Source organism: Lepisosteus oculatus, chromosome 14 (assembly GCF_040954835.1).
Source record: "Lepisosteus oculatus isolate fLepOcu1 chromosome 14, fLepOcu1.hap2, whole genome shotgun sequence".
Classification (NCBI taxonomy): domain Eukaryota; kingdom Metazoa; phylum Chordata; class Actinopteri; order Semionotiformes; family Lepisosteidae; genus Lepisosteus; species Lepisosteus oculatus.
The window spans coordinates 48,231,678-48,300,605 of NC_090709.1; the positions used below are offsets into that span (position 1 = coordinate 48,231,678).

The 68,928-nt window shown below is 38.3% G+C and overlaps 1 long non-coding RNA gene and 4 other non-coding genes across 7 annotated transcripts; all 5 read right to left on the minus strand.

The window, feature by feature from the left end:
* Positions 1 to 10,083: 10,083 nt before the first annotated feature.
* On the minus strand, positions 10,084 to 37,302 carry LOC138243087 (uncharacterized). Of its 3 annotated transcripts, none has more exons than XR_011191946.1 (9): positions 37,182 to 37,302; positions 34,116 to 34,200; positions 26,895 to 27,317; positions 25,284 to 25,532; positions 24,515 to 24,645; positions 22,428 to 22,720; positions 21,231 to 21,402; positions 16,788 to 16,867; positions 10,084 to 10,632 (listed from the first exon to the last, which is right to left on the minus strand). It is a non-coding gene; the product is annotated as an uncharacterized lncRNA (long non-coding RNA). The 3 variants fall into 3 exon arrangements; XR_011191947.1 differs by lacking the exon at positions 37,182 to 37,302 and adding an exon at positions 36,751 to 36,967; XR_011191948.1 differs by lacking the exon at positions 21,231 to 21,402.
* A 10,379-nt stretch (positions 37,303 to 47,681) lies between these two features.
* On the minus strand, positions 47,682 to 47,794 carry trnal-caa (transfer RNA leucine (anticodon CAA)). The gene is made up of 2 exons: positions 47,757 to 47,794; positions 47,682 to 47,727 (listed from the first exon to the last, which is right to left on the minus strand). It is a non-coding gene; the product is annotated as a tRNA-Leu (tRNA).
* Positions 47,795 to 50,541: 2,747 nt separating this feature from the next.
* On the minus strand, positions 50,542 to 50,654 carry trnal-caa (transfer RNA leucine (anticodon CAA)). Its single transcript has 2 exons — positions 50,617 to 50,654; positions 50,542 to 50,587 (listed from the first exon to the last, which is right to left on the minus strand). It is a non-coding gene; the product is annotated as a tRNA-Leu (tRNA).
* A 2,756-nt stretch (positions 50,655 to 53,410) lies between these two features.
* trnal-caa (transfer RNA leucine (anticodon CAA)) lies at positions 53,411 to 53,523 on the minus strand. The gene is made up of 2 exons: positions 53,486 to 53,523; positions 53,411 to 53,456 (listed from the first exon to the last, which is right to left on the minus strand). It is a non-coding gene; the product is annotated as a tRNA-Leu (tRNA).
* Positions 53,524 to 58,982: 5,459 nt separating this feature from the next.
* trnal-caa (transfer RNA leucine (anticodon CAA)) lies at positions 58,983 to 59,095 on the minus strand. The gene is made up of 2 exons: positions 59,058 to 59,095; positions 58,983 to 59,028 (listed from the first exon to the last, which is right to left on the minus strand). It is a non-coding gene; the product is annotated as a tRNA-Leu (tRNA).
* Between the last annotated feature and the right edge of the window lie 9,833 nt (positions 59,096 to 68,928).

A 68,928-nucleotide genomic window follows, 5' to 3' on the forward strand; every position in this document is an offset into this window, starting at 1 on the left:
CAGCTTTAAGAGGGAGTTGTGATTTAACTATTCAAAAAGAATGATCGCACAGACCTGGCAAATTGGTGACCGATAACTTTATTGAATTGTGATCTTAAACTGCTCTCCAAGTGTTTAACGCTTTGACTAAAATCTGTCCTGGGGGGGAAGTCATTCATCCAGATCAAGCTTGTGGTGTGGCAGGGAGGAGGATCACGGACAGCCTGATACTGATTAGAGATACCATAGGTTATGTGAGAGAGAGGAATATTAGATTAGCTGTCCTCAACTTGGATTTTGAGAAAGCTTACGATCGTATCTCTTATGAGTATATGTTTAGAGTACTACAAAAAATAGGGCTTTCAACCAGGTTCCTCACTTGGGTAAGGTTATTATATAAGGGTATAGGAAGTAGAATAATGATTAATGGAAGCATGTCAAATGTGGTTAATGTGAATTGCGGTTAAGGGGTGTTGGCGTGAAAGTATTAAAGTGGGTCTGACTGAGCTCATTACTGACTTCCGTCATGTAATCTCTGTAAAGGTTTATGAGTTTACGAGTCTCCGTCAGTGGCTAAGTGAGTTGAAGGAAGAGCTCCCCCTTGTGGTGTATCAAGAATACACCTAACCAACCATTTTGTTTAAATACTAAAATGGAATTTGAACAAGAGCAAGTAGAGCACTGCTGGAGTTTATAAACTGTGGTAAGAGTAACTGGGAGAGGAAAGACGGCAGGTCAGGAGGGCTAGAGCTCTGCAGGAGCACATCCCTTCCCCTCCCTCGTTTCACTCTCACACCAGGGTCTGTTATACCCCAGTGTGAAATCCAGCCTCCTGCAGTTTAGCTGATCTAGAAGACTGTTGATTGAGCTTTTAAGAACCCAGCTGAGCTACAGGGTCAGTCCTGAGAATAAGGGGTAAATATAGGAGCCACACCAGATTTGAGGGAGGGTCTTTAAACCCAAGCGATAACTTGTTTTACAACAGCAGACAATGTACAGAAACACAATCCCCCCATCTCCTGGTTCTACTGGGAACCAGAGGGGCCTGAAGGTCATGAACACTAATATGGGTTATTGCTCCAGGGGGACTGGAGGAAGTGAGATGAAAAGTGTCCAATTTTGTTAAGGGCAGTAAAGCTCATTAGATCTGACTGACTAGTTAAAATGAATTGATCTGCTTTCTAGACAGAAGCCAGTGCTCTCTTCTCGATATCTGGGAGAGTCAGTCAGTGTCAACAGCTAAGCAGTACAAACAGTCCCTCAATGTGTTCTATGATCTGTTTTGTTTCCTGTTACCACATCTTCCAAAGATGACAGTTCAATCCAACCTGGAGTGTCTTGGACTGCTCTGTCTGTGTCTGTGTCAGTAGGAGGTCTCTTGTCCGGCCAGCATATAAGAGATGGTGACCACTAAATGCAGTAAAATTTAGCTTTTGTAGCTGATTACAGCATCTACAGTAGCAATGTTAAGGTGGCTTGGAACCCTTAGTGTGCCCACACTCATAGAGACTCATAGAGACACTGGCCAGTCAATACCAACCTCCAGTCAGCACAGACCCGACACCTCTTGTCTTGGAGAGAAGACCTGGGTGAGACAATAAAAAAGACAGCTCACAGGAGGCATCTGGACTAAACAAATGGCTGGGTGAGATCCCTAAAACAATTCACAAGGAATGACAGCAGCCAAAGATTGAGAGAAAGTAGAATTGTTTATTGAGATGTGAAGACTCTTAGCTGAGGGCCAACCTCCCATAAATGAACCAAGTAGGACCCCAACCAGCAGTGCAGAAAAAAACAATGGACATTGACCTAAGTTCATCTGAGGAGAGAAAATGCTTGTTTGAGGATATCAGGATTGGTTTTAATATATGCATGATAACCTTCTGAGGACCAGTGGCCGAGTTGTTTGATAAGATACTCTGGGATGCCTTGTCAAGCAGCTGAGGAAGAGGCCCTAAAGCCAGAGAATTAATCAGGAAATCCAGCAGGTGTACATTGTGATGGAGAAACCAGCCACGGGTCCCTTCTCATTCACAAACAGAGGATCAGTAGGCAAAGCTCTGGTGTGAAGTTGCACATAATGGGATAGAGACTCATATGGGCTGATGTAAGAATGGATTTTGAAATAATATGTAAGGGTGCTAGACCCTAACTGATCAGTTTTGCTTTTCTTGAGATAGAAGGTTAACGTATTGGGAGATAAGTTATTGATCTTGGATAAACAAGGCTTGGAAGAAGGATCAAAGGATGCAGAAGTAGCAGTAAATTCAGAGCATCTCAGGAAGCCGAAGAATGCTAGCATAAGTAAAGATTCGAGTGTGCTGTCAACCCAGGGTGTGCGATAATCAGATCTGAGAACATAAATGCAGGATGCCAGGATGTCTTAGGTAAATGGTGTGCATTGATTTGGAAGGGGTTTCTCGGATCGTTGGAAGCATTTTAGAAAGAGAGTGATTTGAGGGTGAATAAGAGATGGACAAGTCATGCCAAAAAGGAGTTTGTGGAAGAACTGGATGGAGGTATGCCTTAGTAGTGGATACCTGCATTTTGAGCAAGTTTCTATAATGGCAGATAAAAGTGTGAGAATATCGAAAGATAGAAACTTTGTTTGTTTAGAGGTGGAAGGATTGGAAACTTTTCCAGGCAGTCCAGTAAGAGCCGAGAGTGTGAGGAGCAATCCCTGACAGGACAGGATGGCCCAGTGCCAGCTGGAGATAGTGATGGAAAGGATGATTGAGAAGAATGAGAGTTCTGAATAACGAGGTATTGTACAAGGTTTCAAGTATGCATCTGGTTCCCAAATTTCTTTTAAAATTTGCTGCTGGAGTAAGAGAGGAATGGAAGGAGGACGAAACACCAGTGTGTTAGGAGGAGCTGAAAGAGGAAAAGCTGTTCGGAGAAAAAAAAAATCTCTGTTAAGGGGGAATGAGGCAAGAGAGATGGAAGCAGGAGCATGACCAGCAGGTGGTGCGGGAGGGAATGATGGGATAGATGAAGTAGAAGGTAGGGATTGAACAGTTGGAGCGGCCACTGAGCTATATTGGATGGCAGGAGATAGGAGTGACAAAATATTTAGTAGGACACCTGCAGGTTGGGGCTGAGGTAAGAGGCTGAGGCACTATTAACTTCTCATGTATAGCATTTGGTCTGTTGCAAGAAAACACCCTCTTTCGAATCCCAGTTAGTGCTTAGGGAAAATCTTTTTCCAATTAATGAGTTGTATACTCTTTAGAGTTTTAATAATTTTAAACTGTGTATTACAGCATGTTAATCATTATACATTTAAAAGTCTGAATATTTTATTAAAGCAAGATTGCTAAGTAGGACAAAAGTACACAACCCTCCACCTTCATCAGAAATATTTTAATTATACATGAATATTTTATGCATCTGTTACAACCTCAAATGTCTAGGGGTAAAGGGGTGTAACATTTAGGATAATTTTTGGAAGCAGGTCGGTTCTGGTGAGGGACTAGGAAGCGTGATATTAAGGGTCGGTAAAAAAGTGATGATTTTAAGTTGAATAAGTGACTGGTATGAAATAAGACAATAACACATAGGGGTCAGGAACTAGAGTGGTGCCAAAGAAGAGAAAATAACAAACAAAATGGAGCTGGCTAGGAAAGTGAGGGAAAGCTAACCTGACTACAAAAGAAAACCCAAAACACACGGTCTTCGGCGTCTTCAACACCCTAGTTAACCTCCACTGTCTGCCCAAAACCATACAAGACAAACAGAACTCACCCGCACTAAACTAGTGTTACTAATACAAAATCAACTAAGTTTGTAGAATGTACTCAACAACCTAAACTAACCTTATACACAAAAGCTCACACAAAACATGAGTGAACTAGGAATACAAATAAGGGAAAACGAGAGTAATCAACAGGAACAGGGTACAAAGGAACACAAAAGGTGAACATATAACACCTTAGGGCAAGGTAATGGCAAAACAAGGATATACACACAAACAAACAAAAGTACAAAGAAACAAACAGAAACCAACAAAGCCAAAGCAAAATCAAAAGTGAAGCGATAACCAAAGCCAAGCGGAATTGAAGTCAAACGAAAGGCCTCTTCCTTCTGAAAGCCACCATGTTTTATACTGAATAAGATGCACTCTGATTGGCTGAGAAGCTGATTGATGATGACATCATACTGAAACAGTGGTGTAATGGTGGGCCAATGCGGGAGGGAGAACAATCAAAGGTCAGCAGTGTGGAACATAACAAAAACACACTGGGACGTATCAGCATCAAAGTCTTTAACTTGGTAACTTACATGGGTTCTGGTTTTAATGTGTTTGTTCTAACATTATTAATCTTATATTCTGTACTTCATAAAAAGCTATAACGTTTTATCCTTTTCTAAGAATACGTAGTAAGAACACCAGTTTTTGTTATTGTAAAAAGATAAATGTTGTAGTGATTTAACATCACTTGATTACTTGATTGTTATATTAATATGGAATAGTATAACTAAGCAGCTAAAGTATTACAAGTGGACATTTAGGAAACAGTTTGACATTCGTTTCTTTTAAAAAAAAAATTATATTGTCCTTGTAGTTGGTAATGTAGTGAGCTGCACCCAGACGGTTCAAAGCACGATCAGAGAATTACTTTGTTTCTTACATAGCCGAATATATAAAAATAGTCCACTATTATAGCATGATGTTGGTGTGAGTGTGTGTATCTGGATTAATTATTAAAAGTTATGGTTTTGTGATTTAGGATTTCTTCATGCAATTCTTTAAGTTAAAGGAGGGACAAAGGTTATATATATTTCTAAAAACATTCCAATTTAAATGCAATACAGAATATATTATTAATAACATTATAACAAATTCAGATTCTTGGGCTTGTGCCTTCAGTGCTCCTGCCCCAGTTCACCCTTCAACACATGGGCTCAAACCCAGGTCTCCTGTGTTGCTTAACAGAAGGTTTTTTCAGCTGAGCTACAGAAAACATCCTTCAGTACTAGTGGCTACAACCGGCTTGTACCATTTGTATGCCTGTCGTTTGTTACAATATTAATAATGAACGACCATCGATGAACTGTAAACTGAAGAGTTAGAGACGACATGTTGAGTCTTGTCTTTTCAGCTTGGAATTTAACCTTTGCAGCGATCCTTTTGGCCATATTTTTTCCATAGCCGGATTAGTAAAAATAGATCGGATTAATAACTGGAGTAAGACGAGATATTTCACACATACTTTGAAACCATACAGCTTTGGAACAGCAGGAGGCGAGATCCATCTGGGAGGGGGGGAAGGTATTTTGTTTTTCCTGCGCAAACCGTATTTGCTACAATACTAAAATGAGTCCCTGAGGCATACCATTCAAATTTTAGAATTATAAAAAATATATCTGTGTTGAGTTTGCACGAGAGACAAAAGGTACCTTTTGAGAAGTCGTGTACTGCTTGCAAAATAGCAGATTTTGACGAACAGCTAATTTTGCTTGAAGAATTTAAAATCTGTCTGTACTGTAGCTTTATTTAGTTTAGAAGAAAGTCACCTTTCTCTTACAAGCGGCTCTGTTAAGCAGAGTTTGTGTTAACACACCACTCCCTTTTGAATGATTTTTAATCAACTTCGTCTGTCAGTGAAAAAAAATGACAGCGGGCACTTTTCCTTCCCCCCTGGTGCGAGGTGATAATGTGGAAAACGTTTTTTTTTATTTTACTGGGAGTGTGAACATTGAGTGAGCACTGGGGCGTACAGTGAGACTAACACAGTGAGATTGCTGTGATGGAGAGTTTTAGTAAATATGTTGACAAATATCACAATTTTTGCAAGACAAAATTATATCCAGTTTTGAATGAGCTATGTGACCTTGCCCTGTGAAATTGTGGGAAAGAGGTTTAGTGAACAGCATTACTCACAGTGTAGTGACCATAAACTGTTTTATTACACTGTACAGTATAACAGTGTAAAGCAATGTTTTTTTAATGTTTGTAATCGTTATTCTTGCAAGTACATTTTGTATTCAGTTTGGTTCTGTGTGTCAGCTGGTGTGTCAGCTGGTGGGCAAATATTCAAGGTGAAAATTCTTCCAAAGCAAAGAACACGGCACCAAACTTTTTCGGCTCTGTATGTCTCTCAAGCCTTTTCTCTTTGGCAGTTTAGTCATAAAGGTGGGAAGACGCCTCCCTTCTCCCCCCTCCCCCTTCCCTCTGCCTGCCTGACCTGTTCCCATTTTTAACCATTCTGTGTCTGAATCATAGTGGGTGAGAGAGAGTAGCAAGAGACAGAAAAAAATTAACCCTGGTTTAATTTTATATTATATTTTACCTTCTTTTTTATTTTATAAGTTAATATAGTTTACTTATTTTTATAGTCGGATTTAATGTATATTTGAACACAGTTTTGCAAATTAATGTTTTTACAAGATGCGGAAGTGTAACAATTTGTCACAGTGAGAATTTTAATACTAATTATTGATTACTAATAGTTATGCACCTGATGCCTGACTTTTAGATGTATATAAAATATTGAACTGTGACTTAACATTCAGAAATACAATCCAAAATAGTCTGTGATATTCGTATAGATTAAACTCTTCTAAAATGTATTTAAAAAAATAAAAATGATTAAACTGTATCATCTTTCTATGTGTAATGTCATTAGAAAGTACAACAATGTTTTGTTTAACGATGGTTTCAAATATAAAACTAACTGGTAAGAAAGCTGTTTAATGACAATTAAAAGATTTCAAGTTAAACTAAATGATTGACATTCCTTTTCTATGTTTTAAAGGCAGACACATTCAGTGCCATAAACACTGCAAGCTGCAGAACAGTCTTCTTACAGCACCACCTCTGCTCTGACTGAGCTCAGTGGGTGCACTATTTTCTCAGCTACCTGCTAAGTTGCTTCATACCATGGGAAGAAATGAGAATGTGATTGTACTGTATCTGTATGAAATGTGTTTAAAATGTTTAATTCAAAAATTTAAAAAATTGCATCTTACACAAAGATTCTAATCTGATCACAAGGAAAATCACCCATTTTTGGATTAAGTGTTTTTAGCTATTTAGATTTTAAAATCATGCAGTGTCTGTTTTAGGCAGACACGTTTTTTCTTATTTTTGATTTTCTTTAAAATTAAAAGAATCAGTTGCCCATCATGCCACACGATATTATGTTACATTTTTATGTTTTTGAGAGACTTCAGAAGGCTTCAACTGATGCATAAAAAATATAGCATAATGCCTTCTCACGTTATGAAGTCACTTGCACCTGGGATCCGGTTTATTCAAACTAAGGTTTCTAAAAATGCAACCAGGTACCGCTTTGTTATTCTCGATTTTAATTACAATCTATATGATTTCGTGTTAAGACTTGAGGCGTCTGTTAAATTGCCCCACTGAATAAAATGTTTTGAATTAAACTGGTTGAACAGTTGACAGTATTCACGTTTCCTTATTCACATTTTTATTCCATTATTAATATAATTTAACATTGAATATGTTATAATAGTTCAGGTGGGTAGCTGCGTCAGCATGCGTAGGCTGCAAAGGAACAAGTAATAGGTTTATTCCATGCTGGAAAAAAGAAGAAAGAGAACACAACGTTTCGGCCGTGGAGCCTTCTTCAGGTGTGAGAGAGACAGGGCAGTAGGCAAAGGTAAAGTAGCGGGAGAACAAAGGTTGAGAGGGAGGAGGAGTGAGAGGCGGGAGCAGGGGACAGAAAGAGAGGCCAATCAAGAGGTGTGAAGTCAGAATGGGTGCAGAGAGGTGTGAAATGAAACTTCCAATGAATGGAGAAAATTTAAAAGAACAGTAATCTGTCGTTAAGGGAAGGGAGAATGTGTGATCCTAGCTGCAGAATAATTTTAGTTTCGGTGGTCTTTCTGATGTATGAGTTCGGAAAACCGTCTTTGAGAACACAGACGGAGAGATTAGAGTGGTCGTGGCCATCAGAGGTGAAATGAGAAACAATGGGCTTGGAGAGATCTTTAATCTTCACAGCCCTGACGTGTTCTCTGAAGCGGTCTCCGAGTCTCCTTCCTGTTTCCCCAATGTAGATGGCTGGGCATTTACTGCAAGAGATACAGTAAATAAGGTTGCTGGAGGTACAAGATGCTGTCTGGGTGATCCGGAATTGTCCTGAGGGGCCTTGAATGAGTGTGGTGGTGGCTGTGTACTTGCAGGTGATACAGCGAGCTCTGTTGCAAGGGAAAGTGCCTGGTGTGGATGGTTGCTGAGGGCGGTCAAGGGAGCTGTGAACAAGGAGGTTACGCAGATTAGGTGGTCGGCGATATGAGATGATAGGTCGATCAGAAAAGAGGGCCCCAATGGAGGGATCATCCTGTAGGATGGAAAAGTTCTGGTTAATGGTCCTGGGGATAGGAAGTGTGTTAGGGTGGTAAGGAAGCACCAAAGGAATGCGGTTGTTATGGCGGGAGTTCCTGATCGGGTTGATGGTCCGGGGGGTGTTTTTGGCTCGGGCAAGGGCCCTGTCAATCACACTGCTGGGGTATCCTCTGTTGATGAAAAATGAGTACATTTCTATAAATCTATAAAAGGTGATTTGAAATACACTAGAATAAGATTGAGACAAAATGGAAGTTATTATATAGGAGAAAGTGTTTTTTTTTTACAAGAAGAGACAGTAAGAGAGGAAGATGCCTTTTTTAAAATATGTCTCAATGGCAAAATTATAATTAAAATAATAAACAAAACCCCATTCTAGTTGTATTTGATGAAATGTCAAAATCAGCTTGAGCACTGTATTTAATGTTGTACGAGTGAATTAACTATTCAGCAAAACGCACATATACTTTTGTTATTAATTTCAAAGATAGTTCTTTATTTAACAACATCAAACAATAATCAAAAACAGATAATCTGAGGATTCCATCCAGCTGTTTCCTGAAAATAGCCAATGAATCCACTTTAACAACATGGCTGGGTATCTTGGTTTACATTCCCACCTCCCACATTTATATCTTATTAAAAAACACATTAAACATGTTACAGAGGAAAACAGTATACATTCAGTCACAGCGATCTGTCTAAGCTACAAAATAAAGCATGTTCTATTCACAGACATCTGAATTAGGTTAAACAGAAATGGAACAATATTCAATACACAATTTTAAACTTGTGTTCAGGTAGTATGTATCCAAAATACATGACTGAAGTATTTCTGAATGTCATTACAGAGGAGAATATTAAATATTAATTTCAATTTGTATTAAGATTTTATCAGACTTAAATGACTTCAATTTTTTGTGTAATAGCAAGTCCTCTTTCAGATGTGTAGGCAGCCTTCTGACTACAGTGCAGTGTTGTTTAAAGGTTCAGTGCATGGTGTCATCATGATTCACAATAGATTATCCATTCACACAGTTTCCAGAGTCTCATTTCTTTCTTTTGTAGCATTTGTATCGTACACCGTGTCTCTTCTTTTGATGTCTTCGCTTGTCTGATTATCACTTTTGAAATTTCTGGAAATGCTGTAGTATTAATTTGAATGATTTGCATTTATTTTACAGTCATTGAATTGAATGCATTGTGTTGTTTTCCAATTTAGTAGCATTTGATACATTCAATGCAATAACTAACTCATTTATTTACAGTATTCATAAAGGTTCAGTGAATAGAACATGATGAGTGCTGTGCATCGATTAACGTATTTGCATTGGTGGATATTGACATCTTTCATGACAAAGTGTCTTTTAGAAACTGAATCTTACTGTGAACCAAATATGCTTTAAGATTGTTTTACTTCTACATGGAATTTGGGTGGACGAATGCTGTGGATACTACAGTATTTTGAAGTTCTACTGCATTATTTCCTGTACTTTTCGATTTGTGTTTTTTTTTTCTTAATTTGTGCGGTTGATCTCTTACTCCTTTTGTAATTTCTTTTAATCATTGTTTTTGATAGGTCAAGCAAGATCTTCAAAATTATCACAGCAAATTGTACTAGTTAGTTTTTGAAACTTTTGTATGTGCTCATCAATTCGATTGAGATCCTTTTCAACATCTGTTATCAAATGATTTATTTGTTTAGCAATTTCAGAACCATCTTTGAATTCCTTTGCTTTATTTTTAATGATTAATATATCAAAAATCATGGTGGCTGTGGCAAGAATTCCACCAGCCACTCTGACAACGCGGCCTGCAACGCTGGCCCCCGCAGCTATAATGTCATCTAAAGGCCCAAGTAAGTTCACAGCCTGGAAGCACTGGCACAGCATATTATTTGCCATATTTTCAATGTAAGAAGCATGATCTTCTCTAAATACTTTCATCATTTGGCCAACATATTCAATTATGTTTTGGAGCTCCCTCGTGTGTTTCTGTATTTCTTCCTGAATTTTTTTAGCATCATCTGTCTTGTTCTTGGTAACAAAGTACTTAGTGATATCTGAGGTTAGGACAGTGGCACCACCGCTTACTCCTGCAACAACCCCTCCAACTGTAAGTGCTAAAGAGGCACCAGCAGTAAAAGGAGCAAGTAGTATCCCACCAATAGTAGCAGCTGATCCTGCAATTCCAACACCAGCTCCCACAATGCTGCCTACTGCAGTGCCCTTGTGGGTTTTTTCAATGCCCTCTGCCAGGGTTTTCATAGATCCCACAAAGTTGTCAATTTCTATCTTCTTTTTGTGGTACAGAAGGACTGTGTAATATGTGAATTTCTGTTGAAAGACACAGAAATTAGAAAAAAAAACAATGCATTGTACTAAACATAAAGGAACACAGTTGTATACAACCTCTAGAAGAATCAGAATTATTTTAGATATTATATATTATACAATTAGTATACATTTACAGAATATTACTACATAATAAAACATTGTATCTTATTCGTACCATTTGGATATCTCATGTACTTCGACACACAAAACAGGACCCTGAAAATGGTCCTGTGATCAATGGTTCTTGATCAGACTATATTTAGGTTTCTCATTGCGTTATTTACCCACATCCAGAACATATCTACCAGATTTCATGTGCCTTCAGGTTTAATTTTTTTTTCCAATTTGTGATTAAAAAGGTAAATGCAGTTTATTTAGTTTTTTGATAGCGTACCAACTGCTATCATAACAAAAAAATAAAATATTTATACTGATTTAGTTTTATGTGTTTTCAAATGTTTTACGTTAAGATGCAATTACCAGATCTGTTGTGTTCATTTAAAACATCATAAATTACAGTTTTGGAAAAAATGACAAAGAACCTAAAGTATTATTCAGTGAATCCGTGATGATGGTAAGATAGTGATAGTAGATCCATTCAGCTGATTTCTCCTTAGTGTAACAGTTTATGTCTGTTAATTCATCCTCAGAAAAGTATTGACATTCTTCCACAGATTAATTAATGTGAAATTCAGATATTTGTTTTACTTTGTGAGTTAAATGTTTAAAATCATGACCTATTATATCTATTATGACTAAACCATATTATACAAAAGCATATACATTTTTTTATTACACTAATATATAAATATGGTGTGCTGTGGCCTCTAAAATATTTAGCTTTTTTCCAAAAAAGTTGGAGAGTAAATTAGGTTCAACCCTGAAAAACTGTAAACTCTAGCTCATGTAAATTCCAATTTCAAAACAATTTCTCCCACAGACTGCAAGATAAATAAAAGCAAAATCTGTGGTCTACTTAATAAGTGACAGTGACAAAACACTGCACTGCAAAATTAGGAGATCATTCAAGTCATGAGACTGTTTCTTAATGTGTTCTTGCATTTCTCCAATGCTTTATGTTGTGCATCTTATTTTCCGAAGCAATTTTTGCACATAAGTTTGTACTAGTGAAAGACGTTGTGATTTATATACAGATGCAGCCATTTAAAATGCGCGGGCAATACCGCATTATTTTGTGGTGCGCTTTACGCAGTTTACCGCGAGTTACCGTAAATTCTCCTATAATACCGCAAGCAAAATAATAGTATCCGGAATTTCCTGAGCTAATAAAGCTCAACCTCTCATGTTTGAGTTGTCGCCATCAAAGTCTTTAACGAAGATATCACTAATAGTATTAATAATGAATGACCTTGGACAAGCTGTAAGTGTAAATTCAAAGTATTGTAAAAGTAACACCACAGCATTTCGCAATCACGCATTTGTTTCCAATCATGCAAAGTACAGTAATTTTTGAGAATCGATTCACCATGCCTTTCACATGCTCATAAAAGAGATTGATTTAGGAACATAAACATATTACCATATGCAAACTGTACTGTATATAGTATGTATATGTATATTTAATGTCTTTACTGTGCCCGTTTAAGTATTGAATATTTATATGGAATTTTACCATTGAAGGGAAATCTTAGTGCCTGAGCATAAAAAGAATAGGAGCATACTGTAATGCGTGTGAAGGCCATAAATGATATTAATTTTGGAACTTAAACATACAGTATATGGCTGGTCTCGGTACTTTAAAGAAAACATACAGATGCAGCCATTCAAAGTGCGCGGTACAGACACGTACCAGAGGTAATTGGCTACGGCGTCGCGCATTGTGACGCACGATGACGCGCGGTACCACGGTACGTGATTGGTTGACCAACAGGGACACTCGTGGTCCGTTGGTCTGTCGTAGAAAGATTTACAGTAAACGTCTTTATGGTGTCCGTTTTAGTGTTTAATATTTATATGGAATTTTACCACTGAAGGGAAATCTTAGTAGCTGAGCATAAAAAGAATAGGAGCATACTGCAACGCGTGTGAAGGCCATAAACGATATTAATTTTGGAACATAAACATACAGTATATGGCTGGTCTTGGTACTTTAAAGAAAAAATACAAACCAATATTCCATTTCTCCCTAAACATTTTAAGCATCGAAGTCTTTAACTAACGTGATACCGGAGTCAACAAGCATACTTTTAGAATTTGATTAAAAGGGAATATTATATGGAATTGCGTATCTAAAGAAATTAATAACGATATAATTATATTCATGTACCGCAACACAAGAATAATGCACGCTGTACATTGTCTGTTGATAATGTTTCTGTAGTGCTTTTTCAGCACTCTGCATGTGACCTTGCTGGTGGTGCAGTGGATTAGGTTCCTGACTCCCATGTCACACAGTCTGTGATTGAATCCCATGGGAGCCATGAATTTCCTTTAACAAACATTTCTTTGAAAAAATGAAACGTTTCCCTGCGTCAGAGATTAAATAAAACCTCACTCGCACCAAACAAATGTATATTTCTAAATATCACAACATGATCGAATTTAAGTCATTTTAATAACAATGAATAGTCACCTAGGCATTACAATATAAACATTTATATTGATTTAAATCGCGTTTTGATTTAAATCGCAAACGCGGGTTTAAATATATGTGTTTTTTGATTCACAATCAGACAAATGCAACATAAATTGATATCTTTGTCTTCTAAGTATCGTAATAAACTTTCAGCATAGCTTTCTCCCCGTTTAGATTTATTTTTCTTGGGATCTTGGGATCAAACGTGGAAAGATTAGATTGTAATCGTTTTTATTTTTTAAATACATTTTAGAAAAGTGTAATCTATACTAAAAAGCTGTACACCACCTGCTATAAAGATACATATTGTAATACTTTCAAGTTCGGATAGGACAGACACGAGAACTCAGACTTGCGGAGTTAAAGCAAATTAAAGCCTTGATTTTATTTATCACCTTTAAAAGTGGCATCTCAAAGCAAAGTAAATACCCAACACTGATTGTATCCATCTGTCATGCTAATAAAGCACCTTGAATTGAATTGAATTGAGGGAGAGAGGGAGGAGGGCGAGCGAGAGAGCCAGGACAGACAGGCAAATAAGATACACTCCACAGACATTCACAACAGCGACATATCATAAAACGTTTGCACATATAGTTAAGGTATTACTTGGTTTTCAAAGTGCAATGAAATACAATATTGTTGTTGTTGCTGTTATTGCTGTTTTTATCCTGTAAGGCGTTTTGAGAAGCCACCTTTAAAGGCGATATATAAAAGCGCTGATTCTTATGGCATGTGTTCTGCCGGGGATTAAAAAATGTTTTTTTTTAATCGCGTATCTAAGGAAATAGCAGTATAACCTTGTTCATGCACAAACAGTGGCATGTTACATTATTAATTTGGGTGTCTCCTCTTGCCAGAAAGCTCTAAATTGCATTTTGAGTGCGTTTTTTGGCTTTTTTAAAATTGCAACCCATAAATAAAGCTGATACTGTTTAGACTTTAAATTATTTAAACTGTATTACAGCAGCACAATGGACAATGCAACGTAAATTGCAAAAATGCACTTGGAATCTGTCCAAGCCCTACTTTGTCAGGCATTTTCTTTTACTGCAACGGACATAAAAACTTCCTTGCTTTTAACAGAGCGTTTCATAATTTCTAACTACGAAAATTATTTAAACTGCGACACTTATCATTCAACCAGAGCTCGAAATATCACAAGGATCCCCAAGAGCACAGCAAAGACTGTATTAAAAGTATACTAGTGACAAACTAGTATACTTTAGATCTTTTTTTCTGAACCGGGGAAAATCTGATCATGTTTCTCTATAACAATAATAAAAAACATTATTTTACATATCACCTTTATGTGATATCACCTTAAGGACAGCACATACAAGGGTTAATTGCACAATGGACCGTGCAAAGAAATTTAATATAGTCTTCTTTAGGTGTGAGGGCAGGAGTGGATCGCAGAAGGCATAATCAGCAAATTAGGAAAACAAAGAACAGGACAGGTGAGACGTTTATCCAGAGAGCAAGTGATCAGAAATAGGAACAGCTGTTACGCCCAGGTTTTACGCTCTCTCTGCTGAATGAATAAAATAATTTTATTAAAAACGCGTTTGCGTTTGTCTGGGTATTTACTCTGTAATCTGTGGTTTACATCTACTGTATTGCTTTGAGATGCCACTTTTAAAGGTGATATGTAAAATAAAGTTTTTTATTGTTATAGAGAAACATGATCAGATTTTCCCTGGTTCAGAAAAAAGCCAATTAAAATCTGTAATCTTTCCACTTGTATGTCATCGGAAAATACAAGAAGTTTCTGCTTTGTGTAAGGATGGTATCAACAAGTAATCTAAGTGGTGAGAAAGCTGTGCTCCTCAAAGCGCTTTACAGGATTAAAACAGTAACAACAATAGTGTTAGGCTGGGCAAACGATTTTTTTATAGAAATACAAAATGAGATATAATGATGTGTTCCGGCTAAGACATTAACGAGTACAACCCCTCTCTCTGCGGGAGGGCTGGCTGTGACGAATTAAACCGGTTTCACAGGTATTTTCAAAGTAGAAGGGGGCGAGATTTCTAGCGAAAGACACCTCCCCCTCCAAAACCAAGGAAGTACAGTACTTACTAGTTAAGAAAGCTAGGCTTCTCAATGAAATCGCTTTAACATGCTAATGCGTTGGTGTAACAGTCCGGGCGTGGCAAGCTTTTAATGTCAACTCGACTCGATTGGAAGACAATGAACATATTCTAGCCCTAAATGAATTAATAGCAAACATGGTTTACATAAAAGACATTTTTCCAAGAAAGTTTATAATAATACGATCTATAGTTGAAATCTGAGCCTAAATAAAAAGAAAAAGCATTTTCAGAGAGCAAGTACGCTGTGTTTATGTAGAAAAAGTGATTAGGTTTATAAGCAATGTAATTACTTATTCGTTTAAAATGCTATATAAAATAAAGTTTATTATTAATTTGCTGGACAGAGTGGTGAACATTATGGATAAGACAAAGATAACGATCCTGATCAGTTTAGAAATCTGTGTACGCTGTAAGGTTTTTACTTCTTAAACTTTTAAAATACACGTTTCGAATAGAAAGAAATCATCTTCCTGGTACAGTATGTATAGCAAACCAGCACGTCTTTTTTCTCCAATCAGAGGGGTTAGACGCTCGGTTAAAAGCAAAGGAGATTGTCTGTTATAGTGGACATAAAAACAAGAGTTCGCTGGCATTATATCCTAGAAGACACAGACCGGCACCAGACCGGGAGAATGCCCGCAGTATAAAAGAAAATGCCTGATGAACTAGGGATTGGACAGTTTACAAGTGCTTGTACAATCGATGGAAATGTTCAAATAAATGTGCAAAAGAAATAAACAAAATAATCATTTATTTTTTTATCATATTGGCTAGCTAATGTCCTCTCTTTGCTAGTTAGTGGCTGTGTTTCTGCGTTGGGTAGCAACGGGTGACTGTTCTCAGGCGGAAGATGTAAACAGCTTAATTTTCGTGTTAAATAATTTTTTAAGATTAAAATTCATCCTATACAGCAATCACATATTTGGGTACCGTTTCATAAAACTTTCATGCTTAAAATGTTTAGGGAGAAATGGAAGAATGGTGTGTATTTTTTCTTTAAACTACCAAGACCAGCCATACACAGTACAGTTTACGTACATACAGTAATGTTTATGTTCCTAAATTAATATTTAATTTAGATTAAACCTTTAGACCTTCAGATGCGTTATGCTCCTCTTCTTTTTATGCTCAGCTAATTTGAAATTTCCCTTTAGTGGTAAAATTACATATAAATATTCAAAACTAAGCGGATTAAAATGTGCACAGTAAAGACATTAAATGAAATAAATCTTTTCACTACCAACCAATGCACCACGAGTGCCCCTGTCGGTCATTTTGGCCAGCCAATCACTTACCGCGGTGCCCTGCGGTGGCTTGTGGGTAGATTACCATACCGCGGGTTTGTACCGCGCATTTTGAATGGCTGCATCTGTATCAATAGTACCACTATTCTGTAACAGGTCTTTCAGTAAACCGGTGGACCAAACAATTCAATAAGAAGTTTTTAATTTAATGACAATTACCTTCAAGGAGTCTTTAAGCAAAGGGTCCAGGTGAAGGGTGCCAAGTTCAGAAAACACAGTCTTGCTTATATCATCAGACCCTAAATGAAAACATTTTAAGTGCTTTACTCCAACAGCATAAAGCACGTTAAAAAAAAAACTTAGCCTGTGAATATCAATGTTTAAAGATGTACACAATCTTTAGAAAATGTGTCTTTATAAACACATGTGTAGTTCTCAAGTGAATGACTGATACCTTTTATGTTCATTAAGTTCAGTGAGAATTTCAGAAATTTTAAATTATTTTTGTTTTGGAATCTTAATGCATGACAACCCCTGTAATACAGTACAAGCACCAGTAAAATATAGCAAAACTTTGTATTCATTAATCACAGTGTTTTGTCGATTCAATATACAACAGGACAGGATTATTAAAAAAATGAAAGGTTAGTTCAAATGAAAATAATGATTGTATAATTTTAGGACAGCACTAAAAGTCAAACAAATCGGATACATCTCATACAGTTTTGGATCTTGGATAGAAAGAACATCTTTGCATGTACAACAGGAAAGACTAAGCTGTCAGAAGTGAAATCTCTTTGTATTCTGTGAGTCCTAGAACCTAAATAAGTTGCTATTATCTCACACCAGAAAGGAGAGATTGTTGAGTTCACATTCATGACATTCATATCACATGAACTGATAAAGGTAATTCTCTAGAACAGGTAAACCATAGCACAGTGTTGAAGGTATTAGTGCTTAATGTGTAAGCCTTTTGAACTGCTTTTCAATTGGCTTGAAGGAAGGCTTGCTTAAAACATTAGACTGTGTCTGGGATCTACTTCCATCTGATTTCAGCTCTGCCATCAGTAGGAAAGAAAAACTGTAAACTAACAACTAAATATTTGAACAATTTTTTTTTTGGTAACCAGACTGAGATTCTGTGTCCCCTTCTCCACAAGATATACTGAGTTAAGGAAACTCAAGACCTGAAGAAGGCTCCACGGCCGAAACGTTGTGTTCTCTTTCTTCTTTTTTTCAGCATGGAATAAACCTATTATTTGTTCCTTTGCAGCCTATGCATGCTGACGCACCTACCCACCTGTTTTTAATACATCTACTTAAGAAAGTTAGGTGTTAGCATAAACTATTAGTAATCAATAATATTAAATTTAGCACTGTAATAAATTGTTGCACTTTTCTCCACATCTTGTAATACCATATTTTTATTGTTCAAATGTACATTAAATCTTTCTAACATAAAATAAGTTAAATACAAAATTAAAGAAAAAATAGGGTAAATATAATTCAAAATATTTTGCTAAAAATGTTAACTGTTTATAAAAATAAAATGTATTAACTAAGGAATAGGATGGCACAGTTGTTAGTGTGCTTTTTGTATGTTTTTTTATAAATACATAAATACAACAGTAGTACCAGATGTCTCAGTGGCTCTCAAAATTAAATTATGCATGCAAACCTGTGAATTAGAAAGATAACTAAGATATCCATCCATTTTTAACGGTGGTGAAGTGGTTAGCATTGCTACCTTGCAGCACTGGGGCTGTAATGTAGGGCACTCTGAACGAGTTAAACTTTGATGCAGGAAAAATGTATTTCTATACATTCTATATAAATGTAAGCTATACTGATTCTCCCCAATGTAGTGCAGTTAAAAAAATATCTCTGATGCAGTTCCTAAATTAATATAGTTTATGACCATCACACGCTTTATGCTTCTCTTCTTTTTATGCTCAGCTACTAAAATTTCCCTTTAGTTTCCCTACCGGCCATGTAGTACACAGCATTGTGGGATAATCGTTTATTTTAAAGGGAACATAGAGAAACTAGGAACTAGAGAAATCAAGAAAGGCTTTTTTCAATACAATTAATAGATGCACATCCTGTTCACTAGGTTATTTAACTCCACACTTAGCAATCTCCAATATGTTCAGAATTTGATAGCCAGAATCCTGTATTACTTTGAGATGCCAGTTGTAAAGGTGTTATATAAAATAAAGTAATATATTTACAGTAATTTAAAGTATATATTTAAAGTAATAACTTAACAATATATGTCAATGTTTTATGATATGTCTTTGTTGTAAATGTCTGTAATACAGATGCAGCCATTCAAAAGTTTTTTTATACATAGCATTCAGAAATACAATCGAAAATAGTTTTGTGGTGTATGCGTAGATGAAACTTTTCTAAAATGTATAACAAAATTAAAGACGATTAAAATCTGTAATCTGTAATCTTTCTACATGTAATGTCATTAGAAAGTACAATAAGTTCCTGCTTTGTCTAACGATGGCATCAAAAAAGAAACCTGTGCTTGATGATAATAAAGGGACTTAGAAGTCAAAGAAAATTATTGACGTTGTTTAATTTTAAACACTAAGTTATGAACGCAATTGGTGCTTCACAGCCATTGTGCATTATTGAGCTCTGCGCTTTCTCCTTTCCAATGCTACCTCTCCCTCTGACACAGTGCAGTGGGCAGCACACTGTTTTCAGAGCCTCTGATACGGGAAAAAAAAACCTGCTGATCTGTTCTACATACCAGGAAGATAACAGAATATTATTTTTTTAAATCGAAACGTGTGTTGTGTTTATGAAATTCGTGTATTTTAAACGTTTAATTAAGTAGTAAAAACCTTACAGCATAAAAAGAGATTCTAAGCTGATCATGAGGAAGAAAAATCACCCATTTTTTAAAAGTGGTTAATAACTATCGAAACCTGTTTTTTAAGCTTTTAAAGTCGTGCAATGTCTAAGTAGGAACACAACATTATATCTTGTTTTTGATTTATTTTTTAAGAATTAAAATAATCATTTGACCAGCCTAATTTTAAAGACCTCTTTTTGTGAAACTTTTCACAGCCTGTACAAAAAACTATATACACAATACTGCTGACAGCAGGAAAATTCCTATTCTTTACTCAGCAGCTTATTAAAAACAGCCCCCATGGTGTTCAAACCGATTTTCTTTACACAGAAGACTGACACAGCTTCGCACTGTGAACCTGTTTTACTAAGAAAACATGTGTCCGTGTGGGAAGGTGGAGTGTCTTTTGCTGGAAGACTCGTCCTATCCTACTTTGAAAAAACCAGTGAAACCGGTTTAATTCGGCACAGCCAGCACTCCTGCAGAGAGAGATGTAAACCGCGCAGCGCCAGGCGAATGCACAACGTTAATGTAGGGCTTTCGGGCTCATGTGGATTTACGCCCTACAACCTGTGGTACCACTGTGTACATACGGTACGAACATGTGATATTTAGCAATATAAAAAATGTCAATATACTGTAGTGTCCATAATATTTGCTATTTTAGTTTTTCAAAGAAATGTTTATTTGTTAAAAGAAAACTCACAGAGATTGCTGGATTGAAACATCCAACCTCATGCTTACACATCAGTCACTTAAGCTGTCATGCCGCCAAGGCAAATCATAAGACATGCACTGAAACAGCAATACACATATCAATATAGAACTATAGCTATACCGTTATTAATTTATTTAGATACACAAATCCATTTTATATTCCCTATTTATCCAATTCTAAAAGTATGCTTTTGTTTATCCGATAACGAGCGTATTAGCAAAGGTTAAAAATATCAATTTTTCACGAAGTATATAAATGTACAGTAATATGGTCAGAAGGAGCAAGTAAAAACATTTCAAAATAACCACATGTACTGTAAGACTTTGATGCTTAAAATGTTTAGGGAGAAATGGAATACTGGTGTGTATTTTTTCTTTAAAATACCAAGACCAGCCATATACAGTACAGTTTACATACAGTAATATGTTTATGTTCCTAAATTAATATCGTTTATGACCTTCAGATGCGTTATGTTCCTCTTCTTTTTATGCTCAGCTACTAAAATTTCCCTTTAGTGGTAAAATTCCATATAAATATTCAATACTAAGCAGATTAAAATGTGCACAGTAAACAGATTAAATGATTAAATCTTTTCACTACTGACCAATGCACCACGAGTGCCCCTGTCGGTATTTTTGGACAGCCAATCACGTACCGTGGCATATGCCGAGGTGGCTTGTGGTTAGTTGCGTGCTGTACGGGTTTGTACTGTGAACCTTGAATGGCTGCTTCTGTATATACTGTATACTGTATCATATAAATATACCACGATCCTTGAGCAGAGAATTAAATTTCTGCTGCGTTTGTGGAAGACACAAGACAACTTAAAGTCAATTGCTGGTCCGCAGTCATACCAAGCAACAGTTTAAAGGTACAGCCTTGTGGAAACAAGTTTAAACACTGAGTTTAAACACTCAAGTGCACAAAGCACGTCAGGCCAAAAACTAAGAGCACCATGGGAGCTCATTCTTTGTGTACTGAAATGTTCTTAAAAAAACAGACGTAAACTGTAACAATTGATAAAACAACTTAGTTGTATTGTTTTCAATTAAATTGAGCCGACAATTTAACTTACTGTGAAACCTGAAGTATTCTTCTCTGATCTTCTTTATGCTCTTCATTGTTTCATTAAATATTTCTTTGTCTTTGTGATTCTGAAGACCTCTAGTGTATTTATCCTTTAGATTCGTAAATCTTTTCATGCAATTCTTTTTACAAAGTTCATTCAGCCATTGGTCTTTCAGTTTCTAAGTGGAATGGTAAAATTTGATGGAAATTCATGTTTTAATAAGCAAAGAAAAGGGAATATAAACAATAATTACAGTTTCCTAAAGTGCTTTTCCTAAAGTTTCAATTAACAATATGTTTGCTACTTCAATGAAGATATACACTTTGTTCTTTCCTTTTTCTGCACTAGACCATATCTACTAAGGCATACAAAACCATAATGTCACTTTTCCCTTTATTTTATTATCAAACTTGTGCATCTATGTATTCTTTTTCTGTTAATGATAAATCAATTTGAAAAACTTTTGCGAAATGTGATACAACACACAGCATGGCATGATGAAAATTAATTTAGGAGGCGAATGTTACTTGGGAAATATTAGTGAATGTGTTGCAATGCATTGCTGTTCCTTAATGTGACACAGTTGATTTTAACCTCTGGTACTCTAATTCTCTATTACATCACTTCCTAAAGATCAGTAAATACGTCTGTGGTTGTCTGGTTTTTTTTTCCTGGACTACTGATGGCATGAATGAGTCTTGCTGTTAACCAGGCAATTTGTTTTACTCAAGCAGGGCAAACCTTCACCATTCTTGCATCAAAAAAACCCATGTATTTTGGCTTTTTATACAGATTTCTAAGGAACTCGTTAACATCGGTCATCTGTGCTTTGAGCTCAGTATTTTGCTATCCCAAAGAACATATAACACACCTATCTGCTGACTAATTAATATTCATGTATGCAATGAAGTAGCTATTAATGTAAAACCTAGACACTTATACTTTCATTGCTCTTCAATAAACAGTGTAATTATTTTCACTAGATTAAAAAATTATTTAGGAAGATGGGAGATATTCAGGTTTTCAGAAAATATTAGCATTTCAGCCTTATTGATATTTATATGTAGCAATTGTGTATGCTTTTTATAAACAAAGTAAACAAGTTAGAACTATTTAACAATGAAATCAAGTACAGTATTCATTCTCTACTGATATTTTAATTTAGTATTTAGTATTTAATGACAAACTATTTTTTAGATTTACCTGTAACTCCTTCTTCTTTAATTCCTTTTGATTCGTGCCGCTGGTATATTCCAGTTTTTTCATGAACTCCTCAATTACTTTGTCACATTTTTCATTGTAGTCTTTGCACAGTGCATCTTCATTGTGTGGAAGGTGAACTTCCATCTCTGTTACAATATTTTCCATGTTATCTTTTGCCAATAGAAATGTTTTGTTTATCCAGGCCTCATTCATTTCCAGAGCAGCTACTGTCAGACAGACATTGTCTTGTTTGTTCAGCATGTTGATGTAGGAGCGAGCCAGCTCCACAAAGGCTTCACAGAGGGGAAAAGAGTAATGTCAGGTGGTGATATGTTGAGATTAAGCAAATGAGAACAAACAAAATGTGTATATTTATACTGAAAAACCATAAAAATACAACCAGTAATTACTGGAACTGACAGCACCTGTAATGCTTTTAATGCCTCAAACACTTAATAAAATAATGAAAAGTTCTTTGTAATATTTCCTGGATTTTAAAAATATTTAATAATATTACAGGGCAGTAAACATTAATATTTATCATGCTTTGTGTGAGATCCATATTTGCAGTTTGAGGCATTAAGAGACACATCTGATTGACATTCCCAGACATAAAGTTGGGGCAACATGTCAAAGGAAATTAAAGACCAAGGGGCTGAGTTTCCTTTCTTCACTGAATGAGTCCAATACTGGAGAACCTTTGTGTCCTCCAGGTGCTGCTGTCAGTGGCCACATGGACTTTTTTGATATTACAGAAGCATTTCTTTCTCTCTGGGAAATCTTCTTCCACCTGGTGAAGGGGGTGAGATTACATTTTGACTTCTTCCCAGAAGATTGCTTATATCTCATTTCTTATATTCTCAGCAGTAAAATAAGTGCTGAGACGAGTTTTTACATTTGGTTAACTGATTTTTCAGAAATTAATAAAATTAGTTTTTAATGTAGTTTACATTAAAAACAAAGATGGATTTTCCCTCAGCTGCTCTAATTTGTGAGCATTCCTGAAGTAATTTCCTTAATTAAAAAATACACATTCTTTCATTAACACACTTTTCATATTATTACTATCAATATACAGTAATGAAACACATTAGTATTGCAACAATTGCAGTGATAACATTCAGAATTATTTGAAACATTAATGATGTAAAAATTCATTGGTTGTCCCTGTTTAAAAAAAACACATTCTGCATGAAAATGTAACAAAGCAAATATGTATTTTCAGGAAAAATATCACATCTTTCACCAGAAACTGAGGAATAAAAATGAAACTGCAATTAGAAATCTGCAATGTAATTATTCGTTCTTTGAATTCTGATGAGGACTGCATTTTAAATTCTAGTTTCTTCAAAGTATTATAAGAAGAAGAATCATACATACAATCACAAAACATTATTGCTACAAAATGTGACAATTTTTCCTTACTATTATTTATTTAATGTATACCAGCACTGACATCAGTTTATATCAGTGTATATATTGTAAACGTAAACGTTTTCTCCTCCTTGCTCATGAATTCATTCCTCCCCCTGTCTCCACCTCTGCACCAGCCCCTCAGCCACTCTTCTCTGAACTGGGCTTACAGTTTCCTCACCCTATAGCCTGGGAACATGGGTTCAGCCAAGTCTCTCTATGCATTGACATCTTAGTTTACTCATTTAATGATCACTCTTGAATACACTATATACTTCTGGGGAACCAAAACCATGTGTTTTATTTTATTACCTCCCAGTATAAAATAGGTTAATTTGTCCCATAAATATGCTAAAACAAAGGATGAAAATGGAGACATTTTCAATGTGCCAATGTAACAGACCCCTCCCTCCACCCCAACATCCTTTGCAGCAGGTTCCTCTGGCTCATCCTTCTTCAGTAAGGAGGCAACACTAATCTCCGACCAGCACTGTCAGTTCCTCAGCCAGGTGTACTGTCCAAAGTGTAAAGCCAAAGTGCTAAAAAAAGTGCTTTTTTACGTCAGCTCATTCCATTTTTAGAATTTGAACAAGAAAATCAAGAGATGTAATTGACAACAGTCGCATAACTGAATATCCACTGTCATTTAACAGAGCTGCTTGTGAAGGCTTTACCTCCTGGTGTGCAGATGAGACTTTTCACTGCCTTGGGAGCAGACTGTTTATCACGAACAGTGGTCACAAAGGTGTTGAGTGATGTTAGAAAGTCATGGTCTAAATCTTCATCTTTCATTTCCGGGAGTTTTCTGAAGAAGAATCAAGTACATATGTTAAAAACACTTAAGTAAGCATGCTCTTATTACCAAACTTACATATAATAAAGAAATGTAAATAGAAATTATAGTTTACTTAAATTTATAAATTATAGTTTACTACTTAAAATGTGGATCCATCAGGTAAGATAGAATAGGATTTTAGGAACAGTAGAATGTTATAATTATTATAATAATTAGAGTGATAATTAATATCATATTATGATGTCAGGCAAATCAAAATAATAGGGGTACAGGGGTAAGACTAAGTGACAGAAAACAAAACTGTTTAGCAGAGGTGAAAAGCAAATAAGGAAGAAAAGATGATCTATGAATAGATTGTGTCTCACTTGTTTTTTCCTCACCAAAACAAATCCTAATACATTAGCAAGGATGTGAGGGGACAACAAAAACAGAAGGTTTGAGTTTGAGAGGAAATTACAGACAGAAGTAAGCAGAGTCTGTTGAGTACAGATGATATTTGACCCTTCCTTTCAAATACTGTACACACACTGGAAAGGAGAAATTATATAAAGCACAGCAAACTTTCAAAAACAAGAACAAAATGTTTAAGTATTTGGCAATTCCTGAATAGTTTATTATTATTATATATAAATAAAAAGTATACTTACTTGAGCGCTTTCCCAAGAGCTGGTTGTGGCAGAATATGAATTTCTGTTTTGTCAAAGACTTCCTTATATTTTGTCTTTGTTTCTTTATCCAAGGCATTCAGAAACTTGTCCTTAAACTTATCATGATCAAATTCTTCAAACTGGAAATCTCTTATCAGTATATAGAACAAGTTCGGAAGGTAATCTTTAAGTGACTTATTTTTCTCCTCACTGACGAAAGACATCTGATGTACAACTTGTAAGAGGCAGCTGTACTGGGTTTCAGGAAAAAAAAAATCTATGACGTCACATTGATAATGGCCTTTAATTAAAAAATAGAGTTTAACATTGCTGATATTTTTAAATCACTGAACAGTCCTTCGGATGAGACGTAAAACCGAGGTCCTGACTCTCTGTGGTCATTAAAAATCCCAGGGCGTTTCTCAAAAAGAGTAGGGGTGTAACCCCGGTGTCCTGGCTAAATTTCTCCATTGGCCTTTACCAATCATGACCTCCTAATAATCCCCATCTATGAACTGGCTACATTACTCTGCTCTCCTCCCCACTGATAGCTGATGTGTGGTGAGCGGTCTGGCGCACTATGGCTGCCGTCGCATCATCCAGGTGGATGCTGCACATTGGTGGTGGTGGAGGGGAGTCCCCATTACCTGTAAAGCGCTTTGAGTGGAGTGTCCAGAAAAGCGCTATATAAGTGTAAGCAATTATTATTATTATTATTATTATTATTATTTGAAAAATTCTTAACACTGCATCACTTACAATAAGCACTTGTCCATTTCAGAGTCCCAGGAGAGATGGATCCTACCCAGGAATCAATGTGCAAAAGGCAGGATACACCCTGGACAGGACATCAATCCATCACAGGGCATACACTCACACCAGGGCCAACTCTACCAAACCACTTGGTTAAGCACCTGGAGGAAACCCATGCAAAGAGTATGCAGAGAGCACCCCAGGAATTACACCAAGGGCCCCAGTGCTGCAAGGCTGCAATGATAATCACAGTGCCAATGCACCACCTGGTTTAAACATGGATAATAATATTTTCTTATTTATAATCTCTTTGTTAGTCAGAAACAATAATTTTGATATTTGTTTTAAATTCCAATATAAGTCTTCATTGTCCTTTTTTTCCTGTAATGTCCTGTTGAAATGCTCCAGAAATCTGATTTTGGCTTTTATTTTGGCTTTTATTGGACTTTTGCAGTTCTAGATAATTAGATTGTTTCAGTTTCAGTTTCATATGATTAGAATATGATTAGAAGCTGTCATAAGATTATAAAAAATATTTTACAGCAGACTTCATTAACACTCTGACTGCACATATGTACTTGTGGTTCAGTACTGAAAGGGGTGAAGTGAAGTGACCCAGCAATGATATTAACTAATTCTCCAATTAGACAACTCCACACAGCTGGTACAGTAACAGTACTGGGCATCATGGGTGACACAAATCAGCATAAACAAAGTTCACCACAGCTCACCCCAGAATTCACTTTAAACTGAAAACTAAATCTGCTCATAAAATTGGAGGATTATGTAAAGCTCAAGATTTCTTTTTTAGTAATTTATATTGTTGTATAGTTTAAAATGTTTTCTTCCCAAGGATACAGAATTTCTTCAATAGCGCTTCTGTCGATACATCCTTTGATGTTGAAGATTATACTGCTGGACAGCAGTGTTGTCAGTAAAAATATAGTCTTATCAGTTATGAGCCTATTTTCACAGTCATCCAATCCCTCAGTATCCAGAAGCAGGAGACAGGCATTTGTGTGGAAAGGGTGTGGTCTGGACCACATCCAAATGCCTTTGGTACATCCTTCCACTCCATGTCCAACTTTGAATCCTTGGTCTTCATTAAAGAACCGAGACAGCAGGTAAGACTTTCCAGTCCTGTGCTTACCCACAATGCCAATCACCTCTGCAACACCTGTCATTCCTGACAGAACTTCAGCTGCCCTCTCATTGAGTACAACTTTATCATTCTGGATCTCAATGAATATCTGTGGAGTTGCCATCATGCCTATTCTGCTCCTGGTAAAATAAGAGAAAACTAACTTAAGAATACATTAACTCATTTTTCACTATTTTATACTATGTGAATTTTGTAAAAATTCTGTAGGTTCTGATTCTTATTAATTCATTCAGGATACCTGTGCCACAACAAATTGACTGTAAAAACATGTATACGTACTATAGCTGTCAACAGTTAATGTATATTGATTAGTTTTACACATTATCACAATTCCTTGAACCAGCAATACAAATTGATTCTGAAATTTGCATTATAAGTCAAAGTCATAACTTGGAAGTGATTATATAATGGAACAGTGTTATAAGTTGGTGACTAACTCCTGATTCAACAGCAGCTAGGCAACATTCATTATTTTGTGATCACAAATAACTTAAGGGAGTAGACAGAGGTCTGATTTATGCAAGATTATTTGAAACCATGAAGTCAGCTCTGACTGGATGGTATAAAAATGTGACCTGTGGGAAAACTGGTTTGCCTATGGTTATACTCGATTAGAGCAATACAAATATGAAAAATGCCATTTGGCTAATTTTCCCATTTGGTAGTTAGTTAATTGATCTGGGGACTCATTCAGCTGTTTCTTGAAAAATAAAGACAGGTGTCACATAGAAAACAAAATAAAGTCACCTCCCGAATGACAACCCAAATCTCTAATCACCACCAGAGGGCCCCACACGAGAAAACCAATATCACTCTTCCCTAACACCCAAGTGAATATCTCTCTAATCATCATCACCTTTAATTAGGAGCATTATATTAAAGGCTCAAGTGGCTACTCAAGCATTCATGCCAGGACCATGAGCCTTCAGCTCAGATAATCCTCTCTTCTCTACTTCAGAGAAATAAAATCCTTAACTGAGTTTTAACATTTGCCCTAAAAACCTTCCGAAAAGCTAAGTATGGACCGACTACAAGCTGACTTTCTACTTCTGTCTGGGATATTGAGCCTGAAACCGGTGAAAGGTGTCGCTAAAACCCACACAAAGTCACACAGGCTGTTAAATTTAACCATATTACTGTCTAGCTTGTTCCACACTTTGCTAACAAGTCTGCATGCCTGCATCTCTGAATAATGGGGAATTTATTATTCTTTGAGTTTCTACAAAGGCTAGAAGGACTGTGAACCTCTCTCAAGGAGAGATAAGAATTGTACTGAAACAGACATAAAACCATTTAGCCAAGAACAAAACAGGGCTAGTGATTCTCAAGTCAAGAGAGGTGATTTCCCAACACCTGACACAAGGCCATAATTTAAGGGCCACTACTTAGTAAGAAATGCAAGAAGGACTTTTTTTAAGATTCATTTTAAAGGAACTGACCAAACATACCTTAAAATCATCCATAAATAGATATTTTATTTATCACATTTAAAAGAAACAGAACCAACTGCATTAAACTAAGAGAAACAATGGATATCTGAGCAAATGCCTGTAACTACTGTATCACTTGTATGGTCTTAAATTAAAGAGCAATTCATAATTAAACAGATGGAACAGTCGGAATCCTGGTTACAACAAGCATTACTGTAAGGATTTTTCAGATTTTTCTGATCCATCAACATCGATTGAGGGTCCAGGTTTGAGTCTAGTGAATACATGAGGATACAATCCTCTCCAATTGCTTGTAAAGCAAGTCAGAATTTTGACCTATTAAAATTGCATCCTTCATTCTGTATTGATAAAAGACTATATTAAGTACTGGATGTGTTGCCACATGTTTCATTCCCTTACGAAAGCTTAAACCTAAATTATTAAATTAAAATACAATATAATTCATCATTATCATTTCAGAAATAAACAGGCTGTACTTGTTTGGTATCAAATGAATGGGCAAAGCATGAGTAGGTCAGAAATCTAATAATCTAATATTAACTTTGTAAATTTTACTCAGAAGAAGTTTTGAGTTTTCTCAATTATTGGATATTTTATCCTGTCTTTCCTGTTAGAAGCAATAAAAATTTCTGAAGGCAAGATATGCAAATCACAGGTTTGAACTGGCCAATCAGAACCCTGGAAGAAAAGACTCTGGTATGTCTTTGTCTGAGGCTAATCAATAGAGCAAGCCAAGAGCCACACTTTGGAAGTCTGGAAGTTTTAGAAGACCTTAGGTCCTACTAGTGGATGTCAAGTCTAAAGGAAGTCAGCAGACAAGGGAGAAGAAGTAACAAAGAGCTCAGCTAGACAAGAGGAGTAAAGTCTGATCCACTGCTCCACCCTCTCCAGCCAGCAGCCCATCTACATGAGCTCCACAGCAACTCTGGATCAGCTTCTGAGCAGAGTCACAGCAGTCTTCTACTTAACAAATCCGCACCAGATGATGCCTACTTCCCCGCTATCCAAGACATAAGCAATACGGACGCAAAGCTTTTTTAGTTTGCACTGTTCCTTAATATATATATATGTATTTATTAACTTTGTGTTTGGTTTATCTTGATAAAGACTTAATGTAACATGATGCCTTCTGCCTCAAATTAGAATTTGACTTTGTTAACACTACTCTATAACTTAGCAACTTGCACTTTTCAAATTCTCTATTTCCAACCATTTCCACTTTCCTTTCCAAAGGCCTTTGTTGTATTAATTGTATTTCTAATAAACTCATCTGTTTTAATAAACTGAAGGAATCTGGATTTGAATTCACACAGATCAACCTCACCTTTATCTTGAATTAGGAATATTCAGCACAGTGGTAATTATCACATTAAACTGGCTGTGTTTTCAGAGGATATGGTCATCTAAGGGTTGGTGTGGTGATAAACACCAGATCACAAGACCTGTTTTATCCTTCTATTGGTGTTTCAGTAACCTCGGACACATGGTTTTGGTCTTGTGCTGGAAAGTGCTTACAGCAGTGCCTAACCTTTAGTCACATGTGCTGTACATGATTTACTGAAGATTCAGGCAACCCTCCAAAACCATCTGATGCACAGCTTCCTGTTCTCAGCTTTACATATACTTCCATGTAGTCCTCACTTGTGTCTTCTAATTTGTATTTAATTGTGATGAATTTGTCAGTACCTTTGAGGATATTGAATACTTTATCAAATCCCCTTGATCTTCTCTGTTCGAGACATAAAGGCTTTGGTCCTTCAGTCTGTCAGTGTAGGACATTCTCCTGAGTCCCAAACTGTATCTGGTAGTTATCAGACCTAGTTCTAACAGGAATATATATATATATTGTTGTTGTTGTTGTTTTAGTGTGGTGACCAAAAGTGTACACAGTATACCAAATGAGGCCTTACTATTACTATATTATGTGATTTTAACCTTTTAGTACTCCTGTTTGTCATATGTCCAGAGGCCATTTCCAGATGGAATAATGTCCCCTGAAACATTCTGTATTAATTTTGTAAGTACAGACAGTTGAGGCCTGGTTGACAGCTTAAATTGAAACTAATATAACATTCCCTGATTTGCATTCTGCTCTAATAGATGTATAATCTAACATTTTGTTTTGCCTTTCTTTCTTAATGTTTTTATTATTTCCAGGAATTGTCTAGAAGATATGTGCTCATATTATCCAATGTGTATACATTGCGTGTTCATGACTCGCTTGTGAGCATGTTTCCACACCTGTCTTTTCCTGATAATAACAGCAGAGCTGACCCATGTAAAACTATCCTCACTGTGAGGAAAAGGACTGCTTACCTTCCTCTTCTCAAGAAAATATGTTACACAGGCTCCACTGTGACTCTGCCATGTAGGAATGTTAATTAATTTGGGTAGTGTGGTGTCATATGAACAGTGACTCACACACCTGGCAACTGACAGGCAGCTGTAGCACCAGACAGTTGCACAGAGAAATTCAATATAAAAATTGCACTCTCCATTCAACAAGATATATTAACATGTCCAACAACTGCATAGCTGCTTGTTTTAATTTTCATAGTTAGGGACACACTGTCACAACTACAGGAAGGGCTCTGTTTCAGTCTCACTACATTTGTTTCCACTGTGCATTTAAAACAGCCTTAAACTTTGAACAATACAATTTTATCTGTCAACATTGTAGTATGTACTGCATATTTCCAAACTTCAGTATCTCAGATTTACTGGTTTAACCGTAATTAACAATAAAACAGGATGGTTTTGAGACTTTATCTACTTACATGGGATCTCACTTGTTTAATGTTTTGATAATTTAATATCCTTATTTTTAACTTAATCTCAGCAAAATGTGTTTCCAGTGCTTTGGGTTTTACAAAAGAAACACAAATCTGGAAATAATTTCTCCTGGTGGCATAACTCAAGGGACCAATTGTATCGACCCCAAAGCAGCGAACCAACTGGAGTTCAGCCTGTGCAAAACTAGTGAGCAAACTTAAGATCAAATGCAATGAACATGGCTGAAATTTGTCCACAGCTCCATTCTGAACCTGTCCTGAATTACAATGAACCCAAAGTAACAACTGCTGCCCTCTAGATATTATTGTAGTAGTAGATTAATTTAAACCACCTCTTCACAGGTTTTAAGCAACTCAGTAGCGGACTAAGCACGGGATCCCATTAGAACTTTCCTGAACATAGTGGAAATGATACCTTCACTAAATGATGAACTTAGCATCTTTAGCTTGACATTTATTGTAAAATTTACCTACAATACTTGAGGGGCTTTCCAGACACAACAATTATTTATCAATACAAGTATTTATTAATAAAAGTGTAATCTGTTAATAATGAAGTTTAATATCTATCTTTATCAGTAGCTGTACTACAGATAATGCATGTTTAACCTAACACTAACCCTTTTGTATGTGATAGTTAATTTTTCAGATAACCAGGGGAGGGAAGAGAACTGAAATCAAGGAAATACAAATTGAAATGGAGTGTAATTCTTACATGTGTTCTGTTACATCTGGGAGTTAATTGAATAGATTTGTTGTATTTTTCTTTGGGATTTGACTCTTCACTTGTGTTTCTCAGGGAAAGCAGGGATATTGGGGATGCAAAGAATAAGTTGTACTGTATAGGCAAAGGTATGGGTAAGTTAAAAAAAAAACATATTATTAAAAGTGATAATCTAAGACAATTCTTTGGAACAGTGTCCTTTCTCATATCTGTGGCTGTGGTCCAACAATAATGGTGTTGAAATGTGCGGAAAGATTTGGAGACGAACAGGAGGCCCATCCAGTCGGTAACAAGGTTGAGCAAGACCGCACATGCCTCAGTGACGGTGCTGTTAATGGAATAGTACACAGACCACATGAAAGGCAAGGAAAAGGTGGTTTTAAAATTTCAAGATCAGAGGAACAGCAATTAACTGAAAAGATCTGTTACAGAGCTCTAGGTTTTCCTTTTTAGAGCTGTAAATGTAACTTGTTTTTGTAGATCAAATCCACATATTGATGTTAATTCTATTTAAAAAATAAAATGACTAACGCTGTTGGACATTAGATGATGCTTTGTGTAACATTTGTTTTCACTCAGCTGTAAGGAAAATGCACTACGCGCCATTATTTTAATTAAAAACTCTTAATGTAGATGAGTTGTACAACAAACATTACAACAAATGCAGCCCCTGAAGTTGCATAACACTTACGTTAAAATTATTGCAGACACAAAAGTAGCTTATGCCTATTATAACACCGAAATAGCAATGTGTTTGCTTTATTTGTCTGAAGGATCTCTGTATGAATCAGTATAATTTATCAATGGAAATAAAAACTGCTATAATACATGTTCAAGCTTAACACGCACCTGCTTTTATCGTTTGTTCGTTTGTGATTAAATGCAATTGAGTATCTCATAAGCAGTTACCTTCTCTGGTTTATTTCAATATAAATGCCGTTCTTAAATTCAAATTAACATTAAATTGCCAAGAACATTCAGTTATATATTAACACAAGACAGATAAATGAATAATTATGGCTGACATATTAACGCACTGAACAGACTAATTGAAAAGCTCTGATTCAGAGCACCGGCAGTTCTTGCTAATTTGAACAACAACGATGCTGAACCCTCAGCACCGTACGAAACACAAGTTCATTTGGTCCCCAGCTTTTTTTGGTCCCCAGCAGTTTTCGTTGCATCTGAACTCAGAGCTGGAGATGATCTCCTGATAGTACCTCATTAAGTACTCCGGAGCTTAAGCAGAGCGTGCTAAATCTGAAAGTTCGTTGAAATTGAATGATCTTGACACCGTGGCCTGTCTTGTAATCATGAGCCGAAAAGGTCGAAAGACGCATCCTCACAATAAACACCTTTGCATTTCTGGGCACTTGTGCCATCGTTACTAATCTATTCTATCTGCGCTTCCAAACTATTCAATGTTGAGATTTTGACAGCTACATTTATGTATATGAAATACTATGAAGGCAAACATAGGATTACTGGGACTATTAGAAGCAGAACTAGAAGAAAGCAAAAACATTATAGGAGTCCCATTTATTAAGGTGTATTTGCCTAGATTTTAGTTCACTTCACTCCATAGAATATTAATCTACGTCACAGTATGTCTCCCAGAAATCTATCACAAATGATCAAAATGATGACACTTGCTTCAAGACTGGAATACAATTTCAGTTTTATATTTCAATACAGTATATTAACAGTCACTAATGTTTAAATTAAGTTCATATTAACGATATTATTTCAGTAATGCGTTTCTCCGTCATTCAGAACTTTCCCTTGCGATCTGCTTAGCACTGTACTAACTTGGTTAGTGTAGTAACCTCTAGACGGCAGCAGCTGTTTGTGTTTGTTGCAACAGAGGATATATTTTAGTGCAGAGATAGCGACTAATTTCAGCAGCCAAGTCATCTGCAATTGGTATTAGGAGTGATTTCCTTCGCTTACCTTTGTGCTGGAATCGGTCAGTACGATTCAATTTCTGTGCGGTTCCCCTCTGGTCCTGACCACAGCTCAGTTCTACAACGATGATCTGGTGTGCACAATAAATCAGCTATATTATATGTTGCTTTTAACCACAAAAAAATGCATTTGTGTTAGTCAGTTAGGTTAAATATTTTTATATCTGTAGCTTCTCCGATAAGAGGATAAATCAGAAATGATAAAATGTCTAATTTAAAGCAAACAGATACCCATTTCTCTAACGTAAATGTGGGAGGAGACACTTCTATGGATTCTGTATTGTTTCAAAGTATTTGAAAATGAAATTAGAACATTTCTTGAATCTGTTTAACGAATAATCTTGCTTTCTCTATAATGTAAAAGGTGCAGGAAGAGATTCTTTTATGCTTAAAACATTAAGATTAAAAGGTTGAACGATGTTTAACGATGCTCTGCTTGTGCCATTTTGTGAACATTCTGCACTATTGTTCTTCATAGAGTGATGTTTATTACACATTCAGGGAAGTCATTAAAAGAATGATTATCTAAATTTCAGTATAAATGACGATTTTCATCCATCTATGTCTTTAAAATTGGTTTAAGGAAGTCTTTAGATCCTCGACAATTTAAAAGATGAGTTCAGTGGAAATGTGTGCTTTACTAACTGAGAAGACCCCTTTGCACAGTTTTTACTACCCCTTTGCACTACCTTAAAGTACCACAATGCGTATTTTTCCCCTTTTACACTTAATTAAGCTCAGCTAAGCCAATTTGAAGGGGGAAAACTATTTGTTTTCAGACCAAAGCACCTCTGCGGTACAGAGGCTCTCTAAGTTGGGTTCTAGATTTTCACTCGACTGCTCACTCCTCTCACACCTGTATCATGCAGTGACAGCATGGTCTTGCGCGGTGGCGGATCCTGTCTGCGATTCTCTTTAACTTGTTATCCGATGTAAACACGCTTGATCATCAAAACAAGGATAAATCGTGACTTTATTTCAAAATGCTTGTTGCTGTCAGATATGTGGTGACTGACTGGAAAAAAAGATTTTCAGTCCTAATCAGATTTTAATTTCCTCGAGGGCCACATTTTCTTCGGAAGAAAGGCCAGATGGCCAGACACAGGGAGGGTAGGTGTTTTATGATGGAGGAATACGTAATAAACAACACAATTTACACTTATAATAAATTAAATGAAACCCCTTATATTGTAATATTCAAATGAACAAATAAAACTAGAAGAAATATTCACATACATGTGTGCAAATTTAATGCGATATTTGGAATTGCTTCAGTGACAGAATGTCTGTTTCATCTTTGTAAATGTTTGTTCACACAAAATGTGGAGGCAGAAGACAGAAAACTTTAGAAAAGTTGCTCGTGGAATGTTCTTAATACACCTTTCAGGCAGTGATTTATGTTTAACAAATCATTTTCCTTAAACAGATCCCTATACAAGTCATTCGCAGCAAAGTCAATTACTTCGAGCGGCAATTCAGGCTGAAGATCTTCAACTTCACTTGCAAAAGGGTTCTTGAACAATCTTATGTTCTGTGAGATACTGTTAAAATCTTGAAAACGGTCCTGAAATTTCTGCTTCAAATGTGAAATCACATTTAAAGTGAACGGGATCGGAAAAGGTTCGGCACATTCATTTCTGTACTTTTCACAAGTTGCGAACTGAACAAAATTGTTTGCTGCCACTTGTTTGTCCAAAAAGAATTATTGTCTGAAGTATTTTTGTCTGAAGGATTTTACGAGTGAAAACAAATCTGAAATTATAGAATTTGAAACAAATCTGAAATTATAGAATAGGTCGTGTCCTTTGAGTCATGAAAATATCGAATTCTGTGCGTAATTCACTAAATCTCTAGCACTTGGGTTAGCTGATCCAGCGAACCCCTCAGTGGTACGGAACGTCCGGATATTCACTTTCGATTTCAGATAGGAAGTTTTTAAACTGACGATGATTAAGGGAGGACTATCGTATAAAATTCACTGTCACTATCCATTACTTCAGATAATTGTAATTTTTTATCGCACAAAGCCTGCTGATGAAAGATGATGAAAACAATGCAAAATAATCGTTTTTTCCCGGGTCTTCTGTGCGACGAGCAGTTGTATTAGATGACAGGTATATTTGTTCGAGCAAAGCAACTTTTTCTTTGTATATGCTGCCCATCAGTAAATGGTTTCCCTGCCTTAGCTATGACGTGCTATTTTGAAACTCGCCCTTACAATGGATTCTGATTGTTGTGATCGCTTTTTTAAATATTTCACGCTGATAAATTAAGTTTTTCTTCAGTGCTTCTACTTTATCTGAAATCATTTTGCCAATCACATCTGAGTATTTCTGTGCTTCGTATCGTAATGCCTTCGGATATTATACTCCTTGAGAACAGCGACGGTTTCTCTGCGTATTAAGCACAACGCTTTCAATCACGAAATAGTTTTCTCATTAAAAATACGGCACTCTTCGTCAACGTTTCTCCACTTAGCTGACATTTCGATGTAAAAAAACAATGCAAGAAAACTCAAGCACAACAAACGTGAACCTGAGGTAAAGGTTATTTAGTTTAACACTTGCGCGTAAGCATGTAGTGGTGACGCTTTCCTTTGTTCTCGGGCCGGATAAAGATACCGTAGGTTGGAGACACTTGGGTTAATCCATTCGATCGCTGCATATTGTTAAATGCGGTGAACCCAGCGTTCTGTATAATGCGAGTCTGTTTAAAACCGTTCCTACAGCTGTATCTGAACAGGAGGAAGCGACAGTTACAAGCTGTACAGCTCTATCCTGTCCGGCGCCCTTTATCCTGGAGTTTTCGATAGTTACGTTTAAACCTCCTGTCAGTAACAAAAAAAGCCTAGACTCCAAACTAATCTCATTTCTTGTACTTGAAACAGGTCCAGAGTGGGGGCTCTCTCTATTAGTTTCAAAACTATTATTAGTTCAGACTAATTTAAAGCAGAAATCTAACATGCCAGCAATCTGCGCCACACGATACCTCCTTGTCCGAAGGCTGTGCTGAGTTTGAGATTGTGACTGATCGAAACAAATGATCATCTCACCTGTATCCTCCGGTCCTCCTCTGTGGTGCGAATCGGTAAGGTGGTGAAGGGGATTACCGCGCTGGAGTTTTATAAACACACATTTCCTTTCACTTTCGAGTTTTATCATGACTAGAACAGGGAGTAAGTAACTATCCTTCCTTTCACTTTCAACTTTTCATACTGATAAACTATTCGCGGAAATCCCAAAGAAAGAAAACTTCCTATAGAGACTACTACATTTTTCTAATATAAAACTTTGAAATATAAGCACTAAACAGTTAATCAGAACAGGTTTTAGACTACTTTGTATGTTAATTGAATTGTTTCCATAAAACACCTGCAATTGAGACAACTCACATAATCTGGTTATATTAAAGGGTCTGAGGTGCAGCTCATAAACCTGTCTAAATATTGTTGGATTGGGATTGATGGGTTAAACTAGTGTAGCGCCCTTGCCCAGTGGTGAGGAGGAAGTTTGGAGATACTGTGGAAATGTCTATAGAGATAGGCCCCGTAGAAATGTGCAGTACACAAAATATGTCAGTTTACTTTGACTTTATCCTGTCCATACAGACAAGATTACATTATTCTCAGAAACCAACCACACAGTGCTCTATAACCACCAATGAGGGCAATGTCTGACTGCTCTATACAGGGAAAGGTGTGTCTCAAATCTTTATCTGTAGCTGGAGACATACTGTATCACCAACAGCCAGTCTCGTCTCTTCTGTTACCTCTAGCATACCTCCTGTCTGACATGATGTAATTTTTTTAACCCTGTGTAGCGTACATTTCTTTACACAGAAAAATACTTAAATTACAATTGCAATCAGCTAACTCCCGTCAGAGTCCTGACTCCTATGTAACGAACAGTTCTTTCCGGACCCTATGCGGACGACACAGTCCGACGGAGTGAGGAAATACTGGGGAAACGTCATGCAGGAATACGGGGCTGAAGAGAAGGGGGCGTGTCCAAGGTGCGCTGGTGCACGGGGGAGGTGTGGCCGAGGCGAACAATCCCAAAGAGTAATCCTTAGAGTATCCAAAACACACGAGAAAGTCCAAAACCAGGAGATCCATCAAAACACGAAGTTAAAACCACGAAGGCCGGGTCAGAACCGGCGGACAGGGAACAGGAACGGGAACAGAGGTTAAAACCTTAACGGGACCAGGCGCTTCCAGGTCCCGGACTCGCACGATACGGAAATCAGATGCAGAGCCCGGATGAGCGTCAGCGCCTGGCTTTTAAGGTGGGCTGGGAATGGGGAAACAGGTGCACAGAATGAAGTCTTGAGTGAAAGGGCTGGAGCACCCTTAAGGAGGGGGAACTAATATCGTGACATCCTAAAGACCCTGACTAAACACAGCCAAGCCGTCTCAGAAAGGTCCTTTCCTGTAGCACCAAGGATATAACCACACAGTTAACATCAGGATGTAGGGAGGACCCTAGCTAAGAATGGAAAATGCCCTGCAAATAATTTCACAGTGCGTCCTCTAAACCACTGCTTGTTACGAAATAGCAGAGAGGGCCCTATGCAGAAAACCATAACGATCTCCAGAGATGTAGTCGATATAACAATCCGAGGTCCGAAAGCCGTATTAAACAAGCTGGTGCAAAAGTACAAAACCAGATGTGGAGCCATGAGGAAGCCGAGAGTAGAAACCAGAATGATACCCAACGTACAAAAAACCAAAACCAGGAGACGTAGTCACAGAACAAACCAGGGTCAGGAAGCCAAAAACCAAGTAGTAAGTCGTAGTGAAAATAGAAGTAGCTCTAACCAGGAAAAACCCTCATATGAGCCCAGGGGAGAGTGTGAAGAAGCATTAAGTAGGCAGGGGTAAATGGGCAAATTGGGAACTGTGTTGGAATGTGAGGTGGAATGATGAGTCCTCCGGGGCCGTGGCATAACAGTATGGAGTTTTCTTTCAGCAAGTGAGTCTCCTATTCCTGTGAATTGTGTAGGTCCACATATTAATGCCTGCAGGTTTTCAGTGTGACTGGATTGTTCAGGTGGGTGTTGGTGCTGTAGTGAGTCTTACCTGAGAACCGCTCTGACTCATCTGTAATGGAAAGGAGACTCTGGGGTCTCAGGTGCTGGGTAAGCTAAGCTATCTGAGCTGAGACCTGGGCCGTTAGAAATAACGGACAGACAGGATAAAGTGAAAGTTTAAGCTGTCCTGGACTGCTAATTAAATTAGTTAACACCTCAGTACTACTGTAATAATTTCAGAGGTGAAGCTCAGCCTTATTGTCATGGTCACTGCTAACTGAAGTGATAAAAACCCACTATGGAGGAATAGTTAGTGCTGTTATCTCAGCTGTAGAATCTGGATGCTGTGGTCAGTCTAATGGCCAGGGATGGTGTTCGTACAGATCCCTGTATAGAATAGACTGTACATTTTACTGTAGTACTGTAATATTGAATGTAGTAAACTGTCATATAAGTCCACCCATTGGTGTGGAAACTTACCTGCTTTTTAAACCAGCTTCAGAAACTATGATGCTGAAGTTTTTTTAAATGGCGATAGATACAGGCCCTGTAGTAATATACAGTATTTCAATAACAGCTGTTTACTTTGGCCTTATCCAGTCAACCAGTGGGGTGTTAACCTGGCCATATGGACAAGATTATCTCATTCCCAGAAACTGACCATGCAGTGTTTTGTAAATACCAGTGAGGACAGAGCCTGACTGCTCAGTACCGGGAATGGCGTGTCTCAAGTCTTTATCTATAGCTGGAGACATACTATATCAACAACATGACATGATGCAGTTGTTTTAACCCAGTGCAGCATACTGCCCTACACACAGAAAAATTGAAAATAGAAACAGCTCAGTCCCATCAGAGCCCTGACTCCCAAAAGTCCCTTAACACATCGTTCACAGCAGCACTCAGGGAGGATACTAGCTGAGACAAAACAGTCTGTTTCTCTGAATGGAAAAGGCCCTGCAAAATATTTCACAGTGCTAAACCACTGCTAGATCAAGGTCTAAGTACAGTCTGAAACTCCTCACCCCGAGCTACACTTTAATAATATTCCTGTTGCTTGTGCGATCTAGAATTCCTTTCCTCTTCTGTTACAGGCAAAATCAAGAACATCTCTGAGGCCATGATGGTCAAAACCATCCTAATAAGAATGGCTGTTTACTTTGGCCTTATCCAGGCAACCAGAGGGGTGTGTAGAGACAAGATTATCTCTTTCAGAGAAACTGACCATGCAATGTTCTGTAACCACCAGTGAGGACAAGGCCTGACTACTCACTCAGTACCGGAGAAAGGCTTGTCTCAAGTCTTTATCTACAGTATAGCTGTCAGTATAGTATAGACATGCTGTCTCTTATCTGCTCTTAGCTCCTGTCTGACACAATGTAGTTGTTTACTTCACATTCTCAGGATATAATGATGGTGCCAAATACCTCATATCTATCTCTTCTAGTGTTATTTATTGCATAAATCTTGTAAATTGTAATTTGTATAATTTATTGCAGGGATTCTTAACCTTTTTCAGAGACCTTTTTTGGGGTTAATAAACTTAAAAATAAACACATACAGTAGATTTAAAAATCGTCACAGCCTACTCACATAATACTCACATAATAATATTTTTTTATTTATATAGCACCTTTCATACAATTGTTTGCAACTCAAAGTGCTCATAACTTAAAATAAGCAACAATAGCAAATTAAAAGAACCATGCACAAACAATACAAATAGCACTAAAATTATGTATGAAAAATCAAGTAAAAGCAAAAGTAAAAAAATAGGTTTTGAGCTGTTGTTTACAAATATCCACAGAGCCAGCCCCTCTAATATTTTTTGGAATACTATTCCACAGTTTGGGTGCGTAGTAGCAAAAGGCTGCCTCTCTTATCATCCTATGCTTAATTTTTAGAATAATCTTTAATAATTGTGCGCGTGTTGTACTGGCCTTGATGGAATTTACAGCACGAACAACTTCATCCATTACTTGAGTTCGGGAGGCATGTTCTTATCTGGGAGTGTTTGCCAAGATTCATACAATGTGTCCACAAAGTGAATGGAGCAACGGCCTGTACTTTCATGAATGGCCCGCTGTGACCGGACTACTGTGACCGGACTGCTGAGACTGGCCCTCTGTGACTGGTCCCCCTTTTCTCTGGTAAATCCAGGTTTTATTGCTCATTTCAATTAGTTTTCATTCTTTACATTTCATTAGTATGAAAGACGCGACCTTGTACTGGATAAAGCGAATAGAAACTTGACGGACCTCTGTTCACGACTAAAGACACTCAGGATAAAGAGTCAATTAACTGTAATTAATGTAATGAGCTGTAATGAGACCCGGTGTCGGAGTAACTGTGACTGATAACATCACAGATGGTATTATATTAGTGAGAGTAACAGTCAGGAGACCAAATCTTTCATAGGATATCACCTGACTACTCCATTTCTGGAAATATTAACTGTTATTTTAAATTGTCTTCAGAGTGAAGTAACTGGACACTTTAATCAGAAAGTGTTGCTGTAAAAAGCGAAGTTCCCAGTTTTTATACTCGTCCAGAGACTCTCCCCGCTCTGACCTCTCCTCCAGGTCGCTTCTAATGTGTCTGTTCTGGCGGGTTTCTGTCTAAAGACACGTTACAGGACTCCCATCTCCTGTGGAGACACATGTGGGGTCGTGTCAGTGCAGAAGTCCCACATTGTAAACCAGTGTAAACTGGGACTGGGTATTGAGTCCATTTCTCTCACTTATCTGTCTGAACATAAGAAAGGTTACAAACCACAGACACAGACAGGACACTGTAAGAGTAGGGGTGTCGACAATGACACACACAGTATGTATAAATATAAAAAAAGTCCTGACTGCTGGTCAGTACAGATCCAGGACACTGTGTGAGAGAGTAGGGGTGTGGACCCCAGTGTCCTGACTGCTGGTCAGTACAGATCCTGGGACACTGTGTGTGAGAGAAGGGGTGTGGACCCCAGTGTCCTGACTGCTGGTCAGGGGTGTTGTTTAGTCAGGGTTCAGTCTGTGCTCTCTAAAGTCCCTCTCCTCAATTGTTTGCAGGTGGGATGAAGGGGGTCCCCGCCTTTAAAGTGCTTTGGGGATCCTTTGAGATAAACTTTCCTGAACCCCAAACAAGAGAGTTTTCTTATGAAAAATAAAAAAAGTATTTTTAAATTCCTAAGTGATTAGATAAGCCAGAAATGTTCATATCAGGTGGCGCTCAAGTCTTCATTCTGCCCTGAAGAGGTTATCATTAATTGAACCAAGTAACTATTTTGTCAAGGGCCACTGAGAGGACAAAGTCCAGCCCTTCAGATCACCAGGAAGAGAAGGAGAGAGAGAGATGGCGTCTGAGAGCTCAGCACTCTGCCCTGGTGAGTTAATCATTAACTGAACCCAGTAAATATTTTATCAAGAGCCACTGAGTCCATTTCTCTCCCTTATCTGTCTGAACATAAGAAAGGTTACAAACCACAGACACAGACAGGACACTGTAAGAGTAGGGGTGTCGACAATGACACACACAGTATGTATAAATATAAAAAAAGTCCTGACTGCTGGTCAGTACAGATCCCTGGACACTGTGTGTGAGAGTAGGGGTGTGGACCCCAGTGTCCTGACTGCTGGTCAGTACAGATCTTGATTGTTTGACAATGGGATTAAGTGGGGCCCCCGCCTGTAAAGTGCTTTAGGGATCCTTTGAGATAAACTTTCCTGAACCCCAAACAAGAGAGTTTTCTTATGAAAAATAAAAAAAGTATTTTTAAATTCCTAAGTGATTAGATAAACCAGAAATGTTCATATCAGGTGGCGCTCAAGTCTTCATTCTGCCCTGAAGAGTTTATCATTAACTGAACCAAGCAACTATTTTGTCAAGGGCCACTGAGAGAACACCCAATGGGACAAACACCCCACAGAAACTCTGCACATGGAGATCTGTAGAATCATCCTCCGTGTGCAGAGAAAAACTCCTAACAACGGGTGCAGGGCCGAATTAGGCCAGTACCCACTATTGATAAACACACAGAAAAGAATATTAAAGTATTGGCTTCACCTAAAAAACAGTGACCAAAATTCCTACCACCACAAAGCCCTGCTGAGCCAAGAGTTGAGCCCAAAACAGAGCCCCCTGAGCCAGCTGGTCTTGAGGCTCACCGACCTGAGCCACACCAACACTAACCAGCCTCAGGACAGCACTGTTAGAGCACCACAACCCAGACTCAACCACATCACAGCACAGATCAAACAGCAATATCTCACACACTGGGACACACACACACAAACAGAACATAAACTGGAATGCTACAGAACCTTAAACAGACAATACACACTAGCTGAATATTTGACCAAAATAAAAAATAACAAACAGAAACAGACCCTGACGAAGTACAGGCTCAGTGACCACAACCTGGCCATAGAAACTGGGTGACACAGGCAGACCTGGCTGCCCAGAGAGGACAGGCTGTGCTCCCACTGCCAGCAGGGAGAAATAGAGACAGAGGTGCACTTCCTGCTGCACTGTGACAGATACTCTGGGATTAGAGAAACATTCTTCCCGAAATTCAGAAATCTAATCCCAGAGTTCCCACACCTGCCAAAACCACAACAGGTCCCAATCCTACTGGGAGAGGGAGGAGGGAACTCAGTTGATCTGGCAGCCCAGTATGTGATCTCCTGTCACAGCCTGAGGAACAGTGAGTCCGTCTCCCAATAATGCTCCAGCCGCCTACAGTATATGTCAATATTATATAATATGTCTTTGTTGTAAATGTCTGTAACATGTCTGTAGATTTTATTTTACTTCTAATTTTTGTTTTGTTCTATGTTAATTTTATTATTTTTATTTGCTTTGGCAACACTGATTGTACCCATCGGTCATGCTAATAAAGCACCTTGAATTGAATTGAATTGAACAAAGTCCGGCCCTTCAGATCACCAGGAAGAGAAGGAAAGAGAGAGATGGCCTCTGAGAGCTCAGCACTCAGCCCTGGTGAGTTAATCATTAACTGAACCCAGTAAATATTTTATCAAGAGCCACTAAGAGGACAAAGTCCTGCCCTTCAGATCACCAGGAAGAGAAGGAGAGAGAGAGATTGCTACACATACAGATGCAGCCATTCAAAATGCGAGGGCGATACCGCATTATTTTCCGGTGCGCTGTATGCAGTCTACCGCGAGTTACCGGTAAATACCGCTAGTTACCGTAAATTCTCCTATAATACGGCAAGCAAAATAATAGTATCCGGAATTTCCACAAGGTGGAGCTAATAAAGCTCAACCTCTCGTGTTTGAGCTGTGGCCATCAAAGTCTTTAACGAAGATATTACTAATAGTATTAATAATGAATGACCTTGGACAAGCTGTAAGTGTTAACTCAAAGTATTGCCCTGGTCCACATTCATTTTTTCATTGACCGTCTTTGTAAAAGTAACACCACAGCATTTCGCAATCACGCATTTGTTTCCAATCATGCAAAGTACAGTAATTTATGACAATCGATTCACCATGCCTTTCACATGCTCATAAAAGAGATTGATTTAGGAGCATAAACATATTACCGTATGCAAACTGTACTGTATATGTCCCCGCGCACCCCAGCCGGGCTCTTCGGCCTCTGCCCGGGACGAATGTATATTTTGATCTTTACACCCGGCGTGGCACCGAGGGAGCGTCTGCATTAATAACTTAGTTTTTAAAATTAGTCAAGCAATATGAAGCATCTCCTTTTACTTTTAAGTCCCTTAAATACATTGAGCACAGCTTTCTCACCACTTAAGATTACTTTTTGATACCATCCTTACACAAAGCAGAAACTTTCCGATGACATACAGTACAAGTGGAAAGATTACAGATTTTAATCGTCTTTAATTTTGTTACATTATACGTTTTAGGAACATTTCATCTAAACAAACACCACAAAACTATTCTCGATTGTATTTCTGAGTGCTATGTTACATCTACAGTAGTTCACTGCTTTAAATACATCGAATTAAGAAAGTTAGATGTAGCACTTTAGATCTTTTTTTCTGAACCAGGGAAAATCTGATCATGTTTCTCTATAACAATAATAAAAAACATTATTTTACATATCACCTTTAAAAGTGGCATCTCAAAGCAAAAAAGTAGATGGGAAAAACAGTTAAAAGGGACCAAAGTAAATACCAGACAAACGCAAACGCGTTTTTAATAAAAATGCTTTTATTCATTCAGCAGAGAGTGAGAGGGACATCCAGCAGAGAGAGACACACACACACAGGTTTCCATTGACAAAAGTAATTGTTTTTTTACATTCCTCTTGTCTAACAGGAATGTTTTGTTTGTGGACAGACTGTTAGACGAGAGGAAAAGAGCACCTCCTTCTACGAAGCATTTCGTTGATCTGATCACAAATTATTTTCCAGTCGCACAAAGTAAGGGTTGAGAATCTCCGATTCACCATGCTACTAATGGTTTCCCGGAGATTGCAAGGCAAGGCACTTTTGCCTCTGGACCCATCGAAATTTACAGACGTGGTCCACCCCCAGTAAATTTCAAAAGTCACAAGATTTTGAAACATGAGGGCGGCGTAGCGGTCGGCTCTTGTTTTCCCGTCTATGCCGATGCACTGCAAGTACAACCCTCCCTCCATCTCCTGAGTGATGGGTAGCAGTTGGACATCTGGGAGAATTATTCGTCCCACTGGCGTCTGTGACTTCCGCTGTGCTTCCTGGGGGGAGATAGACGGCGGGGACAGCATCAACCAATTCCCATGCGGTGGTGAACGGAGAGGCCGGGATGGAGTGTCCTGAGGCGGTGTGTGCTCTGCGGGGGGCAGAGCTTCCACCAGGCATTGCAACCTGCGCGGAGGGGAGAGGCACTTTTCGGGAGACAGCTGCTCAACTGTTTGACTGCTGGAACATACTGTCTCCTTCCTCTGCATTTTCAGGAGTGTCTCTAGCCTCCCAGTCCTCCCCAGTAATGCATCGTACTGCTCCCGCTGCTGCCGAAATGTCTCCTCACAGGTGCTGCTTCTACAGGTTGGCACCCTGGCCAGTGGCCGAGAGCAGAGACCCACGGCCTGTGGCAAAATAACATAATTCATGTAAGAAATAAAGTCACACAGTAGTATTCATCAGTCGCGGAACAGAAGTCAAAATAAACTTTTCTTTTTTTACGTCTTACCGCTTTCTTTTTTACTGTCCTGGTGGTAGATCGTTTCGCCCGTGCGGTGTTTTCTTGAAGAACAGGCTACGAAGAAATAATAATAATTGAATTTAAAATTCAAAATGGCAATAATACCTTGTAATATACGCTGTAATCACGTATTTCAGATGAAGTCTGCTGTATTTGCTTACCCTTCGCTCTTTGGAAGCTGGGGCGGCAGAAGCACCCCGTCTCTTCCCGTAAAAGGTCTTGGTCTCCATACTGTACTGTGGTCGCTGTAGTGCAGGTTCGCAGTTTTTTTTTGTGATCGGAGCTCACCCAATCCCTTTGTGTATTGATGCTATATTCACATGTACGGCTAGAATGTTCATTGTCTTCCAATGAAAGGTGGGTGCCTCTTGCCGAAGTCGGGAGACATTAGAGGCTTGCCACACCCGGACTGTTAAACCAACGCATTAGCACGTCAAAGCCCATTGAGGAGCCGGGCGCAATAATTGTTTTGTCCCTTGATTTACTGATCTGCATTAATTATGGAAATCGAGTTCCTGCTCTTTGCAGACGACCTGGTCCCGCTGTCGCCCACAGAACAGAGGCTGCGCCAGAACCTGCCCAGTTCATGAGTTGTTTGTTAGAAAATTGTTCATGGTTTTTTTTAAACATATTTTCAATACCAGACAAAAAGTCGAAAGTTTCAATTTCATGCAACTGATGAAGTCTCTCTTCGATGGAAGTTATAAGTACAGTACATCCAAAATACTGTGGAATCAATCAAATGTACATGTTTCTTGTGGATCCAGAAGATCATTTTGAGACTCAAAACATGCCTGTCTTTTCTTTTTTCGAGGACGAAGGAGTAGCAGCAGGAGTAGCAGTAATGGCAAGAACGTGTTTAGAGTTCAGCACTTCTCATTTCTAATGCAGAGCCATCGACTCGGAAAGCACCGCCCGCGATAAAAGAAATTGCAGAATTGGTCTGTTCATGCTGCCTACACGCTTCGAATTGCTGGCATTTTCTGCAAGCATTCCTTTTTGAGGGTTCATTAAATTCCTCACATTTGAGCCAACACTAAAATATTTTATTCGGGGTCACCTAATTCATAGTGCAAACCGAATCTACAGGGGAATGCTGTGGCACATGAAGCCGTTTGTTATTCTGTTGTGAGGTGTGAGGGGCAGAATGCAAATCGAGTTGGTGAATAGAAAATGAAACAGGAGTCACTTCTTGAGCTACAAATTCCAAAAAGTATGAAAACCTGTCATTTTAACAGTGCAGAATACTCACAAATTGCACTGAGTTGCTTGCTTTCTTCTGCTGCTTTTATATTTCAGTCATTCACTGTCAGCTAGCACTGGAACAATTCAAGAGAGGTAAGAACGGAAGCTGTCAGGAGTGGGATTTGAACCCACGCCTCCATTTGGAGACCAGAACACCCAAGCCAGCTGGAAAGACACATGTCCTTGAGTCTGGCGCCTTAGACCACTCGGCCACCCTGACAAGCAAAAGTGTGCTGAATGCACCAGTAGTTGACTAAACTGAGTTTCTTCCCTGAAATTATTTGCTTGCGAAGACCCAAGTTGCCTTGAATGGATCTTGGAAATCAAATATACGGATGGATTGTTATTCGGTTGTGAGTTTTGAGGGGCGTATTATAAATTGAGTTGGTGAAAAGGCGCTTTTTGTTAGTCTGTCGGGAGGCTGCACAAGGTGTTTAGAGGGAGAACTTCTAAAAGGCAGGCTCTCTATGTTTAACATCAAGAAAGATTTTTTTTTTCTCAATGGAAATGCTCTTTGGCGCTTTCAGCTTTACGTAGGGAACAACGTCTGCCGAGACCAATTTTTAGCCAGTGCAAATGGTAATGTGCCACCAAGTACATTTAATATTGGCTGTGGTAGCGAGCTGCTTTTGTTTGTGAAGCTTTTACTTCTTTAAGCTGAATCAACGGCAGGAGTAGCTTATTAAATCTTTGCTCATTGAGCTTCATCAGAAATACCTTGTCCATGTTCAAAAGAGATCAGGGGATTTACTTCATGCTTTCACATGGCATACCTTACACGAAAGATTTAAATGGGGAATTGATTGTGCTTCTTGATGTTGTTCCTGTGGTTGCCTTGGTTACAATGGTGAACGTTCTTCCACGTTCTGTTAGAGTATCCACTGGGTGGGCTTTATCAATTGGCTCGGATAGGTCATCAGTGCTCCGTCTCCAGAAAAATAATCAGCACTGTCTTTTTTCTGTGCGCATGACCGTCTTTTAAAACATATAAAATCACGAGTTCATTGATTTCTCCAAATAACAACAATACATTTTAACCCTTCAATCCAATAGTTTTACTCCAAGTAAAAAGCAGCGCAATATATAGAGAGATGACATTCAAAGATTTCAACGTTCTTATTGGATTGCCTGTATGCAGATATCGCTCAGAATTGCTAATATGATTTTAATTCAGTTTTTCTCTACTACTTTCAGAGTCTTTTATTGACCTTGCTGAAGCAGAGAAGTGACATAATCACAAATGCAACCAGTTGTGCAGCTGTTTCTGGTTAATAATGATTAATGCAAAAAAAAACAGCTCCTTGCATTAAGAGTCCTCCCTCTGGATTCCTCTGAAAGCTGCGCGAATTACTCACTGCGTGTCCTGTACTGTGTAGCACAGTGACAAGAACGCCTTGAGTTTTTTTCCGTATGTGAAGGAAAATGCAAAAGAGCATGAAAAGTATCGATGGTATAAAATATCCATGGTACAACTCGAGAAAGAACTGAAGGACAAAATAATGACATTTGATGATTACAAGAGAAACACAACCGTCCGAACATGGGCTTGGATCCTGACCGCTTGCGTTAAAAAACAAAGCAAAGGATATAACCTGTAAATGTCTTCATGTCTTACAGTTTATGAAATAACACAATTTCTTACTTTCTTGATAATTTCTTACTATTGATAGATGCTTTTTTAAATTTTAACAGAATCACAATTACAAACAAATGGGGTTAAACTGTTATTCACATACTCTAACGAAGAGAAACGTTAGTGTCTTCCGGTGTGTGAGCCCATCTCTCAAAAAATAAAAAAATAAGTTCTATAAATTGAATTGTTCTATTTTTCAGGCTTGCATAGTCTTATTCATATTTCAGTTAAGCTTTTTCCTCGGTAGTAATTTCATTTGATATTAAAATTAGTCCTGATTTACAATTTTTGGACATGGTTCATCTTAAAGAATTTTGTAATAAGTTTCAGTTTAGGAAAATCGTGCCCAGAAGCTACCAAAACTGGTAATGTTCACATAATGTGTAATGCAAAAGCAGCAGTTGGGGTGGGAAACAAAAGGCATTTCTTGGTATGAATCCTTAAACTTCATAGATGGCGTTCTAGGACTTCTCGCTTCAGATTAACCTGTCAATACATCATAGATTTCTACTCAATCAATATCAGCAGTGTTATCACTACCGAACACTAAATATAGATCCTGGCAATAATTCATGAGTTGTTTGTTAGAAAATTATTTATGGTTTTTTTTAAACATATTTTCAATACCAGACAAAAAGTCGAAAGTTTCAATTTCATGCAACTGATGAAATCTCTCTTCAATGGAAGTTATAAGTACAGTACATCCAAAATACTGCGGAATCAATCAAATTTACATGTTTCTTGTGGATCCAGAAGATCATTTTGAGACTCAAAACATGCCTGTCTTTTCTTTTTTCGAGGACGAAGGAGTAGCAGCAGGAGTAGCAGTTATGGCAAGAACGTGTTTAGAGTTCAGGACTTCTCATTTCTAATGCAGAGCCATCGACTCGGAAAGCACCGCCCGCGATAAAAGAAATTGCAGAATTGGTCTGTTCATGCTGCCTACACGCTTTGAATTGCTGGCATTTTCTGCAAGCGTTCCTTTTTGAGGGTTCATGAAATTCCTCACATTTGAGCCAACACTAAAATATTTCATTCGGGGTCGCCTAATTCATAGTGCGAACCGAATCTACAGGGGAATGCTGTGGCACATGAAGCCGTTTGTTATTCTGTTGTGAGGTGTGAGGGGCGGAATGCAAATCGAGTTGGTGAATAGAAAATGAAACAGGAGTCACTTCTTGAGCTACGAATTCCAAAAAGTATGAAAACCTGTGCATTTTAACAGTGCAGAATACTCACAAATTGCACTGAGTTACTTGCTTTCTTCTGCTGCTTTTATATTTCAGTCATTCACTGTAGCACTGGAACAATTAAAGAGATCTAAAAGCAGAAGCTGTCAGGAGTGGGATTTGAACCCACACCTCCATTTGGAGACCAGAACACCCAAGCCAGCTGGAAAGACACATGTCCTTGAGTCTGGCGCCTTAGACCACTCGGCCACCCTGACAAGCGAAAGCAAGTGGTGTGCTGAATGCACCAGTAGTTGACTAAACTGAGTTTCTTCCCTGAAATTATTTGCTTGCGAAGAGCCAAGTTGCCTTGAATGGATCTTGGAAATCAAATATACGGATGGATTGTTATTCGGTTGTGAGTTTTGAGGGGCGTATTATAAATTGAGTTGGTGAAAAGGCGCTTTTTGTTAGTCTGTCGGGAGGCTGCACAAGGTGTTTAGAGGGAGAACTTCTAAAAGGCAGGCTCTCTATGTTTAACATCAAGAAAGATTTTTTTTTCTCAATGGAAATGCTCTTTGGCGCTTTCAGCTTTACGTAGGGAACGTCTGCCGAGACCACTTTTGAGCCAATGCAAATGGTAATGTGCCACCAAGTACATTTAATATTGGCTGTGGTAGCGAGCTGCTTTTGTTTGTGAAGCTTTTACTTCTTTAAGCTGAATCATCGGCAGGAGTAGCTTATTAAATCTTTGCTCATTGCGCTCCATCAGAAATACCTTGACCACGTTCAAAAGAGATCAGGGGATTTACTTCATGCTTTCACATGGCATACCTTACATGAAAGATTTAAATGGGGAATTGATTGTGCTTCTTGATGTTGTTCCTGTGGTTGCCTTGGTTACAATGGTGAACGTTCTTCCACGTTCTGCTAGAGTATCCACTGGCTGGGCTTTATCAATTGGCTCGGATAGGTCATCAGTGCTCCGTCTCCAGAAAAATAATCAGCACTGTCTTTTTTCTGTGCGCATGACCGTCTTTTAAAACATATAAAATCACGAGTTCATTGATTTCTCCAAATAACAACAATACATTTTAACCCTTCAATCCAATAGTTTTACTCCAAGTAAAAAGCAGCGCAATATATAGAAAGATGACATTCAAAGATTTCAACGTTCTTATTGGATTGCCTGTATGCAGATATCGTTCAGAATTGCTAATATGATTTTAATTCAGTTTTTCTCTACTACTTTCAGAGTCTTTTATTGACCTTGCTGAAGCAGAGAAGTGACATAATCACAAATGCAACCAGTTGTGCAGCTGTTTCTGGTTAATAATGATTAATGCGAAAAAAAAACAGCTCCTTGCATTAAGAGTCCTCCCTCTGGATTCCTCTGAAAGCTGCGCGAATTACTCACTGCGTGTCCTGTACTGTGTAGCACAGTGACAAGAACGCCTTGAGTTTTTTTCCGTATGTTAAGGAAAATGCAAAAGAGCATGAAAAGTATTGATGGTATAAAATATCCATGGTACAACTCGAGAAAGAACTGAAGGACAAAACAATGACATTTGATGATTACAAGAGAAACACAACCGTCCGAACATGGGCTTGGATCCTGACCGCTTGCGTTAAAAGACAAAGCAAAGGATATAACCTGTAAATGTCTTCATGTCTTACAGTTTATGAAATAACACAATTTCTTACTTTCTTGATAATTTCTTACTATTGATAGATGCTTTTTTAAATTTTAACAGAATCACAATTACAAACAAATGGGGTTAAACTGTTATTCACATACTCTAACGAAGAGAAACGTTAGTGTCTTCCGGTGTGTGAGCCCATCTCTCAAAAAATAAAAAAATAAGTTCTATAAATTGAATTGTTCTATTTTTCAGGCTTGCATAGTCTTATTCATATTTCAGTTAAGCCTTTTCCTCTGTAGTGATTTCATTTGATATTAAAATTAGTCCTGATTTACAATTTTTGGACATGGTTCATCTTAAAGAATTTTGTAATAAGTTTCAGTTTAGGAAAATCGTGCCCAGAAGCTACCAAAACTGGTAATGTTCACATAATGTGTAAAGCAAAAGCAGCAGTTGGGGTGGGAAACAAAAGGCATTTCTTGGTATGAATCCTTAAACTTCATAGATGGCGTTCTAGGACTTCTCGCTTCAGATAAAGCTGTCAATACATCATAGATTTCTACTCAATCAATATCAGCAGTGTTATCACTACCGAACGCTAAATATAGATTCTGGCAATAATTCATGAGTTGTTTGTTAGAAAATTGTTCATGGTTTTTTTTAAACATATTTTCAATACCAGACAAAAAGTCGAAAGTTTCAATTTCATGCAACTGATGAAGTCTCTCTTCGATGGAAGTTATAAGTACAGTACATCCAAAATACTGCGGAATCAATCAAATGTACATGTTTCTTGTGGATCCAGAAGATCATTTTGAGACTCAAAACATGCCTGTCTTTTCTTTTTTCGAGGACGAAGGAGTAGCAGCAGGAGTAGCAGTAATAGCAAGAACGTGTTTAGAGTTCAGAACTTCTCATTTCTAATGCAGAGCCATCGACTCGGAAAGCACCGCCCGCGATAAAAGAAATTGCAGAATTGGTCTGTTCATGCTGCCTACACGCTTTGAATTGCTGGCATTTTCTGCAAGCATTCCTTTTTGAGGGTTCATGAAATTCCTCACATTTGAGCCAACACTAAAATATTTCATTCGGGGTCGCCTAATTCAAAGTGCAAACCGAATCTACAGGGGAATGCTGTGGCACATGAAGCCGTTTGTTATTCTGTTGTGAGGTGTGAGGGGCGGAATGCAAATCGAGTTGGTGAATAGAAAATGAGACAGGAGTCACTTCTTGAGCTACGAATTCCAAAAAGTATGAAAACCTGTGCATTTTAACAGTGCAGAATACTCACAAATTGCACTGAGTTGCTTGCTTTCTTCTGCTGCTTTTATATTTCAGTCATTCACTGTCAGCTAGCACTGGAACAATTCAAGAGAGGTAAAAACGGAAGCTGTCAGGAGTGGGATTCTAACCCACGCCTCCATTTGGAGACCAGAACACCCAAGCCAGCTGGAAAGACACATCTCCTTGAGTCTGGCACCTTAGACCACTCGGCCACCCTGACAAGCAAAAGCAAGTGGTGTGCTGAATGCACCAGTAGTTGACTAAACTGAGTTTCTTCCCTGAAATTATTTGCTTGCGAAGAGCCAAGTTGCCTTGAATGGATCTTGGAAATCAAATATACGGTTGGATTGTTATTCGGTTGTGAGTTTTGAGGGGCGTATTATAAATTGAGTTGGTGAAAAGGCGCTTTTTGTTAGTCTGTCGGGAGGCTGCACAAGGTGTTTAGAGGGAGAACTTCTAAAAGGCAGGCTCTCTATGTTTAACATCAAGAAAGATTTTTTTTTCTCAATGGAAATGCTCTTTGGCGCTTTCAGCTTTACGTAGGGAACAACGTCTGCCGAGACCACTTTTGAGCCAGTGCAAATGGTAATGTGCCACCAAGTACATTTAATATTGGCTGTGGTAGCGAGCTGCTTTTGTTTGTGAAGCTTTTACTTCTTTAAGCTGAATCATCGGCAGGAGTAGCTTATTAAATCTTTGCTCATTGCGCTCCATCAGAAATACCTTGTCCATGTTCAAAAGAGATCAGGGGATTTACTTCATGCTTTCACATGGCATACCTTACACGAAAGATTTAAATGGGGAATTGATTGTGCTTCTTGATGTTGTTCCTGTGGTTGCCTTGGTTACAATGGTGAACGTTCTTCCACGTTCTGCTAGAGTATCCACTGGGTGGGCTTTATCAATTGGCTCGGATAGGTCATCAGTGCTCCGTCTCCAGAAAAATAATCAGCACTGTCTTTTTTCTGTCCGCATGACCGTCTTTTAAAACATATAAAATCAAGAGTTCATTGATTTCTCCAAATAACAACAATACATTTTAACCCTTCAATCCAATAGTTTTACTCCAAGTAAAAAGCAGCGCAATATATAGAGAGATGACATTCAAAGATTTCAACGTTCTTATTGGATTGCCTGTATGCAGATATCGCTCAGAATTGCTAATATGATTTTAATTCAGTTTTTTTCTACTACTTTCAGAGTCTTTTATTGACCTTGCTGAAGCAGAGAAGTGACATAATCACAAATGCAACCAGTTCTGCAGCTGTTTCTGGTTAATAATGATTAATGCGAAAAAAAACCAGCTCCTTGCATTAAGAGTCCTCCCTCTGGATTCCTCTGAAAGCTGCGCGAATTACTCACTGCGTGTCCTGTACTGTGTAGCACAGTGACAAGAACGCCTTGAGTTTTTTTCCGTATGTGAAGGAAAATGCAAAAGAGCATGAAAAGTATTGATGGTATAAAATATCCATGGTACAACTCGAGAAAGAACTGAAGGACAAAACAATGACATTTGATGATTACAAGAGAAACACAACCGTCCGAACATGGGCTTGGATCCTGACCGCTTGCGTTAAAAGACAAAGCAAAGGATATAACCTGTAAATGTCTTCATGTCTTACAGTTTATGAAATAACACAATTTCTTACTTTCTTGATAATTTCTTACTATTGATAGATGCTTTTTTAAATTTTAACAGAATCACAATTACAAACAAATGGGGTTAAACTGTTATTCACATACTCTAACGAAGAGAAACGTTAGTGTCTTCCGGTGTGTGAGCCCATCTCTCAAAAAATAAAAAAATAAGTTCTATAAATTGAATTGTTCTATTTTTCAGGCTTGCATAGTCTTATTCATATTTCAGTTAAGCCTTTTCCTCTGTAGTGATTTCATTTGATATTAAAATTAGTCCTGATTTACAATTTTTGGACATGGTTCATCTTAAAGAATTTTGTAATAAGTTTCAGTTTAGGAAAATCGAGCCCAGAAGCTACCAAAACTGGTAATGTTCACACAGTGGAGTCTTCTTAGGTGAGTTTGCTGATTTTCTCTCATTCTTATCCCTTAAATTTAAAAGGATCCTTATTCTAGGGGACTTTAATATACACATTGATTCAACCTCTTCCAGTCTGGCTAAAGACTTCCTTTCTCTTTTGGGATGCTTTGACCTTGCTCAGTTTGTTTGTACCCCTACACATAACAAAGGACACACCTTAGATCTAATTATTGCAAATGACTCCTTTGTCTCCCACTGCTCTGCCCTTGATCTAGGCCTCTCTGACCACTTAGCCATTCTTTTCAATCTGGAATTACCTGTTTCTAACACTTCCCCCTCACGCTCTGTAAATTTCCGCAACTGGCGATCAATTGATCACCCAAGGTTTGCAAATTCTGTTCTGTCCTCCTTATCCTGTTTCTCTTCCTCTGACCCTCTAGAGGACAAAATACAGTTATTTGACAATGCTCTTTTATCTACCCTCGACACCTTTGCTCCTTTAAAAACTCGAACCATCTCCTTCTCTCGCCCTGCCCCCTGGTACAATGACCATCTGCGTTCCATGAAGGCAGCCTCTCGCAAACTTGAGCGTAGGTGGCGTCTTTCCGGCCTCAATGTACATTATCAGGCCTGGAGAGATTACTTATCTGATTATAAGGTTACTATAGAGTCTGCTAGATCCACCTACTTCTCTCACATCATTGAAAACCACCAAAACAATCCCAGACATCTTTTCTCCACCATCAACAGACTGCTCAAGCCAAACCGCCCTACCACATTACCTGCCTCATCACAACTTTGCAACACATTTTTAGATTTCTTTAGTTCTAAGATTGACAACATCCGGCATCACATTCTCTCCACTACGGATATAATTTCCACACCTCCTCCCTCCTCATCCAACTTCTCTGGTTCCCGTCTCTCCAGCTTCTCTCTTCTTGACTCAGCATCCCTAAACAAACTAGTTACGCGCATGAAACCCACCACATCTATTTTAGATCCCATTCCCACCACTTTATTCCAGTCCTGTTTCTCTTCTCTCTGTCCCATTGTCCTCAATATAATACACGAATCCTTGAGAACCGGCATTGTACCAACGGTCCTCAAAACTGCTGCTATTACCCCAGTGCCAAAGAAGCCTAACATGGCTCTCGACAATCTTAACAACTTTCGCCCCATCTCCAACTTACCCTTTCTCTCTAAAATTCTAGAACGTGCTGTCACACTTCAGTTACATAACCACCTCATGACAAACAACCTTTTCGAACCCCTCCAATCTGGCTTCCGTCAACTTCACAGCACAGAAACCGCCCTAGTCAAAGTCACCAACGATCTCCTAATAGCTTCTGATTCTGGTTCTCTTTCCATACTCATCCTTCTTGATTTCAGTGCTGCCTTTGACACTGTTGACCATAACATCCTGCTTTCTCGTCTCGAGACTGTGTTTGGAGTCTCTGACACTGCCCTCAAATGGTTTAAGTCTTACCTCACTGATCGCTGTCACTTTGTCTCTCTCAATGGGTACAGGTCTGAAATCGGTCTTGTCAAGTCTGGTGTCCCCCAGGGCTCAATACTGGGCCCCTTGCTCTTCAGCATTTACATGTTCCCACTTGGTCAGCTTTTAAGATCACATGGCCTCAGCTTTCATTTTTACGCTGACGATACTCAAATATACATCCATACCAAACCCGACACTGACGTGGCTGTCTCTATTCTATCTAACTGCATCTCTGACATAAAAATTTGGATGACTCAAAACTTCCTTCATCTTAACTGTGACAAGACTGAAGTCATGCTTATTGGTACCCCCCATCAACTTCGTAAAGCCAGTCCTGTAACCCTGTCTGTAGATGGCTCTGTACTAGAGCTTCAATCAAAATTGAAAAACCTTGGGGTTATATTCGATTCTGGCTTAACATTCGACCCACATGTACAGCATACTGTCAAAACATCTTTTTTTCACCTTAGAAATATCGCAAGACTACGCCCTATGCTATCATTAACTGTGGCTGAAAAGCTGATCAACATATTTGTATTCTCCCGAATTGACTACTGCAATGCTCTGCTCCCTGGTGTATCTAAATCTACTCTGAACAAGCTGCAGTATGTCCAAAATTCAGCAGCCAGAATCCTGACCAGGTCTAGTACAAGTGTTCACATTACTCCTATCCTCGAGTCCTTGCACTGGCTTCCGGTCAAATTCCGCGTAGACTTTAAAATCCTCATGCTCACCTACAAGGCTTTACATGACTTGGCACCTCAATACCTGTCTGAACTTTTATCGCCCTACTCCCCACCTCGCAACCTCCGCTCTTCAAATTCTGCTCTCCTTACTGTCCCCCAAGCCCGTCTACATTGTATGGGCGACAGGGCCTTCTCCTGCTATGCCCCCAAGCTCTGGAACTCTTTGCCCAAGGATATTAGAGAGTCACCTTTTCTAAACTCCTTCAAATCCAGACTCAAAACCTTCTTCTTCAGAAAAGCCTTTACTTAACTGGTTCCATTCTTCACCCCTCTGCTCTTCTTAATACCATCTTCCACAGTCTCCTCTATCTTTATTGTTGTATTGTTGTAATTATAATTGTGTCCTGTCTTGTGAAATTTTCTTATTTATTGTTTAGTCTTCTTATTTATTGTTATTGTCATCCTGTAAAGCGCTTTGAGAAGCCACCTTTAAAGGCGCTATATAAAATAAAGTTTATTATTATTATTATTATTATAATGTGTAAAGCAAAAGCAGCAGTTGGGGTGGGAAACAAAAGGCATTTCTTGGTATGAATCCTTAAACTTCATAGATGGCGTTCTAGGACTTCTCGCTTCAGATAAAGCTGTCAATACATCACAGATTTCTACTCAATCAATATCAGCAGTGTTATCACTACCGAACGCTAAATATAGATCCTGGCAATAATTTATGAGTTGTTTGTTAGAAAATTGTTTATGGTTTTTTTTAAACATATTTTCAATACCAGACAAAAAGTCGAAAGTTTCAATTTCATGCAACTGATGAAATCTCTCTTCGATGGAAGTTATAAGTACAGTACATCCAAAATACTGCGGAATCAATCAAATGTACATGTTTCTTGTGGATCCAGAAGATCATTTTGAGACTCAAAAAAGCCTGTCTTTTCTTTTTTCGAGGATGAAGGAGTAGCAGCAGGAGTAGCAGTAATGGCAAGAACGTGTTTAGAGTTCAGGACTTCTCATTTCTAATGCAGAGCCATCGACTCGGAAAGCACCGCCCGCGATAAAAGAAATTGCAGAATTGGTCTGTTCATGCTGCCTACACGCTTTGAATTGCTGGCATTTTCTGCAAGCGTTCCTTTTTGAGGGTTCATGAAATTCCTCACATTTGAGCCAACACTAAAATATTTCATTCGGGGTCGCCTAATTCATAGTGCAAACCGAATCTACAGGGGAATGCTGTGGCACATGAAGCCGTTTGTTATTCTGTTGTGAGGTGTGAGGGGCGGAATGCAAATCGAGTTGGTGAATAGAAAATGAAACAGGAGTCACTTCTTGAGCTACGAATTCCAAAAAGTATGAAAACCTGTGCATTTTAACAGTGCAGAATACTCACAAACTGCACTGAGTTGCTTGCTTTCTTCTGCTGCTTTTATATTTCAGTCATTCACTGTCAGCTAGCACTGGAACAATTCAAGAGAGGTAAAAATGGAAGCTGTCAGGAGTGGGATTTGAACCCACGCCTTAATTTGGAGACCAGAACACCCAAGCCAGCTGGAAAGACACATGTCCTTGAGTCTGGCGCCTTAGACCACTCGGCCACCCTGACAAGCAAAAGCAAGTGGTGTGCTGAATGCACCAGTAGTTGACTAAACTGAGTTTCTTCCCTGAAATGATTTGCTTGCGAAGAGCCAAGTTGCCTTGAATGGATCTTGGAAATCAAATATACGGATGGATTGTTATTCGGTTGTGAGTTTTGAGGGGCGTATTATAAATTGAGTTGGTGAAAAGGCGCTTTTTGTTAGTCTGTCGGGAGGCTGCACAAGGTGTTTACAGGGAGAACTTCTAAAAGGCAGGCTCCAAGCTCCACGCTGGCGGGAAATTCCATAGGTAATGATCACATTTTCTTGCATGCTAATCAAAAGAAATATTAAGAAACTTTTCCCGATACCAGTTTTTTACAAAAGTAAAGGCACACGGCACATGTGTGCCACATCACTTCCGAGTTTAGTGACAACTACCTCAGAGATTGTAAGCTGGGTAGTTTCAGATTAGATCACTTTTTTTTATCAAAGGTTCAAGCAAACCCGAATACTTTTGCAAGAGACATTTCAGAATCCCAGTCCAATCCAGTACGATTGCTGGATCCTTCGAATTCGACTGAACTATAGCACAGATCTGCAGTCCACCATTAGAATACTGTGGGTGTGTTGTATAAGCCATACCGCCCAAAATAGTTCTAAAACAGGAGATGCATCCTCGTTTAGGAATGTGGTATAAAGTGAAATGGTCTGGGAGGAGTCCTACGTTTGAACAGTTCAAAATAGACGTAAAGAGGTATTTACGGACTCTTTCGAAATGTAAGAACAAGCTGTGCGGACCTTATCTTTATTTACGTCGTGTAAACGTTTTTCATAAAGTGTAATTGTATTATAGCATGTGCCACTGACGATTTTCTTGATACGTTATATGTGCTCTTGTTTGGATTGTATGTAGTTTTGTTGTTCAAATAAAACGTAAAAGACACAACTTTCCGGATGCGGCTGCTGTAAAAATAAAATGACATCAAGGGCGCTGTACGCAGACGTGTGAAGCCTGTTTCATAGAAGAACTATATCCAGAGGTCGAGATCTCACTACGAGAATGGCAGCATCTCAAAAAAAGCAGGTGCAGTTCGTTACACAGTCGTAATGCTACTAAGTCGGACCAGAAGAGCGAAAGCCATCTGGCTTTCTCTGAGCAAGTAATGCGACAAAGAGACACAGTACAGTGGTAACTGTGGTTGAACAGTGGAAAGTGCTGGATTTAAGGCTCCAGCCCCTTCAGGGGCTTAGGTTTGAATCTCACCTTGTTAGGTGCTTCTGTTGAGACCCCTTCAAACGAAAGGGAGGGAGCTGCTTTTTGGCAGTCTCTCGAGAAACTAAGCAAAGTGTTTAAAGATACTTTGTCAGCTTGACATCAAGGCAGAAAACAAAAACTTTCTTGCGTCCACTCAAACCAAATGCGGTTTGCCACCTTTTGCGTTATGCAGGGAATGACGTCTGCCGATCACTTTTGAGTCAATGCAAATCATAGTGTGCCCTCCATTTTAATGTTGGTTGTGCTAGCGTGCTGCTTCTGTCTGTGAAACTTTATGCAATCAAGGCATTTAATGTTTTTTTTAATAATTGGAAAAAAAAATGTACTATTTTTTTTCTTAAATATTGATGGTTTAAAAACTTATTTAATGTGAAAAAGGCATTGTGATTGTAAAACGGTCAAAATGTTAGTGAAGAAATCAGTAATGTGAGGAAAGGTGAATTGTGGGAGCCTCTTGACTCCCCGTGTCGTGCTGTGTTTCTCTCTCATTCTACTTGGAGTGGTGCCGTTGCTTCTGGATAAAGTCTGTCTTGGGTCATTCCGGACAAGTCAGGTATGACTGTGCTTCACCACAAGAAGAGACACCCCACTTGCGAGGATCCCAACAGTATATTTCCCCTTTCAGAGCCCATGGGAGTGAATTTCATACACAATTAAAAAAGCTTAATTTTTTAATTAAAAAAGTGACCTGAAACGCCTTAGCTTTCAGGTTTGCTAGAACCTGTAATAATAAAGTGGTCTCAAACTTTCATTGTCTGATGTACAGATGCAGCCATTCAAAGTGCGCGGTACAGACACGTACCGGAGGTAATTGGCTACGGCGTCGTGCATCGTGACGCGCGATGACGCAAAATACCGCGGTACGTGATTGGTTGACCGACAGGGGCACTCGTGGTCCGTTGGTCTGTCGTAGAAAGACTTACTGTAAACGGCTTTACTGTGCCCGTTGTAGATATTGAATTTTACCACTGAAGGGAAATCTTAGTAGCTGAGCATAGAAAGAATAGGAGCATACTGTAATGCGTGTGAAGGCCATAAACGATATTAATTTTGGAACATAAACATACAGTATATAGCTGGTCTTGGTACTTTAAAGAAAAAAATACACACCAGTATTCCATTTCTCCCTAAACATTGTAAGCTTCGAAGTCTTTAACTAACGTGATACCGGAGTCAACAAGCATACTTTTAGAATTTGATTAAAAGGGAATATAATATGGGATCGCGTATCTCAAGAATTTAATAATGTTATGATTATATCCGTGTACTGCGGCAGGGCTGTGTAGGGCTGTTTCGTCTGCCTGTTCATGTGAGCTGTCTTGTAGCCTACTGGTCTAGGTGTGTGACCACCAACTGGCAATTTGTGTGTTCGAATCCAGCTGGTGCTGGACTTCTCATTCTTATTTATTTATTTTTTAATCGCGTAACATAAACATATTACCGTATGCAAACTGTACTGTATATAGTATGTATATGTATATTTAATGTCTTAACTGTGCCCGTTTAATTTGAATTTAAAAAAAATATTTAACACGAACATTAAGCTGTTTACATCTTCCGCCTGAGAACAGTCACCCGTTGCTACCCAACGCAGAAACACAGCCACTAACTAGCAAAGAGAGGACATTAGCTACCCAATATGATAAAGAAATAAATGATTATTTTGTTTATTTCTTTTGCACATTTAATTGAACATTTCCATCGATTGTACAAGTACTTGGAAACTGTCCAATCCCTAGTTCATCAAGCATTTACCGGTCTGGCGCCGGTCTGTGTCTTCCAGGATATAATGCCAGCGAACTCTTGTTTTTATGTCCACTATAACAGACAATCTCCTTTGCTTTTAACCGAGCGTTTAATAATTTCCTAAAATGAAAATGATTTACTTTATTTCACTCACGGGATCAATAAAAGAATCTATCATCTGTCTAAACTATGGGACAGAATTCTGGGGTCTCCCCATACCAGAGATTATGGTAGGGCTTCAGAATGGTGATTGGCTGACACCATCTGACACCCCTCTGATTGGAGAAAAAAGACGTGCTGGTTTGCTATACATACTGTACCAGGAAGAGGATTTCTTTCTATTCAAAACGTGTATTTTAAAAGTTTAAGAAGTAAAAACCTTACAGCGTACACAGATTTCTAAACTGATCAGGATCGTTATCTTTGTCTTATGCATAATAATGTTCACCGCTCTGTCCAGCAAATTAATAATAAACTTTATTTTATATAGCGTTTTAAACGAATAAGTAATTAGATTGCTCATAAACCTAATCACTTGCTTTTTCTTTTTATTTAGGCTCAGATTTCAACTATAGATCGTATAATTAATAACCATAATAACAACCAACCAACAAAAACAACCATATAAACATAATACCAACCAAAAACATAGATAACAACCACAATACAAAATCAAATAATCAAACCATTTTACTCTCGCAAAGTCCTCCAATTATCATAACCCCTTATGCAAAACCAAACCTTCCTCCCATCCCAGTTTATCCTGTTTATCATAAACAAAATCCACCTCAATTTTCAACATAAAGCATTACACAAAATCAATACCTCAACACTCCATACTCAACAACGATAATTCACAAACAGCCAGAACATGTAACTACACATTCCCAAACAGACCTAATTTCCATAGCCCCGCCCCTTATGCAAAACCAACATCCCTCCCCTGTTCTCTCTCTCCCCTGGCGGTTGTAATTGTTTTTATTTTCAAATAAATTTTAGCAAAGTCATGTATTTTAAAAATCTTAAGATTTTTATATTTATGTCTTTATTTAGTGGTTTCATTAGTGACAAAGGCTAAACTTTCTTGGAAAAATGTCTTTTATGTAAACCTTGTTTGCTATTAATTAATTCAGGGCTAAAATATGTTCATTGTCTTCTAATGAAAGAAGGGTTCCTTTCGCCGTAGTCGGGAGCCTAGCCTTTAACTAGTAAGTACTGTACTTACTGGGTTTTTGAGGGGGGGGAGGTGTCTTTCGCTGGAAATCTCGCCTCCTACTTTGAAAATACCCATGAAACCGGTTCAATTCGTCACAGCCAGCACTCCTGCAGAGAGGGGGGTTGTACTTGCAGTGTATACAGTACACGCGTTATGCTCTTCGTTAATGTCTGTGAAGTTTTATTTAATCTCTGAGCCATACTGATTCTTCTGGAAGCCAGTTTCCGCCAGGGAGTAAAAAAAAAACACACTATGGTATTCTCTCCAATGCAGTGCAGTTAAAAACATACCTCTGATGCTGCTCCTAAATGAATATCGTTTATGACCATCAGAAGCTTTATGCTCCTTTTCTTTTTTCCAGTGGATTGAGCAGGGAGAGGCATTTCATGATGTACTTTTCACTGATGAAACAACAGTGGCTCTGGAACAGTTTTCAACCAAGTCGTTTTATAAAAAGGGGAGATATGTACACGTTACTGAAGCTAAAAGCTTAGCCTTTGTCACTAATGTAACCACTAAATAAAGACATATAGAAATCCCTACGTTACAGACTGTATATGGCTGGTATTGGTAGTTTAAAGAAAAAATACACACCAGTATTCCACTTTCTCCCTAAACATTTTAAGCATCAGAGTCTTACATGTGGTTATTTCGGAAACGTTTGTACGTGCTCCTTCTGACCATGTTACTGTTTACTGTTACTGACTATATTAAGTTTAAGTGCCTGTGGGCACTTTTCCTGTCCGTGGGGGGTGGACTGTCTTTCATTAGAAGGTTAGTCTGTTCTACTCTGAGAATGTAGAGGGGGTGGAAAGTGCCCGCGGTCATTTAATTAGTATTAAAATTCACACTGATTCCCTTGTGAAGATACGGACATAGGAATATTCGTGCGTGGTCAAAAATGGCATTAAAATGACAAAGTGAAGGCTGTGAAAACATTCACAATGTACTTTATACACAAAGCAAATATACCCCCCCCCCCCTCTCAGTTCAATTCAAGCTGCTTTATTAGCATGACAGATGGGTACAATCAGTGTTGGGTATTTACTTTGCTTTGAGATGCCACTTTTAAAGGTGATATATAAAATCAAGGCTTTAACTTGCTTTAACTCCGCAAGTCTGAGTTCTTGTGTCTGTCCTATCCGAACCCGAAAGTATTACAATATGTATCTTTATAGCAGGTGGTGTACAGCTTTTTAGTATAGATTACACTTTTCTAAAATGTATTTAAAAAATAAAAACGATTACAATCTAATCTTTCCACGTTTGATCCCAAAATAAATCTAAACGGGGAGAAAGTTATGCTGAAAGTTTATTAAGATACTTAGAAGACAAAGATATCAATTTATGTTGCATTTGTCTGATTGTGAATCAAAAAACACATATATTTAAACCCGCATTTGCGATTTAAATCAAAACGTTATTTAAATCAATATAAATGTTTATATTGTAACGCCTAGGTGACTATTCATTGTTATTAAAATGACTTAAATTCGATCATGTGATATTTAGAAATATAAATTTGTTTGGTGCGAGTGAGGTTTTATTTAATCTCTGACTCAGTGATGGCCTGGCATGGTGAGGTGCGCTGGCAGCTATGTGGTGTTACGCAGTGGTGGCCTGACACGGTGAGGTGCCCTGGCAGCTGTATGATGCAGTGGTGGCCTGGCACGGTGAGCTGCCAGCGCACCTCACCGTGCCAGGCCACCACAGCGTCACACCACACAGCTGCCAGTGCACCTCTACATACCCGACCACCACTGCATCACACAGCTGCCAGCGCACCTCACCGTGCCAGGCCACCACTGCATCACACAGATGCCAGCGCACCTCACCGTGCCATGCCACCAGCTGCATCAAACCACACAGCTGCCAGCACAACTCACCGTGCCCGGCCACCACTGCATCACACAGCTGCAAGCGCACCTCACCGTGCCAGGCCACCACAGCGTCACACCACACAGCTGCCAGCGCACCTCACCGTACCAGGCCACCACTGCGTCACAACACACAGCTGCCAGTGCACCTCTACATACCCGACCACCACTGCATCACACAGCTGCCAGCGCACCTCACCGTGCCAGGCCACCACTGCGTGTCATAGCTGCAAGCGCACCTCACCGTGCCAGGCCACCACTGCATCATACAGCTGCCAGGGCACCTCTCCGTGTCAGGCCACCACTGCGTCACACATATTTCAGCGCCATATATTTCATGGATATTATGGAATATAATGGATGGATATCTTAGTTATCTTTCTAGTTCACAGGTTTGCATGCATAATTTAATTTTGAAAGCCACTGAGACATCAGGTACTACTGTTGTATTTATGAAAAAGAAACAAAACAAAAAACATACTAACAGCTTTGCCATCCTACTCCTTAGTTAATACATTTTATTATTCATAAACAGTTAACATTGTTAGCAAAATATTTTGAATTATATTTAACCCTAATTTTTCTTTAGTTTTGTATTTAACTTATTATATGATAGTCAGACTTAATGTATATTTGAACAATGAAAATATATTTTTACAAGATTTTACATTCAGCACTTAAAATTAATATGGTTAATAATAGTAAACTGTAACATGCTGTAACAATATCGGTTAAACTGCGAAGAAAATACTTTCAGAGAAAATGTTTCAGGTGTGAAGAACATAGATCTCCAATGCAATTTCAACCAAACCTGTTCCCACACACCCTGCCCCCACTACCATTAGAATATACACAAACATTTTAGCGTTTCATTCTGAGCAGAAGACCCTCACACCTGAAGAGTGCTGGCTGTGATGAATTAAACCGGTTTTACAGGTTTCAATCACAGACCATGTGACATGGGAGTCAGGAAACTACAGGTAACTACAGTACACACAGCGCCACCAGATTTGATAACGCTATAAAAACGCTATAAAATAATGTGACTTGGCACAGAACAAGTTTACAGCACAGTACAAAAATAAATGCTGACCATGACTTTAGAAGCATAAATTGCCTTACACTCAATTTAAACACAAGCTGTCTTTAGCCCTCTAAGCTGGTTCATACAGAAATGTAGAGATCCAGGCTCAGAACACACAGCTTCATTAGCGAATACATATGCAGGACAACTAGAGAAGACGTTTTACAGAGGATGGATTTTTAGAAACATCCCATCAGACATCCCATCATATTCACAACGTGAAATCTAGAAAATAATATTACGTAACCAAAATCCGCAATATGGAAACAGAACCTGTGTAATTGTTGATAGATGATGTACTCGTAACATTTTTTCAAGACGAACTACAACATTTAAAAAATGACTTGTATGTACTTGATATCTCTAATCAATCCACGTGTCCCAGCACAAAACGAAACTAAAACGCATACCGTTTCTCGCTTCTTATTAGTTGCTCAAAAGTAATTCTAAAAGTATGCTTGTTGACTCCGGTATCACGTTAGTTAAAGACTTCGAAGCTTACAATGTTTAGGGAGAAATGGAATACTGGTGTGTATTTTTTTCTTTAAAGTACCGAGACCAGCCATATACTGTATGTTCCAAAATTAATATCGTTTATGGCCTTCACACGCGTTACAGTATGCTCCTATTTTTTATGCTCAGCTACTAAGATTTCCCTTCAGTGGTAAAATTAGATATGAATATTCAATACTTAAACGGGCACAGTTAAGACATTAAATATACATATACATACTGTATACAGTACAGTTTGCATACGGTAATATGTTTATGTTACGCGATTAAAAAATAAATAAATAAATAAAAATGAAAAGTCCAACACCAGCTGGATTGGAACACACAACCTGCCAGTTGGTAGTCACGCACCTAGACCAGTAGGCTACAAGACAGCTTGCATGAACAGGCAGGCGAAACAGCCCTACCGCAGTACACGGATATAATCATACCGTTATTAAATTCATGAGATACGCGATTCCATATTATATTCCCTTTTAATCAAATTCTAAAAGTATGCTTGTTGACTCCGGTATCACGTTAGTTAAAGACTTTGAAGCTTACAATGTTTAGGGAGAAATGGAATACTGGTGTGTATTTTTTTCTTTAAAGTGCCGATTCCTGGAACACCCCTCTGAAGTGGTTCCATAAAATCTGGTATACGGAAAGGAAAGCGTTGATAAATACAAGTGTCTTTTAATACACTCTTTGCTGTGCTCTTGAGGATCCTTGTGATATTTTAAGCTCTAGTTGAATGATAGGTGTCGCATTTTAAATCATTTTCGTAGTTAGAAATTATGAAACGCCCTGTTAAAAGCAAGGAAGTTTTTATGCCCGTTGAAGTAAAACAAAATGCCTGACAAAGTATGGCAAATGTGCTAAAGAAATTATACTTTGAGTATACAGCTTGTCCAAAGTCATCCATTATTAATACTATTAGTAATATCTTCCGTAAAGGCTTTGATGCATAAATATTTCTGATAAAGGTAGGTTGTGTACTTTTGTCCAACTGAGCAATCTTGCTTTCATAAAATATACCAACATTTTAATGACTGATGATTAACATGCTGTAATACACAGTTCAAAATTAAAGGCTCAAATGCTGTACATGAGAGGTTAAGCCCCCCCTGGCGGTTTTACAAGGCGACGCCGGATAGTTAGTCACGTGACACACGTGAACTGTGTGATACCCCGGTGGGTGTGTCACGGTATGCCGCAAAATACCTCACCCATTTTGAATGGCTGCATCTGTAGCTGTCTCTAAAGTTGGAAATGATGTTTTGGAGATGCTGAGAAGAACTCAACTACATGGTGAGAAGTCTGGGTTCAGCACCAGCAGATGGTAAAGAACTCTTAGCTGACCCCAACCTAATTTGAACTCACAACTTTCTGAGCTAGAATCAGCTACACTACCACTGTGCCAGACCCTATAGTCTTCATTAGCTCCCCAAAGGAGAAAAATCAGTGTCCCAAAAAAAGTGCTTCCCAAAATGTCTTTAACAGAAAGGAAAATTTAGACAGGCTTCCATTTCTGCATTAAGAACTGTTTGTGCTGTCCTGTAATTGAGGAAATATACCACCTAAATCAGCAAAGAGTTCTACGTTTGAATAGTTCTAAATAGACGTAAATGGATATTTACAGACTCTTTCGAAATGTAGGAACATGAAAGCTGTGTGGACCTTGTTTTTATTTACTTTGTTTAATCTTTTTTTCCATAAAGTCTAATTGTATTATTTATGTGCCCCTCACGAGTCTATTAATACGTTATATGTGCTCTTGTTTATATTGAATCTATTTTGTTGTTCAAATAAAAAGTAAAACAAAATAAAATTCCGGATGGGTGCTGCTATAGAAATAAAACAACATCAAGGGTGCTGTACGCAGAGGTCTGTAGCCTGCTCCACAGAAGAACTTTATCCAGAGGTGTTTAAGAATTCGAGATCTCACCATGAGAGGGGAAGCATCTCAGAAAAAGCAGGTGCAGTCGGTTCCACGGTCATAACGCCACTGTCGGACAAGAGCAAAAGCCACCCAGCTTCCTCCGGGCAAGTAATGAGACAAAGAGACAGGACACAGTGGTTAGTGGTCTAAGGTGCTGGATTAAGGCTCCAGTCTCGTTGGAGGTGTGTGTTTATATCCCACTGCTGCTAAGAGTTTTTGTGTTACA